At 38.6% G+C, this 72,089-nt stretch overlaps 2 protein-coding genes across 2 annotated transcripts; both read left to right on the forward strand.

Annotated features, from left to right (window-relative positions):
- Positions 1–5,866: 5,866 nt before the first annotated feature.
- On the forward strand, positions 5,867–44,507 carry LOC113568994 (immunoglobulin kappa light chain-like). Its single transcript, XM_081695090.1, has 9 exons — positions 5,867–5,906; positions 8,410–8,766; positions 8,879–8,964; positions 33,383–33,394; positions 40,839–41,091; positions 41,220–41,318; positions 41,441–41,475; positions 41,638–41,782; positions 44,241–44,507. Exons 1-8 carry the CDS (start codon positions 5,867–5,869, stop codon positions 41,740–41,742), a joined length of 987 nt encoding a protein of 328 aa, XP_081551216.1. The 3' UTR covers positions 41,743–41,782; positions 44,241–44,507.
- An 8,131-nt stretch (positions 44,508–52,638) lies between these two features.
- Positions 52,639–54,421, forward strand: LOC145660410 (uncharacterized). Its single transcript, XM_081725371.1, has 6 exons — positions 52,639–52,783; positions 52,902–53,258; positions 53,383–53,727; positions 53,860–53,961; positions 54,075–54,109; positions 54,223–54,421. The coding sequence occupies exons 1-6, from the start codon at positions 52,744–52,746 to the stop codon at positions 54,340–54,342; spliced, it is 999 nt and encodes a 332-aa protein (XP_081581497.1). The 5' UTR covers positions 52,639–52,743; the 3' UTR covers positions 54,343–54,421.
- The last annotated feature ends 17,668 nt before the right edge of the window (positions 54,422–72,089 follow it).

Here is a 72,089-nt window from a genome sequence, read left to right on the forward strand (position 1 = left end):
CTAAATGACTGACACTTGCATAATTTCATTTGCTTTAGAACTTTAGAAATTGTGATGGTGGTGGCACATAGGGATTGAGAGGTGAGACTGAAATAAAGAGGCCTTTATTTTCCATCAACTAAACGGCTGTGAAGCAGTGACCATAAGAAAACAAAACAGGCATTGAATCAGTGTTGCGCTTGGTCATCGTGCGTAGCTCTAAGGTCCGCTAATAGGCAAAGACCCTATAGGCCTAAATAAGATGGGGAAAATAAGGAACAAGTGAATGTAATTAGTAGGCTAGTGACTGGGACTGGGGCAGGTGCTGTGCATGGGTATGTGCAGGTGTGGGCATGTCCCTCCTGCTGTATGGCTGGCCTACTGTGACAGTAGCATTACTGATGGGTTGTGGTTGGTATGCAGTCTCTTAGTTTTCAAACATAATCTTCACCTATCTTGCAAAAAAATGTTATTTTCTACTGGTGTAAGACTTACTTATGACTGTAAGAAATTGAAATATCAGTTTCTATTGCATATATTTATCTAAACATATCTCTACATTAACCATGTGTATCTTAATTATTCACATTCTATATCAGGCTCAAGACAGACATGCCTTGAATTATGTTTCACTAAGTTTTGCTCATAGACCATCCATCTCTAGAACAACTGGAGCAAGTACAAATAAAGATTGCTCATGTGAAAATATGCTGGCATGAAAACTATAAAATCAGGCCTCATAGAGAATCAGAGACTGTATGTATATATACAGTTAAATTTAATTAATGCAGAAAAATAAAATAAACAGTGTCTTGCATTCATTCATTGGATTAGTTTCTTTTATACTAAAGCATATTGTATTCTAGCAAACATTAACGACTTACAAATTTAGCTTAGCTTTTTAAATGTCTAACTGAAAACTTTCACTTGTCAGAGAAAGGGCTCAGATGAGCAACCAATGTTATATCTGAGTAAAAGTCTTCTTTCTAAAGCTTAATCAGTGGTACAGCTATGGCAAGATTTCTTCTGGCAACCTTTGAATCTTTATAAAATGTGAACAGGGTCTTGTCAACAACCTTGGTCCTATATTTTAATGCCACAGAGAAGCAACTTAGGCTTGGTTGAGGTAATTAAACAATTATTATATTTTGTAGTTTAATTTTGTCTTCTGTTTGGATCTTGAATGAAAAGGATCCTGAATTTTATTTGAGTGTTAATTTAAAATCATTCATAGTTTTAAGGTTGTAGGCTAAATTATCATTTGATGCATAAATGTTTGTATGTGTATATGTTTGTGTGTATGTGCGCGTGTGTGTGTGTGTGTGTGTGTGTGTGTCTGTGTGTGTGTGTGTGTGTGTGTGTGTGTGTGTGTGTGTGTGTGTGTGTGTGTGTGTGTGTGTGAAGATGTTTGGTTGTGGGATTATGGTCCTGTAATAATATAATTGTAATAATAAACAAGCTAAACAAATCAAAACTAAGCAATTTCCTGGCTAATTAATGTAGAACTTCTGTTGATGCATCTGATTGTATATTTGAAATGTAGTCAAATAAGAGGTCATGTTTCTAACAAGAAATGTATCAGGATTTTTTTCAGATTCAGAAGATGGGTGTGGCTGTGCAATTTTGAAGTAGCAAAGAACGAGTGCAGGAAATAAAATGGGGAGTAAATTATTTTGCAGATCGAAAACAATTGTATAATATAATTGTTTGCCTGAATTGCAATAGGATTTTGACTCCTAATAGCTAAAAATTAGTAAGGTATTTTTAAACTGGGCTAATGAATATGCAAAAGCCTCAGAATTTGTATTTACCACAAGCCAAATTAGAGGGGCTGCTTTCAACCAAAAATGGCCCAAGAATACAGAATTTAAGGTAGAACCTGAACGCAAGGTAGAGAGCAGGATGAAACACTGGCCAAAAACAAACAAAAATAAATAAATACACAAGGTCTAAGCAACAGGGAATAAGGCATCAGCAATCATGATCTCCATGCCCTAATGTGTAATATATCCATCTCATAAGCCTTTGGTTGGGGTTCTGTAAGGAATGGGGAAAAGTGAGAGGGTTATGATCTGTATATACCACAAGAGGGCTAGCACATAGACCTTGAAATGCTGCAAAACCCTTTCTTTAGATGATCTTTCTCTATCACAAAATAATCCAACTGATACAAACTGAAGTTCCTAGTGAAAGAAAACCCATCAGTGCCAGTGTCCACTCAAGCTTAAACCTTTGTTCCTAGGTAAGAGGTGCTGCCACCACTGAAAAATTCCTGATAGTACCCTGCCAAACCCATAAATCTTAAGGAGTACAGCCGAGTCACCGAATTCATTATTTATTACTTTTGATTTAGAAAAAAAAAAAAAAACTACAAAAAGAAATCAAAACACACTTACATGAACACCAAACCAGGCAAGCAGAAAGGAAACTTAATTTACAAGACTATAGGGCTAAAACACTGTACTTGAATGACATATATTACTCTTTTGAATGTAAGTATGTATGAGACAAGCATGAGACTTATTCTTACAGTGAAAATACTTAATCAGTTTTTTCACCTTCAAAGCAAAATAATAAAAGTTCTGGCTACTCATATGCACAATGGAATCATTGTAGTTGTTTTCTGAAATGTAAGCGAGCAGCACATATGACATTTGCAGTAAGAAGTGTACGGACTAGGGTGCTGGATCCTTGAACCATACTTTCAGTGTTTTCTGATGATATAAAAGAAGAGAATAAAGACCTAATTCATCTTATTAATGCAGTTGCATGAACATGAACAGTTTTACTAATAAGTGAATGCTAGCCCATAGGCTTCTATATGAATCTTTTTTCAAATCTGTGGACTATGACTATTGGACTGTTTTGTGGACTATTTGGTGTGGGTTTCGGTGCCGTAGCCCGATAGGCTGTCGCGCCGCTGGGAGGGGGCTCTCTCATGGTACGGCCCCTCCTCCCAAATGTCTCCCTGTGTGTGTTTGTGTGTATTCATCCGTGTGGCCACGCCCCCATGTGTTTCACATCTGCTCCCTGTTGTGATGTTAGTGTGTGCATATATATATATTCTTTGTGTAAACGTGAACGTTGTCGGTGTATGATCCCACAATAGCCTTAGTGCTACATTGTCTTCTGTCTCAAAATAAATGGTATATGTCTTTGCACCCTTCCAAGCCTCCCCTCGTTACATGGCTTGCCTAATCTGGCTATATTCTGTGAATTCTAAATATGATTAGGTTGGTTATGGACAAAAGTGGGTAGTAACACGCTACATTATCTGTTACATTTATTTACTTCAGTAACATTTTGAAAAATTGTACTTTTAAAGTTGTTTTAAAAGACAGTAATTTATACTCGAGTACATTTGTGAGGTCAAAATGTACTTTTATGCCATTATATTTATTAATGTTCCTTCTGTTATATTTTAAAATTATTTTTGAATGAAGCGAATGAAGCAAATTCAAACAGCAGATGATACAGTGAATGGACAGCATGCCTGACCTCATATTGAGGCAATGTTTTCTTTACAGGCTTCCAAAACCAATAGTTATGTCATGCACTACCTGTTCAGCCAACCTAAAATTGTGGCTGCTTCAGCATTCAAGAACTCAACATCCAACTTGAGAAAACGTTGCGATAAGTCACAGATTTGGCTAATGGGGAATTATGGAGTTAGTAGCTAACAGTGGCAGATAATGTGGCTAACCAGAAAGCAAACAGTGTCATACATGACACTGATTTTTAAAGTTGTTTTACTATAGCTATGGTATATTAGTACTGTTAAAAGTGACCTTGTATGAATTTTATAATTTATCAATTTGTAATGCTCACTTCTTGAGCTAAGCTTGCTTTCCAGTGCCTTCTGTAGCTGGATAGGTTTTTGATTTGAATTTGAGCAGGCTCATCTTTGTAATAAGTCTACATTTTTACCCTGCAGCCTAAATTTAAACTTTGTTCTTCAACACAGAAGACATATACTCAGTTAACAGTCTAGAATGTCATCAGCTGTGAAGTCTGCTAAGCTCACAAATGCATTTTCCTCTCCATGTCCCAAAAGTAATTCAGGCAATGGTAGAGAAGTTGTTGCTTAATTTTATTTCTGAAGGTACCCAACCATTTTCTGTGGTTAAATTATCATCATTCTAGAGTGTGACAAACATTTCAGCCTTACTATAAAGTAATGACAAGGAAAGTAATGACATTGAGCGGTAAGGAGGTGGACGCATGTGCAGAGAGGAGCGAGATTTATTATGGGCAAATCCAAAATCAGAGTCCTTAAAGCAGTCCAGGGTCAGAGCCGACACGGAAGGTATGTGAATACATTACTAACAAACTCACGAAGGCAAATGAGAAAGCAGGCTATAACTAAGGCTAGGAAAAACACTCGGGGCTAAACAAGACAGGTCAACAAAAATGAAGGAACACAGATTCAAGAAACAACCACAACAAACCACATTCACAAATTCAAATGAGAAGCAAACCACTGTGCTCCAGACAGGGTTTAAATACATGAACTTAATACTATAAATGAGGGACAGGTGTGGAAAATCAAACGAAGGGTGGAGGAAATGAAACTATGGTATGGAACTAAAAAACAAATGACAGGGAAAACACGGAACACAGAACCTGGGAGGGACTGATCGGGACAGTTTGAAAATGCAAGAAACTGTCCAGAAACTCATTTGCCCTGGCCTGCAGACGCATGAAGGGCCCACACACTTTTGATGTTTTTACATCTGCATTAGAGGAAATACATTCAGAGTACCACATCAGGGAAAAGATTACCAGGACAACTACAGACAGTAGCTCAAAGTTCTTGAAGGAATTTTACATGTACGGGGAAGAAAAAGAAGAATTCACATGTCTCCATACTTGATGATGAGTCATAAGATGAAAGTGATTTAGAAGTGGAATACCAAGATGTCTTCTATTTTGAATGATGACACTGGCCTCAAATACCAGCTTCCAAGGCATCAAAAGTGCGCATGCCATCTGATGAATATCTACAGTTGATATCTACGGCTGAAGCCGGCAGAATTGGGATTTTTGGATGAGTACACTACTGTGAAACATTTTTTCATGGCCTTTGACATTCTCCAAGAAGAATCCTTTTGTACATGTGGGTTTCATTCTGCCAACTCATTCTCAACTGCAGGGGATGTTGAAGCTTGAATCATCCTGTAAAGTCTGTAGGCTCCTGCTTATAGCTCTATAGATAGGAATTCTGAAGAAGTTCAGATAGGTCATAAAAGATACTGAGCTGATTGCTGTAGCTATACTTCTACCAGAATTCAGAACATCTTGAACCACAGAGAAAGTCTTATTGAAGGTTGGTAATTTATCTTTAATAAAGAAATTCAGTGCAGTGTGCATCAATAAATAGCAAAAAAAGTGAACAGAACATTTGTACAAATGGAACACTGAATAATAACACTGAACAATAATGTGAATGTTTTTCTAGTCTTTACAAAAGCAATACATCACAGATTTGTTACTGAAACGCTGTAGGCTTTCTAATAGAGATGGCTCCAAAATAGTGCCCTGCTAGCCTATATAATAATTGAGTAAAATTTTGAAAATGATGTCTTGGCACAGGGCTTGACTACATCCGGAATCACCTTGAGATGAACTTCGATAATGATGAGGTTCTTGCAGACAATAGCCACTCTGATGAAAATTTCTTTGCATCTATGAAGTTTAGGAACTTGTTTCTAAACAGGAGAGCTGGCGTGGTACATTTCATGTTCATCTATGAAGGTATCAACATTTTGCATTCCTTTCCTTAAATCAAGAAATTGTCACTCAAATTCTGCAGCCTGTGAGAGACTGTTTAGTAATGCTGTACTCCTATTTTATAAAGTGGGCTTGAACGCAGGTCAGCTAGATGACGATGCCAACAGCCTACTGGGTGAGCAACCACACTAACAATGGTAGGCCCATGTGCAGGACAGTTAGATCTTGGTTCAGGTAAAACAAAAGGAAAAAAAACTAAACCACACAGAGCGTGGAAAAATAAAGAACAAAGGAAGCCATGGGAAGAAATGGCAACCCTGATGCACTGGGGAAAACCAAACTAAAACTTCCCAAACAAAAGCAGAAAACAGGAAGACACTTGAATGGCTAAGCGAAGCCTCGGGAGAGAAAACTGGAGAGGAGACATATAAAAGCACAAACATTCCCACAGACAAAAAGTGAAGTATAGCACAAGGGCTCACAGACCTCAATACCTAAAATTACTGGCTAGGAACTTGTCTTAAACCTTTAGTAAAGACCCAAGAGTGAATGATTGGGTCACTGAGCTTATATAAGCTCTAGCCTAGCTGTTGGGTGTTAAACCTGATTAGTGGTACAGTTGACTCAAGGCCTTCCTCTGGTGGCCGGATGGGGCCTCGGTCTGGTGCCAACCCTTACATATTCACTGCAAAATGATCAAGAATTCACAACAAACATCTTGAAAGCCAACTGCTTTTAAAACTTAACATGTGCTAGATGATATATGTCAGAATGCAAATTTGCTAACAATGACACACTTCAGTAAACATGTTTAAGCTATGACTGAAAGATAAGTAAAAGAGTTCAGAATTGTTAAATAGGTATACGACATTTGATTCTAAAGCTGTGTTGTAAAAGAAAGTGACTGCAGAAAATGTTTTTGTTCGCCTTGCATTTAAAATACAGAGCATAAATCTAAGTGTAAGTTCAAACCTACTATAGTAGTGTTTTTTGTGGATCTCATATGTGTAGCTGATTTTCTTAAAGATTTTTCTTAAAGATATGTTGTTTCTTAAAGATTTAATTTGATGTGGTGTTTGTATGTGATGCAGCAAGGCTGCCTAAATAAGGCTGTGATTTTTGCCGTTCTGTTTTCAATATTAAATAAAATCTGATAAAGGAACTCCCTACTTGAGTGGTCTTTTTACTAGATACTTTCTTACTTTTACTGAAGCAATAATTTAAAGGACTACTTTTACTTCTACTTGAGTAATTTTTATTGTAAAGTAAAAGTACTTTGACTTGATTACAGTTTTTAGTTACTCTATCCATCTCTGATTATGGCCAAATTGTTATACCAGGAAAAGTAGATCAACTGAAAAAAACCCAAATTATGTTGGTTTACTACTTAACCAAATAAAATCACAAGAGTGTTCTTCAGTTAATATTCTTATATCTTCTTATTCTTTCTTATTTTAAATGATTATTTATGATACTAGCTGCTTGCCTCATTTGGTACACTTGTAAATTTCTTTACAATTTCATATGTACACAATGTGTTTACATTTTTGTCTGTTGTAATAGACAGTTCTATACAGTTCTAAAAGATAGAAATTAAGTTAAAATTAACATTCAAAGGCCCTGAGGATTAACCCTAAAAAAAAACATTTAGTCCCCACTGTTAGAGGATCTTAATATCTGTTTTGGCATAGAGGCAGCAATAGAAGCAGCCAATTGCTTATTTGCCTCACTAAATGCTGAAATGCAACCTTGATATGGCAATATGACAACAATTATTACTAAAATAAGCAAAAACAAATGAGTTCTCATGTTTCTAAAATGGACAAAAGGCACCAGTGAATCATAGTAACGTTAAACCTCTTTTCCTGAGCACATTACAAAAAAGGTTTGCCCTCTAGTGACCAGACATGTCCTCACTCTGACCTACAGTGACAGTCATAGAATTATATCCTTGCACACTGTAGGTAGTTGACTTGCATATTTGCCTTGCATATTTGTTTGAGAATATTCAGCCAGGACATGTGGTTACTGTACTCTTCTAACATCTATGTGTTTCCCACTGTATTTTTAACATAAATGCGTTAAATGAGTTAAATGTGAATTATTTGTGTAACTTTTAGGCAACACATTGACTAACCATTTTGTTTTTGATAGATCACATTGTGTAGCTTTGAACATGAGGGGATTGTTTTCATTCTGGCCTTTAATTGCTTTACCTTATTTTAATTTGGGTAAGTAATATTTACCATTATCTTTACTGTTTGTACTTTACACCTTTAACAAAATAAATAATTGTATAAATTCTGCAATATTTGTTTTAAGTGGCATCTTTATCTGTGTTAAGGAGCAATAAGTACAACAGAGATTAGGAATTATTTAAGTATTAAGTATTTCCTTAAGCGGTCACAGTAAGAAAACACAGTCCAGTAACAATGTACAGGAAAAGGTAAAAACAACATGCATGTAACAATAGAAACACACACACACACACACACACACACACACACAACTGAAAAATGTTTTCATTGCAGTCTTATGGAAAGTCTGACAGTTTTTGACAACGTTAAATAAAAATTCAAATAACATTTTGTTTGTGTGAAGTCAATTTTCCAAATTAGTAAGTAAATATATGTCTTTTAATTATTTTTGAATTCGTATGACACACCATAGTTACCTAATTTGTTTTATACTTCTTTCCAGATCATGGCAGAACCCAAAAAGTCCTTAATCAAGACAGCACTCTGCTGTATGTTAATGAAGGGGACAATATCACAGTTACTTGCCTTTATCAAAGTGATATTGATATGCATTTCTCATGGTACAAGCATGCATTTAGTCAGAAGCCTGAACTCATTGCAACTATCTACAAATATGACACGAAGGCCACATTCTATGATGGATTCAAGAATAATGCTCGTTTTATCTTGGTGATCAGAGAGGATAGAAATCATTTGGTGATAACAGAGTTAGAGGTCTCTGACTCTGCTACTTATTACTGTGGAAATGCTCAATCCAACATAGTGAAATTTGGGAAAGCAACAAAATCGATTGTAAAAGGTAATTTCTGTTTATGTTAGCTATATTTACATACTTTCATTTAATATATTTTTTGGCTTAAAATAATATTTTTGTATCACTGCTTTCACATGAAATTATGGCATTGTTTTAGCTTCACAGTCCCATAGCCTGTCTGTTCTGCAGCAGCCTGTGTTGGAGCCAGTCCATCCAGGAAACTCTGTGACTCTGCAGTGTACAGTCCTCACTGAGAACTATGCAGGAGGACACAGTGTCTAGAGGTTCAGACATGACTCAGGAGAATCTCTTTCAGGAATTATTCACACTCATGGAGACAGCAGTGATCAGTGTAAGAATAGCTCTAAAGCCAGATCTCCTACAGAGAGTTGTGTATATGAGCTCCCCGTGGAGAATCAAAGGTAAATAAATTCATTCATTACTGAGTCCATCTCATCAAAGTGTGTTTACTTTTGAAATTTAGTCTATATTGCTTTATAAATTCCCCTTTTTATATTGTTAAGTATTTTGGAATTTTTAAATTTTGATTTTTTACTACTATACCAGAGAATTGTACATCTTGGGATTCAATGATACTTGCTTTGGCAACATCAAACATAATTTGTGTGTCTGTGATTGTTATACTTGGAAGACTGTTATGCAAGCACTGGCTAAAAAGTAAGACAAACTTCAAATTGTATATTTTTCAAAAGGTCTTTCGTAAAAAAAAATTTACTGGCATAGTAAACTTGCTCATTAGAAACATATAAATTGTCTTCTTTTCATAAGGCGCTGCTCACACTTCTCAGCTGAATCAGGTAAAAATGTTTGTGAGTGTGTTTTGCATTTTTATTTATTTCTTTTTAGGTTTGGTATTCTCTGTTATATGACATTTTTCAAAGTGGATTATTTTAATATAAGTTCTGATAATTTTAAAGGTAATGGGATATTAAGAATATCAGGATTTTAAAGAGTTTTCTTGCCATTAAAGGGGATCTCAAGGTTATATATACCAGACAGTAAGAATTTTTCAAACATTTTAATTTTATTAGAATCACTAGCTATGTTCTGAAAGGTTTATTCATTCACTTACTCCCAGCAACTTACATCACAGAGACATAATTTCCTATCCAGCTAGAAATACAGCATACATAAACTGACAAAATGTCACCCTTTATATTAGTTATATCTTAAGGAATTGTTTGTCACCTCAGTTTACATTGCCTAGCTCTTGACCACTTATTCCTATACAAAACAGCCATCTTTGATGAACTACCTTCACATCACATCATAATAACCATTATAAAATGTAGCACACATCAGCCGTTCACTACAATTTTTGAATATTTGAAAGTGAACTATATACATTGCCTAATTTACCATTTTTGAGATTTTGAACCCCACCACAAAATGGCTCATACACATAGTAGTTTCTGAAACAGAGAATAAGAGAATGATTTCATACATAGTTAGTATTTCTGGATGCATATTGACAAGGTGATGTGTAGTATCTTCCCTTGTGAAACAACAGAAAACAGAAAAGTCAGCTGCCTGTGAATGCCAAATAGGATACATGAGGCCTGAGCATGCATAATGTGGTGTGTAAACTGTGCATGCACAATGATGCTGGGGGAAACGTCTGAGCTCAAAGAGAAAAATGATTGATAAAAAGAATGATTGATAAAAACTGTGTAAACACAGAACTGAAGGTATAAGTACCCTGCATGCAACATTATTGGCTACCTGCTTGATAAGCTTGTAATTGGTGTGAATGTGTTGCATGTGCACTGGTCCAGGAACAAAGTACTTGTGGTTTTCTAGAGTAATTCATGTAAAGACCATCCAATGCTTCATTTAACACATCTGGTAGCAAACCAAGACCATCTGCATTTATGATGATTCTTTCTTTATTGACAATATAGAGTAAGTAGACAAAATCAGGAGTATTACTTGAAAGAGCATGCTCAAGCCTTGTCCATGTGACAAGGGCAGCAGAGAGGAAGCAAGAGGCGAAGTTCCATTAACAAGTTCTTTATTGTTCATACTTTCCACGTCACTTCACCGAGTCTAGTGGGTAGGTAGGAGCGAAGTAGCTTCTCTCCAGTAGGCTCTCGTGGTTCGGCTACTAATGTGCAGCCCCTTCCTTCGGAACCAGTGGGTGTATAAATACACATGCAGGTCAATGAGGTGCAGGTGTCTCCTGTCAGAAGACAGGTGATTGTGAGCCAGGAAAGTGCGTGACATGGTCCTGGTCCTGCGAGGGTGTGTCCCCCCCTTTTGGGTACTGGTCTACCCTGACAGAACCCCCCTCCAAAGGCCCTGACCGGCCCCGGCCCATGGGGCCAACTCGGGGCAGGCCTCAGTGGGCGCCACCTATGAAATGAGGCAATGAGGTCGGGGTCCTAAATCTGAGAGGCCGGGATCCAACAGCGCTCCTCAGGACCGTATCACTCCCAGTCCACCAGATACTGGAGGCCCCGGACCTCCCAGGGGAGTCCAGCAGAGAACGTACACTGTACGCCGGTCCCTCCTCCGTCACCAGAGACGGGGGAGGAATTTCTGGGGAATCCCCTTCCTCCGTGAGATGGCCCTCCCTCACGGGCTTCAGTGAGGAAACGCAGAAGGGCCTGGAAGCCCGACTAGCCCTGACAGGCCTACCTGGTAGGTCACCTCATTAACCCGGGACAGTAATGGAGTAGGGGCCCTTATATCTCGCCTCACGCTTGCCTGTGGTGCCTGCTCGGCCGTCCCTGGTAGAGACCCATACCTTCTGCCCGATCTCATACTTGGGGGTTTCCCCTCTTTTTTTTTTGTCGGCCTTCCTCTTGTAGACAGTGATCTCCCTACATAGGTTCTGGTGCGTCTCCTCCCAGGTCCGTTCGCTCTCCTGGCACCATCTCTCCACTTCTAGTTGGTCCAATGTAGGGACGTTCCAGGGGTAAAGAGGCAGCTGGTTGCCTAGAACACACTCAAACGGGGTGAGGCCAGTTTCTGTTTGTCGCAAGGAGTTATGCGCGTATTCCGCCCATGGGAGGCACATACTCCATGTTTCTGGGTGGTGGTTACAATAGAGGCACAAGAACTTACCCAGCTCCTAGTTGACCTAGCAGACTGAATTGCCTGAAGACCTGGCAGAACAGTAGATCGGCCAATGTCTACACTCCACGAAAGCTAGCCTAATCGCCAGGAGCTCACAGTCCTCAACCCCGTAATTCCTTTCTGCTGAGCTCAGCTTTTGAGAGAATTTAAGTGATAGGCTGCAGGCCACCTCTTTCTCCCGTGTGTAGCGAAAGCACCGTGCCCACTCCTATGTCAGAGGCGTCTACCTCTAGCATTGAAGGTCTCTCAGGGTCCGGTTGTTGCAAGACGGGAGCAGTTGCGAAGGCAATCTTGAGCTCCTCAAAGGCCTTGTTGACCTCCTGAGTCCATTTGATCTTTCTCACAGGTCCCCAGAGCTGATCTGTGAGAGGCCCTGCCAGTGAACTGAAGGATCTAATGAACCTCCTGTAAAAGTTGACAAAGCCCAGAAAGCGTTGTAGTGTCTTGCGTGTAAATGGCCTTGGCCACACCTTCCCTGCCTCCACCTTGCCTGGTTGAATACCCACACACCCTTGTTGAATAACGTACCCATCTCCTTGCGATGGAACTAGCACTTCTCCGCCTTACAATATAGGTGGTTCTCTAATAGGATCTGTAGCACGGCACGTACGTTGCTTTACATGTTGGTTCCGGGAGGGGGAGTAGATCAGAATCTTGTCAATATTTGCGACAACAGATCTTCCCAAAATCTCCCTTAGAACCTCGTTAATGTAGGCCTGGAAAACCGACAGGGCCAATGCCAGACTGTATGGCAGAACTAAATACTTATAGTGGCCCGTGGAGGTGCTGAAAGCTGTTTTCCATTCATCTCCCTCCTTGATCCCGATTAGGTTGTATGCGCTTCGTAAATCCAGTTGCATGAAATACCGGGCTCATCTCAGTTGCTCTAGTGCAGCTGGTACCAGGGGGAGGGGATATGGGTACTGCACCAAGAGCTTGTTGAGTCCTCGGTAGTCCACACAAGGTCTCAGGCCCCCGTCCCTCTTCATCACGAAGAAGACTCCTGCTGATGCCGGAGAGGTCGAGGGTCAGACATACCCCTGTTGCAGCGCCTCTTTGATGTGCTGTTCTATAGCCCGCTCCTCTTCCTGAGAGAGGGGGTAGATCCTGCACTGAGGGGGCACCGCTCCCTCCTTGAGTGTTATGGAGCAGTCCCAGTCCCGATGCGGCAGAAGCTGCATGGCTTTGATGGGGCTGAAGACCTGCTCCAGGTCCAGGTACTCCGAAGGAATAGGCACCCGCCTATCAGCATCCGGGCTTTCTATTGAAGTAGGCTGGAGGGGTGTAGCCTTGTTGGGGAAGAACCTCCAATGGCAGGATGGTGCCCACTGCAGGATTTGTTTTTTTGCCCACAGCATCTGTGGATTGTGCGCACGCAGCCATGGCAAGCCTAGGGTGAGGGAGTGAGACAGACCAGGCAGGAGGAAGAAACTGATGCATTCCGTATGCCCTTCCCGGGTGACAAGGAGAACCCGGGGAGTCACATGGGAGATGTATCCTGGGTCCACCGGACCCCCATCCAGAGCCTGTACACTTAGCGAGGAGGGTAGAGCAATGGCCTTGATACCCAGCTTCCTCGCAAAGCCCCAGTCCATGACATTACCTGCAGTTCCCGAATCTACTAGGGCATAAGGTGAGAGTACACAGTATTTTGTGGCATTGATTTCAAAATACTGCAAAATATTTCCCCTTGTATTTCCCCTAAACCAACACAGTAGTATAACCTCATGTTTGACTACAAGTAAAGCATTTATTTATACATGTAGTAGCCTATAATGCAAAACCTTTAGAAATGCATTTGAGCAATTAAGAAAAAAATTGTAATGATCCTTTTCTCATAGTGACATCTGTCCACTTGACAGAGCAGTATGAACAGGTTTTCAACCCAGTTAAAGTAGTTCTATGTCCCACCGTCTGATGCCCATGACTTTACCCCCTGTTCTGACCATGCTGCACTCTAGTAAATCTACTGCATGAAAGATGCTAATGTGAGAAAAATGAAAAACACTGCAGTGAAGTGAAATGCTTGTTTCAACTCCTGCTGGCTGGTTTGGGGGAGTGTCACTAAAAACACAAGCAAGTTTCTGTCAGGACCATCCCATACCAATTAACAACTTTACCTGGTCAACTCTCCTCCATCTTGTAACAACACTGGTTTCAACTTATGGCTTGATGTGATATGACAAAATGCACCAGATGGTGCTGGCGTTCTTAGAAATGAATGAGAGATGGAGCAGAAATTGCCTCGTTTCAATGCAATGCAAATGTGCCATGTGTGTGCATTATTCCCTGCCTATAACGTCTGCAGAAGCATGTGTTAACACTTAATGCGTTATGAAATTGTCAGGCAAAGAAACCACCTTAACTGACAATGAAGTATATAAAAGGATATTGCTATGTATATTTCATTTAAGTTTGGTTCATCAATTATTTTGGTATATAAACATAAAAATGAAATAACCAAACTGAGAATTAAATAACAGAGTAATTATTTTGGCATGATTTTTGTTTTTCTAAAATAAATGTTTGTGGTACCCTCAGTAACTGCACACAAGGACAGCACATAGATACATCTAAATACAGCTATAACCCTGTATTCATTCACTGGACATTTTATTGGAATCATGTTGTAGATGTCTGTTGGCATTTTTTTTTTTAGTCAGCCCCTAGTCATGAATACTCAGTGTAGTGAAGATAAGACTACCATTTATTCCCCTGATGAAACTTTGACCTGGTCAAAGGGGGGCCCTCTCTTACCCCCGGACCACCAACCAGACCCAGGACCCAATGGTGCTTTGAGGTTGAGCAACAAAGCCATAAACAGCCTAGCTGTCAAGATGGCCTTGTGTTCTGACCCTCAGCCCCCTGTCCTTTGATGTCATAAACTCATGTATGAGAAGGAGAAAAGCTTCCTAGCTTGGTTATACTTCAAGAAACTGTGATCATAAATTCCATCAGACTCACTCAAATCCCTACCAGGGCAAATATATTTTCTCATCCCACAGATTCACAAAGTAACAACTTGCTATTTACTCTAATATGATCTCAAATGATAATCAAATAGTAATATATGGTTATTTTAACATAATCTCCAAATCATGACATTTGCTCCTGTTATTTTATATGTATCTATTGTCACATTATTCTGTTCATTATTTGTTCCTTATTAATTTGCAGTACTCATCCAGATTGCTTCATCTGTATGTTGCATAACCTCATGCATATTGTAAACAAATTGTTACTCACTCCTAGTTGCGTTTACCAGAAATCGTATATGAACCAATTAGACAATATATTACAGTTAGTAGTTTGTAACTTCTGGAAAATAGGAAATTATCCAATTGCTCTACACCTCTCAGGGTTTGTTTATAAACTTCATTCTAAGATGAGGAGGCAGAAATGGGTAGGAATATGTGATTTTGTTTATTTTTCTTTATTCATTTATTTTCTTTATAGTTGATTCATGGTGGATCCTATGTATTCCTGTATCTCTTAAATGACTTTTTCCTCAATTTTGAACACAAAGGCTTTAACTTTGAGCGGAAAGGAGCGAGCGCATGCGGAGAAGAGCGAATTTTATTATGGGCAGATCTAGAGTCCTAATCGTTTGTACAGTCCAGGGTCATCAAACCAACACAGAGTCTGAGAATACATCTTAAACAAACAAAAGCACATGAGAAACAGAGGATGCAGCCTCTAACAAAGAGGCTAGGAATCACCAACAAGGCATGGACTACAAACAGAGGCTTTGATTCACAATAACCAGCCAAACCACAGGCAAAAAGGCAGGGTATACATACACAGTGTAATTGTTAGATACTGGAGCCTTTATGTCTTCAGGCACCCAACGCAAGGTCTCTGCCTATCAGCCATGACATGGCGGCTTGACCGCGAGCCGGTCGCCCGAGGTCATCCGCTCCCTCTTCTTGTCTCCTTTACCACTCCCTTTCTCTTTCTTTCTCTCCCTGTCTCTCTTTAAGCACAGGAGTGGCTCATGGTGGGCACAGGAACAGCTCATGGCTCGTTCATACATAGAACATCTAATCTTTACTAATCTTGTCTCTTTCCTTTCTAGGTAAACCCTTAGAACATGCTTCACTTTTCCCCGTCATCCTGTAGATTTAGATAGTAGATATAGGACACATATATACTGTGTGCTTTCCTCAATAAAGTGGAACTCTCTTGATTCACTACCTTGATGTCAGTGTCTCTTGACTTCCCCGGATCCGGCTACAGAGGATGGAGGGCAGAGGGTAACTTGGAGGAGATCAAACCTGAAGGGCTGGTCACTTTGAACCAGTCTCTAACAGTCATGAGGACTTAACAAGACACAGGTGCTACAAATGAAGGGTGGAGAAAATGAAACACAGAAGCAGAATAATTACACTAGACAGGGAAACCAAGACAATAAGAAAGATAGGAGGGGCCAACCATGACAAAGGCTATTAAATTTGCTTGAACTAGGCATGTATCTCCCCCCCCCAAAGATATACCTGTCAAACTCAACCCCCTCTTCAGTCTGTTGCAAGTTGCAAAGAACTACTGAAAAAAAAAAAACACCAGAGAACTTCAGCAGAAATTATTTCCTAATATAAGTGAATAACCTATTGGTTAGCAAGATTCAAATCCAGGTTATATTAGTTTGTTTTACCATATTTTATATTTGCATTTTTTTTGTTTATTTTTGTTATTATCTTACTAATTTTTTATTGTTGTTGTGTAATTTGCCCATCACATCTTATATTGAGCAAACTTATCTGCTTAAGTATGGAGTTCCAATACACTGCCAGTAATGAACCAACAACCCTGCTTCATAAATGTCTGCCCACAAGGGCCTATATGGCTCTACTTCGAGCAAGCTATGAAGACCCAATTCCCCCTGTCCAAGAATCCTGTTCCAGTCACTGTCATCAGTCTTCATAAATCATGCACTGCCATTGAGATGATTTCAAGGAAATGGACTCTGTCTGCATGAGCCAATCTGGCGATGTGATGGAGACTGAACTTCTCCCTCAGAGCCATCAGACAACTCCAAGGAAAGGGGTTACCCATTTATGATTTTCTCTATCCAGACGGCTTTGTTGAAACACACGCTTTGACAGATGGTTCAGACGCCGGCGTGTCATAAGATTTCCCTTCTACGTTACCAGTTGGTATCAACAGTAACTTTATTATTTACTAATTAAATTAGGTTAGTTAACTCTTTCCTCTCGTCTGTGATTCAGCCTCATTAACACCACTATTAGCCCAGTTTCCCTTACACTGTGTCATAAAGGCTGGCCCTTGTTCCCCTTATCTTCCTTTTATGCTTAGATCATGAATTTTATTTGATTAACACATTTGCTTTAGATTTGTTTGGTTGATAAGTACATTACCCAGTTGGTCATTCCCAGAAGCTTGTTTTTTATTAGCCTAATTGCCTACCCCATCCACCATGAATTAAGTGTTACATTCTGTTTAGTTGCCTGTTAGGATGGTTATTCTAGTGAATTTAATACTCCTGATCATTAATAGAATTCTAGTCAATGATTGTTGTGCAGGTTTTTCCTATTTATGCTTATTCAATAAATATCCCTTGATTATTTCTTCTGTGAGTTGAGAAGTGATATTCAAATGTTTAGTAGATGAGCAATAATCATTTACTGAATTGGCGACTTTCATGAGTTGAGACTGTATTATTAATCATTAATAAATGTATTAAAATTAATACATTTCCCTTTTAATCAAATTGTTGCCCCAATTAATTTTATCCATTGTATTTGACAATCTATTAAAAGTATTAAAACTGCTACATCAGTTTCTAAAAATAATAGTCCTGTGGTTTGGTTGGCACTGTTGCAGACCACTCTTAACCAAACTGAAAAATTGATTTGTGTAAAAAAATCCTTGCACCAGCTCAACACCTATTACCATGCTTGAATCAATACTGTGTTGAGCATGGTCTCAGCAAAGTTCCTGTGGCCATAACTGAGTGGTCCTGTGGGCAGAACTAAGTGATGACTGGGATAAAACAGGGCTGCTCTAGTCTCAAGCATGGAGATCTTTCATCTGAAGAACTTATTTGCATCCTTAATGCATTCCTTCAGCACATATATTAGAAACAGTATGCTAGAATTAAGTGTATGTTGAAAATGTTTTGTGAAAAGCTCTTTTCCTTTGAACTTTGTTCCATGTTTAAGTGTATATTTATCTGTAACTACTTTCTAGATAACACAGACATGGATCTGAGGGTTCTGTCCACATCAAAGATTGGCTTAGAGAACCCCCTCCACCCACCCCCAAAAAAGGATGGAAACATTCTAAACCTCAAGCCTTCTTATGCCCAAGCCTTACTATTACTATTAATAAATTTACCTGTAACTGCAACACTGACGTGTTGCAAAGCTTCATATTCACAGATTTTAAAAAATCTACTTATTTATTACAAAGCAGGAAAAAATATATATTTTTCATGTCACGGAAGTGCACAAAACAGTGCAAGTGATCTGCAGATCAAACAAAACACTGATCATTTATATTGATTAAAAAGGTTAAAATCATTTACAGCATTTAGCTGACACTTTAATCCAAAATGACTTACAATTATCATTGAGTAGAATTTGAGCAATTGAGGGTTAAGGGCCTTGCTCAGGGGCCCAACACTGGGAAGTGGAAGAACTTGAACCAGCAACTTTCCAATTACAATTTAAGTACCTTAACCACTGGGCTACCACTGCCCTGGATAAAAGCTGGATAAAGTGTGCTAGAGGACAGAAATCCTATAAAATGATAAGTATTTATTTTAAAACAGTACTGTACAAACAAACTGCAGAAACACATAAGAATTACAACTGACTGCTTAAAAGCTAGGTGCTGTACCACATGTATAGCTGTTTTGGAGCTAACAAATTAGACACACTTCCCACATTGCTAGTACTACTAACAACAAAAGTAATAATAATTGGTATTAAGTATTATTGTTATTATTTCAGCAATAGGAACTTTACAATAACTGAAATCCAATCATTTACATAAATTATACCACCATACATTCATTTCTTAAAAGAATATTGTAAGGAAATCCTTACATGGTTTTCTACTGATGTGTCTTTACCTGTGCATATACAGATTGATCACTGTTGAACTTTGCTGTGGTTCTTCGGGCAGAGGGAGAATGAGCAAAGCTCAGAGCTGTATAGTTCAAGGTGCCTGGGTCCTCAGTCTGAAAGTAATCACAACCCAACATGTAGCACAATGTGAGAATGCTTGAGCATTTTAAACATATGTAACAATTTAGCGCATGTAACCTAATCTACTAAAGTTATTATAGAATAAAATAATCACCTGGTTTACTTGAACTCTTTGACCTTCAGAAGAATTTTAAACAAATGATAAGTAGATCAATTAAACCAATGTGAAATATGGAAGGTACATTCACCCACAATGAGAAATGAACAATTACGTCTCAAAAATAAATGCAACTTTATGATGACTGGTGTGTAATCTTCTGCATAATAATAAAACCACAAGCAGGCATATGATGTTTGATGCTGCTAAAATAAAAATAGTTGGGTCCATAGTACCTTTGTCTGCAATAACCAAATAAGAAAACTTGTATTTAAATCAAAACAATAAATGTGATTCAGAATAAAATAAATAAAACATGCACTGAACATTCACTGTTTATGAAAAGTCATAGCAAAACAACTTTTATTGTTTTAATACAACACAAATGGCAATAAATGGCTGCCTGTCAGACTAATATTAAATTTGAAATCTAAAAATGTTTTGTTAGCATTAAAAAATACATAACTTTTTCCTCTTATGCTGAATTTGTTTTTGTTACACACGGAGGGAATTCCAATTATTATTATTATTATTATTATTATTATTATTAGTGTACTGTAGTGTAAATGTACTGTAAATACCCCTATTATTATATAAATCCATGACTTTGACATTTTCAACCCATAAAGCTGAAATGACAGAATTGAAAATTAATTAACCAAATTGAAAGATAATAGTGTGATTTTTTTTTTTAAGCTGTATATTTACTTCATCCTAAAAGGATGAAAAGATGGTAGTTGTGAAATAGAGCTGTGGTCAACTACAAATGTAATACTCATCTTGCAGTGTGCAAAGCACAGTAATCTTAACACAAAATCAGTTTCCAAACCTTATGAAAGAAGTAGTAAAGCCTTCAAAGGTGTATTGCATTTTAGTATAGTTACACAATTTCAAGGTGACATTGGTGTTTATTGATATGGTTCCTGTCTCTTTTTTAAATAAATCTTTCATTTTTGCACATGCCCAATCATATCTGTCTGCACAGACATTACATATACATTATTAAATGTACTGTAAATACCACAATTATTATATAAATCCATGACTTTGACATTTTCAATATATAAATGAATATTATTTTAGAATTTTCCTTTGCATACAGAACATCATACTTGAATACCCACTGGGTACAGAATCAAGTTGCACATAAGGTGCCACCGTGTTGAAATGATGTGATAATGGGCTCGATGACAACATTTAAGCAATATTATGAGAGGGGGCACTATTATACTGATTATCTGCACAGCTGGGATTTAGTTCAAGTTAAAAATGACATTCACTGTATGAATTCATAGCATGAATTCACACCATATTTTTTTAATAATTTATATGGCTCTGCCAAAACAGATAGTTCTGCAACTGGGTTGGGAATGGACTGTTGCCAAGCAACATGATAATAATCAACATGATAACAGGATAATGGCTGTGACTGGCCTGGCTGGGAATTAATTTGTTGCTGGATCTCAATGTGAGGGGCACTCATATGGCACTACCTGCCAAACCAGAAACCCAAGTGTCTCAGATGTTTCTGATTAAATACATTTTCATGGGGCCCAAAGATCCATGGAACACACCTGCTAGTATCACTTTGCATTGCGTATATGGATGTTCTAACCATCCCAAAGGTGACATCCCATGCATCAACCTGGCAAACTATCATCCCCAGTAAAGGGTGGTCTGTGCCATACTCTGGGACCATGTATTCAAAGGGGCAAGGAGCCCTCAGGTGCCTCCTAGCCACCTCTCTTGAGCCCTACAGATGTTAGCAATTAGTCGTCCCATGTCTTCATGCAGTGTCAGTGAGAACTCTTCTCTTTTCATTACAAAAGGTTCTAAAATATTTAATATATTAACTATATATGGGAAAAATACAACAGACGAGGTTCATGCAAATCCTGCATTGTCTCATACTGCATTGGTTTTACAGCTCTTTGCTTCAGCTCTACAGTTATTTGCTTCAGAGCTACATTTTCCTTCCTGATACAAATAATAGCAACTCAAACAGATGGGAGGCGCCATACTACTATACTTGTATTACTAGCATTGTATAGGACCCTTTCTGATGTGCCCTTTTTAAGTTGACAGACTTTATCTTTTTTTGATGTTATTGATATTCTGGAATCTTTGGGCTATTTGTGCATGGGGGTCGCAAAGTACAGTGAATTATTGCAGGCAAAGACAACACTCCTTTTTGTCAATTAGCATCATCTACAGTTCAATTTTTTGAGTTGTCCACCATCTACGTCACACAGGTAATGTTTATGTTCTGAAGACAGAAGGCGAGGCAGAACAATTTTTGAAGTTGTATTCCTTGAGTTTGTAAAAAAAAAAAGTTTTCTAACTATAATCCCATTTACATGACATTTATCCAAAGCATCATACAATTATGACTTGAGCAATTGAGGCCTAAGGGCCTTGCTCAAGGGCTCAACAATGGTGGAACTTGAACCAGCAACCATTGAGCTACCACTTCCTGCAAGATGGATTACAAGATAGAAACTACGTTTTCACTGTATTTATGTGTATTACATTTTCATACACTGTTGCTGGTGCTTAGCCTTAAAGGACAGGCTAAGCAAAGCAATGCAAAAGACAGGAAAAAAGTAGGTTGATATACTTCCTGTGGTAACCCACTAAATTGTCTCCTTTTGAAATTTTAATTGGAAGGATCTTCCCCACCGCATGGGTCATGGGCCAGCCTGGCACAGTGCATACAGGAGACATAATCGGGTCAGAATACACTGCAATTCTGATTGAAAAACTGACCTGCTTCAACCTAATCTTGCCTTTTCTTTTGCTATTCCAGCAGTACAGCCTACACAAAAATTCAAACCTGGTGACAGAGTTGTAATTAAATGTCTGCTTCCTAGGAAACTAGAAGAGACTAGTTACGGACCACCTGTAATTGCAGTAACCAGAACTACTGTATTAACAGATTCTCAGCCCCAATGGATTCTTGATAGTAATATTAAAGGGGTCACTCAACAGAGCTCACAAATATGACCCCATCCTGATAGGAGCTGCTCCACCAATCTTACCTGGATCAGGAGAAATAATATTATCCTCCTATGTCAATAAATTTGTGTAGCCTTTATAGTGCCTTGGAGTTAAATACTGTCTCTGTTAATCATTAATTAATTAATTAATTAATCATTTAATACCTAATGTTCTTTATCTGTCAATAACATGTTGATACATTTGTCTTTGCACCCTTTCCTACACCACTTCCCTTTTTTTCTCTCACACACACACACACACACACACAGAGTCAGCAATCCCCCCCTATGGCCACCAAAGCTCCACCTCTCTGGCATACTAGTATGGTCTCCATGGTTACTGTCTCACATGTTTTTACTTAATGCTTAATGGTCAGTCTATTTAAACTCACTATACACTAAACCAAATGCTCATTGTGAACTATTGCCTCCACAAGTATACATAACATTCCTGTTGCATATTCTCTTGCCTTCTCTGTGTTTTGATCTCTGCCCTCTGCCTAGCCCTTTTTTGTACTTCTGCTGGTTTTTGATCTGTGCCTTGCCTGGTTTTGACCCTGTGTATGTCTTTTTGAAATATCCATTTGTTTTGCCCCTATTATCAAATGTTGCAAATGGATTCCACTCAGTCTTTGAGACTCACTCATTATGCACAGACACTTACTGTGTATATTCTCTGTCCATCCTCAGTAAGTTTCTTGCCCACTCTTATGAGCTTCATGAAGCAGACACCTATGATGCTTTTCCCATCAGACTTGAAAACATTCTCACATATACAGGGAACTTGTAGGGTGAAGAACTAAAATTCTGAAAGAAAACTATTTGCTGAGAGTGTATCTAAAATTTTGTGTTAGTGTGTATGTTTTGAAAATTAATTCATATATAGGCTAACATCTTTCCCAAATTATATTTCTATTAGAAGCAAATGTAAGTGTAATCCATTAGATTAAAATGCCACATTTTATTGTGTCAGGTGTGTCCAAACATTTGACTGATACTGTATGCTCATAGTCTGCATATGCTCTATTCTTTTTTTTATCTTTAAAGGCTATGGTGAATCCTCTTATTGGTGCACCATTGAGGACAGCTTTTTTATAGTTAACTGAGATGCACTTTTGTTAGGATCAACCAACTAAGTATTGATTGATCTTCAGTTGGGCAGAAACCAAAAACTCTGTATATGACATGCTGAAATAAGTCAACTTGGAGTTCAAGGTAAAGCTTAAAGTTTGTTAAACAAGCTTTGTGAAATACCCCATTGTCTTGTTTTTGTCTGAAGTTGTTTGTTCATAATCTGCACACACAATCATGATTATTTCCACTTCCAATGCCCTAAAATACATTTTGACATTTTTTTTCATTCACATCTGTTATGAATCCTGTTTTCAGCTCTTCATAGATCATAAATTTCTGAATGCTCAGCATAGTTTACTGATAAATGCACTTTCCTGTGAACTCTGTTATATGTTTGGATGAAAACAATAACCACAATCTAGATGGTGTTGATATGGTGCAGTACATAGGCAACTGTGGATTCTGACCACATCACAGATAAACTTTTAACAGCCAGAAAGACTCTTGACAGGAAGGGAAGCTGTTTAAAGCTGTTAATACCTATAGCATTCAACTTTCATCTCAGCTTTTAACTTATGTACAACCAAGACCTCTTCAATGACACCTTGCTATGCATTATACACAGTCATCTTAAAATTGTATTACATTTTAACACAGTAAAAACTTCATGTTAATAAAATGTCCTTGTGTCACAGTACATATGAGTAAAAAATCATTTTGCAGAAAATGAACACTAATGATATAAAATATATTTTATAACAAAGTTAACATTTAAATGCTTGATTTTGTCCAGCAGGTCTTCACTGAATGCTTCAGGTGGTAATTTATTACTGATGTTCTCAGTTCCAACACAATGCAACTATCTGAATTCCTGGTTTAGCTATATTCTATATTGCCTTCCCTGTTTCCTTTTTTTCTGTTCGCTAGTCTGTTGTACTTTCTCTCTGTGTTTTCGTCTGTGCTGCTTTCCCTGTTAGTTTTTGCTTGCCTGATTCTGCTCTCTTTCCTTGTCAGGTGTTCTCCCATCGCTTCTGTTTAGGTTTTTCTTCCCCTTTTTATATATGCTAGTGTTGTCTGGTTTTCCTTTTCAGTTCTGATTACCTGTGTCATTTGTCTTGGTTATTGTTTGTTTTTCTTACATTACCCAGTTCTGTATACTCCCCGCTAGGCCTAGTTTCTTTCCTCATCGTTTTTCTCCGTTAATCGTTCCTAAGTGTTTTGTCCTTTCTGCCTAGTTCTTACCCTCAATATGTTAGCTGTCTGTTCTTTGTTCTGTTCTGTGTTGTTAGTCTGTTTCTGTTATTAAACATATTATTTATTTATTTATTATATTTGATCAGTCCCATTCCTTATGGCATCCTCCCTTAGTTCCGTTCCTTATCACATCCAAGGTGCAAGCACTTCACAAGTGTGTTCACTCGTCACCTCCCACACATTACAGAATGATCAACCTACTAAGAACACAGTGAGTAGGCACCTCTCTGGTCAGTGGTCACCTTACTGTGAAGAAAAATTCTCTCAGCAAGACTACACCAGGCAGATTAACTCCCCTGGCACTGTGGTGACAAGGGGTTCTCAATGTAAGTCCATGAAGTCTGCAAAGGATAAGCAAACATCAGACATGAAGGTAGTTGAGACTCCTGATAAGTGCTCATACCCTACGGATCACAAAGCAAACATCAGGGATTCGCAGCGTGTAGAGCAGGACCTAGAAGGACTAGGAAAGGCACTTACTGAAGAAGTCCAATTCCTGTTCCTGGTTTGAGAGATACTGCCCATCCTAATCCACTTCCTGTTCCCAGTGTGAGAGGCGCCACCCATCCTGATCCAGTTCCTGTTCCTGGCATAGTGGATGCCTCTGCTCCTCCTGGTCCTGTTCCTGGCATAGTGAAAGACGCTGCCTAGCCAGGTCCCGGCGTAGAGACAATACCCAGCCATTTCCTGCTGCCAGATGTGCGTCTCAGCCTGTTCTTGTTTCCTGTGCCAGGTGTGTTCCTGTCGCTGGAGTGTGTTTGAACCATGCAGTTGCTGAAGCAAGATTAGATAAAAATGAGCAAGTCAGATGAATATCTTCACCAATCTTAACAAACAATATATTTCATTAAAATATAAGTATTAAATTAGTTATAGAAAAGCACTTCAGTAAAGGATCTACAGGTAAATTTCCATTGAAACATAACCTTACTTTATTGTAGTAGATTTTGTAGAGTTACTTACAGGCAGAAGGGAAGTTTAAAAACTTTTGCCACTAAAAAGACCAACTTTCAGATCTTGACCCACTGGCTAGATACCGTGTTAATCTGGACATGCAAGTCTAACATAAATATGTTTCAAAGAAACAAATATTTTAAAATAAAAGGTGCAGTTATAGGTTGTTATGACCGGCCCACCACCAGTCAGGAAGAGACACACCCTTCTAGACTACTTCCCCATTCCCAGTTACCCACTAATTGATTCATTCCCAGCCCCTGTCTCTCATCTCCTTCAATAATTGCCATCACCTGCCTCTTAGTGCCTCATACTATTTTGTCCCCTCAGTTGCCATCCTCTAGCACTTCACATTTAGCCTGCTACAGCCTAAATAGCCAGTCCTGGAGCTATTGCCTTTTCAGTACATTTTGTTGCTTTTTTTTTTGCTTTTACAAGTGTTTTCTTTATTTGCTGAAATAATATCACTTCTTTTCATTGCTTGTGTATTGCTCCTGCATAAAATGTCACATAGGTACAACTATAGAATACATGCAACTAATGAAGTGACCACTCTATCTATCTATTTTTGCACAATATTTTGCAATTAATCTAATTTTCTTGTAATCTCATGAGCTACATTATCTTTAAAGGCAAAAGCAACACAGCTATCAGTTTCTAGATTAAAAAACAACATACTGGTAACAAACTGGATTGTGTAGATGCCCCTGTTTCATCATTTGTTTAATAAAGACAAGAGCTGTACAGTGCAGTACAGGCTGGATATCTGACCAGATTATTCTGATGTAGAGCTTCAAGTTTCAAACAAGTGAACATCTCATGCAAAAAAAAAAAAAGAAATGAATGATTGTATTGGTAAGGTCTATATTTCTGTATTTTAGAACAATTTCTACATTACATTACAGGTTTCCTAACACCATGTGAAGATGGCCAATTATTTTGTTTTAAATGCAAAAGGTTAGTATGACTTTCTACAAACCTCTATCTCACCATCATTTAGTATCTTTATAAAAGGTGCCACATTGACACCCATCTTTAGTTTAAGAGAGCAAACTCACAGAGCAGTGCAAAAACCACTGTTGTGACCACTAACGTCTTTTCTACATCAAAGAGGTTCAAAGTACTCTCATGACAGGGTTCACTGCATTGTACATGTTTTAAAAATGTGAGTTTAAGCATATGTTAGGTTACCCATAAAGATCTACCAAACAGAGATTAATCATACAAATCTACCAAAATGAAAGAATTAATCCCTTATATTTGTTGATCACAAACATGCTGCTCATATTGCAGTATCTAAGTGCTCAACATTTCATTATTCTATATAGCTCTGCACACATGTGAATTAGTCTTGACATGTGCACGGGTGTGGAGGACTGTGAGGAGTTCAATGATGGTTAGTCCTCTCACAATGCCTTCAAATATGCACCACACCAAATTAAATGCGAAGGAAGGCTAAAAGGCCTATAATCCATTGTCATTTTAAGAGAGAGAGAGAGAGAGAGAGAGAGAGAGAGAGAAGAGGGACCACAAGCTATAACAGTGAGAGAGTAAGAAGCCAGAACTAGGGACTTTCACATGGTGCCCAGAGGTGGAGTCCAGATGTAGTGCTTAGAGGATGCAATAATCATTTATACAATACGGTAAAGCAATACAGTTTTTACTCAATTGATTAAACATTACTAATTAACTTTTGCCATGTGATTGTCCATAACCAGAGCTCAGGAGACTTTTGCCTGTATCACTGGTGCAACACTCAAAACAAATTTTACTGGGGTTGGCTCTTATCAACCTTTTATACACTTTTTCTTTTTACAAAACATGTCACACAATGCTACATAGATTATCACAAATTTCATGATAGACTAACAGGTTTTTTTGAAAGATTAGAACAGAAAATACATATATGTTGGAATCACTGAGAGAACTCTAACAGCAGCAAGACCAAACACAATAAGGAGCTTCATATAACGTTGTCACTGGCCAAAGTGCTGGTGGGCAGGAAGCAGCACACAGACTCCCTCGAAGTGAAGATTTATTAACATAAAACATGTAGAACAATGCACTCACACACAATACTAACGACAGACAAGACTTATACATTTAACTAAACACAGACTACAATCACATCTAACAAATGACTATGTACGCACTAACATACATCAGCGAACAAACAATGACCAACGGTGAGGCACGCACTGACGGGGGTTTAAATAGACAAACACACATTAACAATTAACCCCATACAGGTGCGTGCCTTCACAGGGGTGTGGCTAGAAACATGGGTGAACCCCCCTGCACGCGGCAGGCCGTACCACGTGACATGGGGGGGCCGTCCCGTGACACTTCATAAATAAACTTATGAATCCATATTGTAAAAACCATATTACACTAGCTTTAAATTAATGTAATATTCTACGATGTATGTAGAACCATAATGTTGATGACAATTCATTGTTCTTTTGTTATGAAATGTGTCTCATTAATTAGTCCTGAGAAAAAGCACATAGGATGGGGTTTATGCTCACACAGACACTTCATTTCTACACACAGAATAAACTGAATATACTTGCCACACCAATTTTCATCCAGTGAACTTCCAAACATGACTACTGGATATGAACACACGCAAGGATAAAAAGTGACACTAACTAAGAGCTCTGTGTAGCTAATCTGTTGTACAGTAGATACACATGGAGGAAATAGGGGAAGTGGAAGGAATAAGGGGAGCAGCGTAGAGGATGTAGAAGAGCAATGGTAAGGCCTCAGCGCAGGAGACAACTAGTCTCACCTCAAATTAAGGTCACACTTGTCACTACATTTTAATGTTGTGAGAGCCAGTTCAACAAAACCACTTGTTTTTTTCCTCTTGCCATTTTAAGGACTGCTTTCACCATTTCAAACTATACTTCAAGTAAATAATTACATCAATAAATGTAAATAAAATATCAAATAAAGAAATTATTTCTATTTATTAGATTTATGTTTGCAGCAAAGATGGTGTGACAACTGTATTGTCAGTTTTTTCTTGATTGCTTACTCACTGTTATTAAATGCTGATTCATATGATTCTCTGACTGATCCTCAGGTTTTTTTCCCTTATGTCAGTGGTTCAAATACATTTTACCAGATTTGACTGTCATCACAAAATATTCTCTAATCACAATCTTTATGATATGTTAAGATTAAGAGAGAAAACACTAAAGAGCTTTTCTCTACATTTCTGTATCAGGACTAGACAATTAGACAAATTAAGTCAAAAAAGCATATTATGCAAAGTGGCAGAGACAGACTGCTTCTAAGCAAGACAACCGGACAATAAACAGTAACTTACAGTAACAGGAAGTAAAAATACGAAAGTGTCATAAAGGATGGTCTACCATACAGCTACAAAGTAGTTGTAGCTGTATGTTATTATACATGTATGTGTACATATAATGGCAGCAATTCATTGTTTCTAACTGCTGTACATGCTATCACATATACATACTGTCTTAAGTCACCCCTCTGAATGTGTTTAGCCATTAACAATGTACATTTTAATGGATTCAAACTATCTGAATTATGAAAAGAATTGCAACACATCCATAAATAATCCATTAAATAATTACATACTTTATGTTGAAATTCAAATTCAGAAAAGTGTTTCTGACTGTCACACCGGCTCCACCCACTTCCTCTATGGCCAAAAGAGAGAATCCTCAATGGAATTCTAGTCTCCCATGTGTTCGTGTCTTTCATCTGTCCCTTGCTTCCAGGTGTTCATATATACCTTTGCATCTTTGTGTCCTTTGTGAGATCTTGCCAATCTCTGCAAAATGCATTTCTGAGTGTTTTTGTCATGAGAACTGAAGTTTTATCTGTGTATTTCTAGGCTGTTATTACTCCAGCCTTTGCTTTTTTATTACATTTTCGATCTCATTTGTTTTGCTGCTTTATTTGGGTTGTAATTGGGTTTTTTGATATTGCATCTCCTGTATGGACTGATTGTATTGTACTTTTGTTTACTCTGCCTCGTGAATACAAAATAATCTCTCACTGCCAAGATATCAGTCACAGATAAACCTCTGCAATTTTGTTATGGAAAACAATAGAAGGGGGCATTCAGTGGGAGTCTAAGAGCTGAGAACAGCCTAGGTAACCACGATGCTTTCCTAAGCAGTCACATTCAGCAGTTGCATGACATCATGGCCGCATAACCCTAACCCTAACCGTAACCCTAACCTAACCCTAACCACTGCCTTTAAGCAGGTTTCTCCAGTCTCCAACACAGTGGCTGACAAAACAGATCATATGCATTCCTAAGAACATTCCCTTGCAGTACTTGCATCTAGCAGCTGTGTGACATGCTTTTCATTGCATACCTCCAGCGCTACATTCAGGATGCAGATGAAATTACCATGACATTTGTGATCACCCCGTATCTGGCAAGCAACCAGGTGAGCAACTTTTAAGTTTTAAACAAGGGTGCCATTCTGCAGTGGATTATGCAGTTACGTTTTGTTTTTTAGCCAATAAAAATGGATGGAGTGAGCTTGCTTTGAAATGAGCCTTTTGCTGCAGTCTTGGTACAGAGCTACATTTAAAACTTGCCAGTCAAGATAAGCTGTCTCTGTCTCAGTACATTCAATTAGCCATCCACGCTGACTACATATTTTGTGCCTGAACATCGGCTGCCCCGCTATCTTTGCTGCATGAACAAGCTGCTTTGAACAACACCTCTGCTAAAGCTGTACCTATGGAAATGGTCCACAACAAACTTAGTCAAGGTGAGGAATGCCCCTCACACTCATGATCTATGCTTTTATGGTGGAGACACAAGCGTCACAAGCACATTTTTTCTAAGCACCCATTTCCTGCATAGCACTATTGTTCTTTGATGTCCCTGACTAGCTAAACAAAACCCTGGGACTGAGGGGAGCTCACTGAGTATTTCACATAATTTAAGTCCCCACCCTTGCCCCAAAAGTCCTAAAACAAAATTCCTCGTACAAATTCTGCCTGAGTACTAGCAAGGCCATGTCCTGAAATTTTAGCCATAGACAAATTTCATGGGGCTGCTGTCTCAGGGATGTCCCTCCCCTGCTGCTGCATCACTCTCTTTTATTGTGAAGAAGGATGGGGGACTTCACCTCTGTGTGGATTACCTAGGACAGAGATATTCAAATCACAGTCCTCAAGGTCCAACAGATTTTCCATCCTCCCTTTATCCAGGAGACAGTTGTGATAAAGTGGCCAACCATTTATTCAACTACCAGAGATTTTGTTTTCTTATTCTGTCAACCAGACATTCCAGGACCTCTAGGAATGCATCATGCTCACTGCCATATCCAACACCTTGACCCCACACTCCTTTTAGTAGGCAAGGTGGATGCCTTTGAAACAGGAGCAGGGACTGTGCTTTCCCAATGTCAGGGCACCTCAGACAAGTTGTATCTATGTGCCTATTCAAGGATGCTTAGTACATCTGAAAGAAACTGAGCCCCTCAACAAGGCCCTTATCCCTCAGTTGCTCAAGTTGTATTCCTTCATAATTGTAAGTCACTTTGGGAAAAAGCATCAACTAAAACAGTAAATGTAAAATGGGAATTCTTGGCTATGAAAAATGCTCTTGAAGATTGTGGACACTGGCTCCATGGAGCTGAGCATCCCTTTCCTATTCATCACAGACCACAGTATATACTACTAAAAGACTAAACCCCGCCTAGGCCCAGTGAGCATTATTATTTTCTTGTTTCAGTTTCATTATGACATACTGCCCAGGCTCCAAGAATGTGAGGGCAAAATTCTGAAGTTCCATTGCAGCCACCTAAGAGGGTGCTATTCTGTTGGCTCCTGGCATGTGCCACTCCAGCCACTGAAACCTGGAGACCTGACTGGAATTCTAATCCCCCTTGAGTTAATGTCTACTACCTGCTCTTCATTTGCCAGTGTGTTTAAATATCCCTTTCTAATGTTTGCTTGGTTTAGATTGTCATTTATGTTAGGTCTTTGTGTAACCTGTATGGACTACATATTCAGACAGGGCCTTCTGTCTACTCTTCCTATAACTGCAAAATAAAATGAGCCTGCAACTGGGTTTGCAGAAAAAAAAATGTTTGTAAGGGTTTTAAAATGTGTTTAGCCATTCTAGAACAGAGATCATTGTTCAAGTAACCTTGTTATATTGCACAGTTTAAATATGCCAGGGAAACTGTGGGGAAAAAATCACCTCCTTGCTTTCTCCAAATTACTAGGGTTACACATTCATACCAGTACCATGACTGTCAGTGCGGTGTTGAGAAAGGTATGCTTCCCAAAACTATCTAGCCAGCAGTGGTGCTGTGGTCACCAATTGTAATGTGTAGAGAAGTGAAGCCAGACTCAAGTGTGTAGTGAGTTACTTTTAGGGCAATCCCAAAATCATAGTCTATGGTCATTAAGCAAGAAATAAGCCAGGAGGAAATTGTGACATGACTGCCACTTAATGCATAGGTCCAGAAGCATTGACATGCTCAATGGTGACCCTGGGCCCCATGGTTGGATAGAGTCAGCTGGCAGGCCTTCTAGAGGCAATCATCACACCAGATACGCAGACACACACACACACACACACACACACACACACACACACACACACACACACACACACACACACACACACTCTTAATTCCCATTTACAGTACAGTTTGAGAGATGGTAGCAGTCCTGATAAATTGTTCTTGTATATTATATTTAATTAAGTCAGGTGTGAAAATAAACATGCTTTGAGCTCTTCATGTTAATATTGTATGTATAAACCTAAATTAAAGTTTGTTATTCTAAAAACTTTCACTGTGGCAAATAGTCTATGGATTCTTTCAGTTTGCTGTACCTGTGCAATTTGAATCCCTGTTGCCTTATTTTTCATGTTTGCCTCTTCTTGGCTTGGCTGAGTGATAATGGTGGCCATTTTATGTAGTTTTATTATTCATTCTGGTGTTTAAAATATTGTGAAGGCTTAACATTAAGTGTGTCAAAGGGTTTTATATTCTTTTATAAGCACATACAAAGGTATCAAATTTGATATATAGAGAAGAGATAAGGTTTAAAAATGCTGCAATATTATTATTATTTTTTTGTTTATCTAAAATGGCTTGTGAATTAGTTCTAAGTAAACATTGTATTTCCTCAAAACTACTGAAACAATCAAATCCATCCCCCTACTTTAAACTGTCCAATCATATATGGCCTGTTTTTCTACTGAACTGACAAGAGATCAATCTTTTAAACCTCACTATTGTCTTCAGCAGGAACAATGGATGTGTTATTTATCACCTTTTGTCTTTTTGTAACTGGTGAGTGTCATTCTGCTTGAATATATTTATGTTTCATGCTACTAAGCTGAATAAGGTCATTACACATTTCTTAACCTTTAAACACTTCAACTTAACATTTTTTTTTATATAGTAAAAACATCTGACATCCCCGAGCTTCAAATGAAAACAGTAAAGCACGAAGACAATATTACCATAAAGTGTGACCTCAACATGGCTGAAGAAAACACAAATAATGATTTAGCCTGGTACAAGCAGAATTTTGGAAAGCTGCCAGAGAATATTGTGAGATCATTTGGGGACAATAAAAAGTACAGATTTGAGCCCGCATTTAACAGTGGCCGCTTCAGTATCAATGTGGATGGTGTTTTTGATCTCAGCATTAATGAAATTAAAGAAGATGATGTAGGAACATATTTGTGTGGAAAAATAAGCACAAGTATTATAGAGTTTGTATCTGGGGCCCTTTTGATGTTTGAAGGTATAGAGTTGTGCTGTGTCAGCATACATAATTCACTCCAACATTACACCATCGCCAACATTGTTTACATTTATATTTTATATTATATTTTATGTTTTACACCACTTTTAGTTTTTTGATTGCTCTTTTCTGTTTTGCCTAATTCATTTTAAAGCTGAAAACAATGTCCACTGCAGTTGAAGGTGCATCTGAAGGTGTGACTTTTTATAATATTGCAGACACATTGGGAATAATAGAACTTCATTGAATTGTATAATTTTAGTATGGGGCAACATTTGACATGAATACATTGTGTGGTATTAATTCAAAATATTTTTCATAATTTCAGAAAATAACCACTGGATTGTTATTGCCTTGGCAGCATTAACTATAATACTTGTTGTCATAATGGTGGTTTTGTTTGGAATTCTATTTAGAAATGAAAGGTAAGTTCACTTTACTATGTACCAATCTGACAAATATAAAAACTTGCTATATGTAGATATTTCTAAAGTTTTGCTAAGAGTATACAACGTATAAAAGTATACAGAACAAAATGTTCTGGGTTTTTTTCATAAAGGTGCTTGCAATTACAACCCAAATCACACAAATCAGGTAACTGGTCACCCATCATGCACATTCATGTTCCTACTGGTAAAAATGGCTCTGTCCTAGAATCAACAATGCATTTGTTATATTTATAGCTAAAAAGTGCAGATTTAAAAAAACATCAATTTTAAACTCTACATGTATTTTATCCTGTGAAAGGTTTATAACACCTCATAGTTCTCTGTCAGGCTGAGGACTCAACTATATTAAACTATTGAGCTGTGAGATTTACTCAGAAACCTTCCTCCTACACAACATGCCGGGTCAAAGACAGTCAAGATGTTTATGGACAGATTAAAATTTCTTAGCTCATGGGAAATAGGTACAGATTTAAATCATCACCAACATGGACATGGACTCCCACATGTTAAGAGAGGTTAACGATGTGAGGCCAGTACTCTGTGTGGCGCAATCAGATGTAATCAGCAAATTATTTCAGTTTTAAAATGTTATTAAAACAGACATGGCAGAATTCATTAAGGTTTGACTAAAATGACTAATTTCAACTTATAGCTAGATGTAGTACAGGTTCATGTAGTGTCCTACCACACAATAATTTGTGCTTTTTTAAAATTTATTTTCTGTATATTTCCAATAAAACCATGATTGTACTAATGTGCTTGGTATGCTTCTAGTTTATGTTAAAACAGAGGCAGGTAAGGGAGAATGGCTAGACTGCTTCCAGCTGATGGAAAGGCAACAGTAATACTAATGTAGCCCATCTGAAAATGTGTTTAGTAGTGGTTTGATGTATTGCAAACATGATCTGGTAATCCAGGGATGAATAGTGATGTTTGTGTAACTGCCCCTTTAAGAGATTTTTGGAGCGGGAGGAATGTGAAGATGTATGTGGTGGGGAGCAAGATGGTTTTCCAGTTCGGTAAATTAAATTTACTAAAGCACAGTGGTGATTTGAGAATCTTTGCATAACTGTCATTTGTGTCTAACAATGTCTTATGAGTATGTTGTGGGAAGTTTTTTGGGTTTTTTTTCACTTAGGGTAGAGAAGTAGGATATCAATGTATTAGCCTAGTAGGCTAAAGGTAGTTTCTGAATAATGTCCTGGGTCACTGATGGGCTCAGAGTGAGTGTGACGCACTTGCATGCCGAGTGATAGCGTGTTGCAGATCCTACTCAGGAGAGAGATTCACATTTGTACCTAGAGAACTGACTTTAGAAAGGTACCTTTCTTTTGTTGTTTTTATTTTTTTGTGCTTATTAGAGTGAAGTGGCCATTGTAGTTTTGGCTTCAGTGTTCCCGAGCAACATCTCAGGCCTGCCTGAGATCTATTTTAGCTTTGGGGTTCTGGTTTAATTAGTATGATTATGTAGCATTTCATTGGGTGGAGGGTTTTGGGTTGAGGAAAGCAATAAGGCTGCACTAGCACACACCACTCTTTCTGTAGTGTATTAATACCCTTTTTCCTCATCCAATACATGTCTTCATTGCTTTCTAAGAGACCATAATTCCTGTATCAGTCTGGTTCTGGTTTATTTAGTATGATTATGTAGCATTTCATTGGGTGGAGGGTTTTGGGTTGAAGAAGCAATAAACTGAGAATAGCTTTGTTATAACCATAATATTTGTTTTCCACTATTCAATTGGTATATTGTTGAGTGCTAAATCTTACCTTCACCCAAGTCAGCTGTCAAAGTACAGGCACATCTTAACTGGCACCAGGATGAACATAGCACAATGCAAAAAATAAAATAAAAATCACATCAATAGACACAATTTTAATAGTAGTGCCTGACTTGTTAACAATTTCAACATTGTTGGTGAAACCCATGTTAGGCAAAACGTTGTGTTCTAAGTATACAGTGTATAAACTCAAAATATTTATTTCACCTCACATTAACTCAGAAAGATGATGCATAAATGTAAACAAATCAACTTAAGTTGATGTTATTAGCTTTTATCCCATTCAGTTGAAAAAACAAACAAAAACTGCACAAAACATCACAAATTTCCGGCAAGGTAATGTCAAATAGGGCAGGACCTATTAAGGAGTGTGTTCCGGTTCCTTGTTTTTCCACAGCTGACAGCTTTTTTGACAGCTGTTTTTCCAAAGCCTCCAGCTTTTTTTCTTTTTCTTTTGCACTTCTTTGATGTCCCTTGGACTTTGAGATGAAGCACAGTTTTCCTTCTGACTCAGCTCAGCATTGTGATCAGCAGTCTTAAGCAGTACATTTATATCCCCCTCTATTCTCCTTTTTTGCTTTTATCTCAATTATCTCCTCAGTTAGTGCTTTCCTCGTCTGTGTTTTCCACTCATCTTGCTTTAGTTGTTTTTGTTTATCAAGATACATGTGATATTTCTGGCTGGCAGCAACTGTAGAGAGGAGTAGCCCTCCAACATGGTTCACATGGTCATGAATTATCCGTTGAGAAATCAGTGAATGCTCTTTTAAGGTTCTCCATGATTACCTTCTTGTTACCTGAAAAACCTCTGTCAACAGCGACTAGACCATTTGAGAGGAGCAGGATTTTACTATGTTCAAAAGATGGCAAAACAGTTTGTTGGATAAATGTTCATTGTCAAATTCATCCAACCTTCTGCTTTGTTGGTTGAAGTTCCTGAAGGATTCTGACTCCGATATGAGGCTGTGGTCATAAAAGTGACAAAACTCCCACAGAATTTAATCACAGAATTTTTCTTAATTGAAGCCAGCTTCTGCAAGGAGAATAGTGGTGTACTCAGGCACTTACCTCTTTGTTCTTGAGCAGGAACCTTGGATCCAGAACAGACAGTCTTCTCACAAGGAGATATTTAAGTGGTGCCTTTTCAAAAAAGCTTTGAGACCATCTTCAGCAAAAAGAGAGGAGTAGTTGCAGTCTTTTCTCTCAGCATATTTGTTAGCACATAAAATCAGCATGGGTTTGTCAGGCTGGTTCAGGATTACCATGCAGGTCACCTTGAATGTCCTACACTGTGTCTGAATGGTCACCCTCCAGGGAGACCACAGACTGCCATTGGCTGCTCCAGAGAGGGAGGGTATTATCACAACCTTAACTTCAACCATCTCAACTCCCTCATTCTGTATCCCCATTGTTGTGATTACAGTTCCCTCCTTTGCCTCTGTTTCTAAATTACCTGCCCTATTTAAGTAAAGATCTTCAGTTTTGAAGTCTCCTGAGGCTCTCCTGAGCCATGTTTTCTGCCATTCTCTCTTTCTGTGCAATGACCCACCATATTGCTACTACCCTCTTTGGATGCCTGTCAGGACTCTTGTTTGCTGATAACAAACCTACCTTTTGATCATGAGTTTGTCTATGCATTTGGAATATAGCCCAATAATATATATGCATTTCCATCCTGACTCTCTGGTCGTTACTGACAATAACAGCCCCATAAGTCATGAATCTTGTCTTCCCATGCAAAGATGATACTGAAAAAATTGTGTGTTCTTTGATTGATGTCAGATTTAATAAACAAATACATTTTGTGGTGAAAAGCAATATTTTTCTATTTAGACCTTTTGTGAACTTTAAGCGTTCTGCAACCTTCGGGAGGTCATTCATGCAATCCTTTCTTCATGAATTGAATATTGTAACATATATTGGGATCAACCATTCCCTATAACATAGCTTACAGCTAGTACAGAACACTGTAGCTAGGTTACTTACTAGCACTAAGCAAAGAGATCACATTACACTTGTCCTATTTTCCAACTGCTAGCTATAGTTCAGTTTAGAATTCATTTTAAATGCTTTTGTTTCTTTTTAAAGCACTTACCAGACCAGCTCCCTCTTATTTCAATAATTTATTCTATTCAACCATGCAGCAAACCCAGAGGCCTTCTTCACAGGATTTGTTGGCTGTTCCAAGGGCATGTTTTAAGCTTAGATGTGACTATGTATTTGTTGTCTATGCCCAAGAAGACCTTACCATTTACTGTTCGCCAAGGCTCTTCTATTTCTGCTTTTAAGGCAAGTCTGAAAACCTATTTGTATAAATTTGCTTTCATGAGAGTGTAGTAATATGTAATTTGTAAGTCTTGTTTAACATAGCACTATATGCTATGTCATTATTCTCAGGAACTAGAATGTCTCTTTATTGCTTTAAATAGCAACACTGCAGTACTTTTTCCTCTAATATGAAACTACAACATAGCAGTTCCCCTATTAACTATTGGACCAAAAAAGCAGGTGAAATGTGAAGGTGAACAGCTATTAGGCTTCATCCTTGCCCACCTAAGATTATCATTTATCTTCCCAAGCAACCACCAGGTACACAGCACAGTAGTTGTCAGCGTTGTCATGTCATGTCTTCCATGTATGCTCTAACCTGAGGTAACCGGAAGCCATTGTGTAGCCACTCCACACCTACAGCCCACTTCGAGGCTACAATTATTAGCTCCATCTCCACTCTAAATGCTATCGGTGAACTGGAACAACCAGCCTTCATGACCATTTCCAATCTCAGCCAGGATGTAACCAACTCTGCTGGATGTAATCAACTCTTACCACCAATTGTGTATTTTGCCAGTCTCCACACTCTTAGACTAAAAGAAATCTTATCATCCACATTAAGAAGACATATAGGCTGAAAATATTCTATACCCATGGAATCCTTTTCTTTAGGAATAAGGATACCTCCTACACTTCTCCACTTTAATAATCCCTTTCTACCAGTTTACGACCATCATCTTCCACAAAAATATCAAGACATCAGATGCCTTTTCATACACCTTGTGCAGAAACTGCCTTTGCATGATACAACTTGTCTTGAATCTCACTCCATTTTGGTGGGCTAGCATCCATTTGCTATTCTGTTTAACCTCCAGATGGAATACGTAGTGGCACCTCCACCCTCAAAATACCCCTCTAATTAACTTTTTCATACTTTTCAACTCCTTATTTCTCCTTACTAAATAAGGTCGCATAATTTAAAGAATTCCTAAAGAAGGATGCACTAGTACACTCCACTCTTTCTGTAGTGTTTTAATATTCTCTTTCCTCCTCCAATGCATGCCTTCATTGCTTTGTAAGAGACCTTAATTCCTGAATCAGACTGTTTCTACATGCCATTTTGATTTCAGTACACATTGTCCATTTTCCTTTTCCTGCAACCTACCAAATCTTGCCATTCCATATTCATAAATTATTTTATAAATACATTTCATTGGTCTACTCATGACCTCGCCATAGCAACAGCTTTGAGAACCCTTTATAACCATCTAGACTTACACGAGAATGTTTTATAAAATGTGTCCATTCTTAATCACATAATCTAATATTGTATACAGTCAAGGTGTCTGCTATGGTCTTCATGATAGAACTACTCTTTTTTTTTAAATGCTCTTAAATCCAAAATACTGATCGACCAATGTATGCTAATATAAGTCAATTATTGGTAGACATGATTGAGATTATTTTGTTATATAAAAATCAGTTACTGATATAAAATTATCAATTTCAATTATATCGATTTCAAACTGGTCAAAATGATCATCTTGGTCATTCTACTGTTAAACATGTAAGGCCATTAATTTGAAAAGTATGTTTAATCCAAAATTTAAAACGGTTATCAGTTACTGTAAGTAACCTCCACCAAACATGTCCTGCATCTGCTGATCAGTTCTGTTCCCAGTTAGGAGGTACTGTAACCTGCATTCATATATGCAAAATTATTTCAGAAATGTATAGTTTGGGGATAATTGCCTAGGATTTCAGTGCCTCAGAAGAGACCACATCAACAAAATGGGATTAATGTCAGGACTTTGACTTGGCCATTCCAAATAAGAGATGTTTCTGTTATTCTGTTTGACCTATGCTATTGTTGATTTAGTCATGTGCTTTGGATCATTTTGTAAGAGCCAACAGGTAAAGTTGACCTACAGGATTGAGTTCAACCACCACATCACACGCAGACCTTAGTTCAACATTTAAAATGCTTTGTAATTAGAGCACTTTGTTATGGATTACCTGACATGATTGTTTTCAAGGCTCACCGTGCCTAAAACAAAAGTCTAGTGGTTTAAAACTTGTTAAATAAACTAAGCTGACATAAATAAACCAAATAAACTAAGCTGAACATTTCGTGTGACAGCACTACAGGATAACATAACTCTTCAAAAAAATTTTTTGTGCCTCATTTTGGCTCGCCTCTTTACTGCTTTAAATAGCACCACAGCAGTACTCTTTCTGTAATGTGAAACTACAACATAGCATTTCCTCAAAGCTACTGGACCAATCAAATCTGTTTATAACTTTAAAACATCCATTCAGAAAACACAAAGCCTCTTTTGCTGTTGAACAGTTGAACAAGGTACTGATTCATTAGATTTTACTATCTCACTGTCTAAACAGTAAAAATGTTTAGTCATTTTTTGTCTCTTTGCTTCTTCATAACTGGTAAGTCATATTTTAAATAAACAATATGTTTATCCTACAATCTACCTGTTAAGTACATGGTACATATAAATAACTGGTGGATTCTAGCCATTAAAAATGTTCTTTTTTTTCTCTCCAGTTAAAACCTCTGCAGTCAATGAAATTCGAGTACAAACAGTTATGCAAGGACTTAGTGTGGCAATTAAATGTGGCAAAAACATAGTCCAAGACAGAAAAAATCCCCAGCATTTTTTTGTTTGGTATAAAATGGGTTTAGGAAAGGTGCCTCAGTACATTATGAGAACATTTGAGGATAGTACAAAATACAGATTTGCTCGAGCATTTGAAAATGGCCACTTCACTGTTTCTGTGAGTGAAGTGATGTTTGACCTCATTATTAATGATGTCTCAGAAGATGACATTGGAACATACTTCTGTGGAACAGTGAAGGCAAATGTTGTAGAGTTTGGATCTGGGACCCTTCTGCTATTTCATGGTAACTGCTTGCACAGGTTTACTGTTCGGCTACTCTTTTTTTTTCATTGCAAGTAATGAGAGAGAACCATGAATCAGAATTCATGATTCTCTCTCATTATTTCCTGTTTTTACACATTTTTCAAGCTGAAAAGATCAAGTGGCAGCTTCAGACTGAAATGGTTTTCAAGGACAGAGAATATTCTACAGTCCAGTGTTCACTACAAGCTGTTACTGAGAGTTGCTCAGGAGAACACAGTGTCTACTGGTTCAGACATGGCTCAAACAAATCTCGTCCAGAAATTATTTACACTCATGGAAACAGGAGTGATCAGTGTAAGACAGACTCTGATGCTGGATCTCCTACATGGACTTGTGTCTACGACCTTCCCAGGAGTTACACCAGACATTCTGATGGTGGAACTTATTACTGTGCTGTGGCTGCATGTGGGGAAATACTCTTTGGAAATGGAACTAAAGTTGATGTTGAAGGTATGAATTTTTATAAAACAGGAGATCTAGAATAACGAAATAATGACTACATTGCATAGTTTTAGTTAGAGGGCACCTTTGCCCCTACATTGTGTGATATTGATCCACAATATTTTTCATGATTTCAGAATATAATCTCTGGATTGTTACTGCACTGGCAACATCCAGTATATTTAACATTATTATGGTAGTTTTGGTTGGAATTCTATTTAAAAATCAACAGAAAGGTACGTTTTCTCTTTCACTACTGCTATTTTGTAACAATCTGCTAAATGTAAACACTTACTAAAGGTAAGTATTAGTAGGTTATTACCAGGAATATTACTAATAGTCCTATTTTTTCATAAAGGTGCTTCCAATTACAATCAAAGTCACTTAAATCAGGTAACTGAGTAATCTGTCATGCCATTTCATGCGTTCATTTTTTTAATAATATACATGGATCTGTCCACAATAATGTATTTGTACAAAATACAGAATTATATTTTTAGCTCTGTGTGTATTTTGTCCTGTGATTAGTTTGTAACGGCTCTTGTTCTGCCTCAGGCTGAGGACTTTGATGTGTCAAACTACACGGCTGTGAGATTTACACAGAAACCTTTGCAATATCCAGAGTCAAAGACAGTCAAGATGTTGAAATACAGATTATAGTGAAATGAATATCCATCAAAATCATCACCAGCATGGACAGGTATCTCTACATTTTAAGAAAGCTTAATGATATGAGTCAAGTTCTTTGAATGGTTCATGTAAACAACTATATAACAGCTTCAAAGATAGGTAAATAAACTTATAACCCATTGTGAGAAACTGTTATCAGGGAGTAACTATCATTTTAAGGCGTCTAAACTGTGGTATGCAGTGTGCCTAGACTGCACAGAGACCTGAGGCTCACCCAAATAAGAAATGTTGCTCTGTGAAAACTTTACCAGATATTCATGAAACCACACCCTCAATGAACTCTGATCTTACTTTTAGGTGCTTTGATATATTGTAACAACTATATTGAATCTATAAATTTTTACTATGTTGCACGAGGAAATTTAATATGAGATTAATTTAATGTGTGAGTACTTAACCAGTACACCTAAATAGCAAGCTAAAAATCCATGATGTCAATTGAAACATACAAGCATATCTGACAAATTTTGCTGTACTGTGAATGTTTTGCTAAACACACTAAGCAAATTATTCTGCCTGTTATTGTTTTCACAGGTAATGTGTTTTCTGATACAATTTACACAAAGCAATAGAGGCACGATATGATGCATAAAATACCCACATTAGGGTCACGCATTTGATATGGTTCAGTGTACTTTTATCTAACATGCAAGATGACCAACTATAGAGTGTGAGCAGGCCATCTGAGGCTGAGACTATTACTTCTTATCGTAAGATAAATTAACATTATCACCCACATTACACACATCTGATCTTACCTTACTTTTTGGAGTGACAGAAAGGGTAGTCTGGCAAACAATCAATGAGTCACGTCAAGTCAAATTTATTTCTAGAGTACTTTTTACAACAGTTGTTTTCACAAAGCAGCTTTATAAATGTCTGAGCTCAAGCCCCAATGAGCAAGCCAAGGGGGACAGTGGCAAGGAAAAGCTCCTTAGAACATGAGGAAAAAACCTTTAGAAAAACCAACACTGCTCTGTTCTCCATCTTGCTTACTGAAAAAAATGTCTTATGTCCACCTAGAAAACATATAGGATCTTTTAAAAATGGAGAATAATATGAATCAGCTACAAATGTGGCCTGTGTACCTTTCTGCCAGTAAATTTATGTAAAGCTAGTTTTAATAACTATCATTATGTTTAGTTTTGGTTTAATTTTCTTTTCTTGCTTTTCTCTATTCACTACTAACCTACATCCACAGTTTCACACACCATTTTAATATGAATTATTATATTGAGTAATGCCATCAAGCAGGCTTGAAGAGATGGGTAATTCAATTTTATTCCAGTTTAGGTAGGTCAGGGCTCTGACTCTAGTGTTAGCCAAAACCAATAGTTATTAGCATAATGTAGAATAAAGCTTCATTTTTACACTAGATTGATTCTACTATTTATTTTCAAGAACATCATCATAAATGCAACACTTCTAACCTCACTACATCATAACCTTAACCAGAAAAGTGAATAAATAATAGGTTCTCTGTAACACTAACTTTATACATGTAATGGCAATGGTGTAGGGGCAAGTATCTTCTATTCATGGTAAGAAAAATGAATGTTCTACAATAGTGTCTACAATGTAAACGTTAACATTAACATTACCCTTGTCATTGTTTTGTGTGTCATCATTGCATCAGTCACAAGAAGTCTGAGATTCAAAGACAAAAAAGAAAAAAGGAGGTGGAGTTTGTTAGTTTGAAATTTGGTTTGGCAGGGCAGTGTATGCTACATTTTGCCATTTTTAGTCCTGGTGAGTGAATTTGTGGTTATATTTTACCATGATTTTATTCAAAGTTCACCTGGTAATGTGAATTTGGTATTAGAAAAGTTGCAGGACTAATAAAAAAGCCCCAGGGCTACAGCTCCATAGCCACAGGCTAAGCAGGCCACTGGCTGTATGGTTAGCAATATGTTTCAAAATGAGTTATACGAGCATGTACAAACTGAGCTGGTGTGTTGGGACAAAGTGTCGCCCGTTGAGGAGTTCATTTGCATGGTGATTTGCTTCAACGATATTCTAAAGTTTGACAACAGAAGACCAACGTCCCACTTGCAAGAGCTAGTGGGGTTATTATTTCATTCCTCATTATTCTGCCTTTATTTTCATCTTTTAACTCAACACATTATAGGTTACATTTGATTTTATGCACTTTTTTATGTCATTTTATGTCATTTATGAAGTATAATTATTTTAATTAAATTTAATTAAATCTCTTTATATAATATTCTGTTTTATTCCTTTACATTTAGTTTTCTATTTAAATCAACAAAATTTAATATTTTATATTTGGTGAAAACATTCCCAAGTTGATAAATATCTCATTGTCATGGTTGGCCAGCCATCCAGCAGGAGGGACACGCCCACTGCTACTAGGGATTACACCACTCACTCACACTGCTCTCAATCACCTGCTTATTAAATGTTTTCACCCGTTACCTATTTTCTTCTCCACCTATTTAAACCCACAGATCCAAGAAGATTGCGCTGGACTACAGATCAGAGAGTCTCTACAAATTGCTGCGCTGTCTTCGTGAAAAAGGATTGTTTTTTTGTTTATTTTATCAGTGCTTCTCTTAGTTATTCTCTTATGGAAAATAAAGAGCACTTCCTTGCTACCTCTGTGCTGTCTATGTCACACTCCTGGAGATACCTAATTATATCCAGAAGTCTATGTGAAGCACTAGAATTGTCACCATGTTTGAAACGTGCTATACAAATAAACTTGCCTCACCTTGCCTTGATGTTGTTTCAGATCATAAGGTTTCTGTCCCAATTAATGTTTTGAATTAGAGATCCTTCACTCCTCTAGCTCTCATAAATTCTGGTGAAGTCAGCACTTTCATAGACGAGAGCTTAATGCGAGAACTACACATTTCCTGTATACTCCTCTCTCATCTTATAAATATTAGAAACAATGACAGCAGACCTGTCGGTAAGGGCTATGTTACGACCCTATCTAGATGGTGAGGTCACAACAGCACTTTGAAAAGACTGGTAGCAGGATGGTAGGTGGAATGATTTATCACTGGACTAAACCAGTAGACGAGGTGAAATTTTGTGTATTTAAATGGTGAACAAAGACACACATCTATATACAAACACTGAATAGCTTCAGGAATGGTTATTTGCCAACATAACAAACAAAACCCACACTACCAAAAGAAACACCACAACTAACTACACTTTACAGGACAAAAATAAAATACAATCCTACACTAACTCCCTGACAATAAACAGACATCAACCCCAAACCCAAACCAACAGGCACCACTTCCTACAATCAGTAATTATATGTAAACATACAGAAAAACCTTTCAACTATCACAGGGATCACAATCATAAATAAACACAGGGAATACTAACATACAAATCTACACATACACAAGCTAACTAGGGATATCAAGACAAGGTAAGAACAGCAAAACACTAACACAAAAAGGAGCTTGGGCAACCGCCGTTTTCTTGCAGCAGGGTCCCTATATAAGTCACAGCAAGACCAGCAATCACTCAATGAGGGGCGGGGCTAGCGACAAGGTGCACAGACAGCCCCAAATCCCGAACTGAATAAGGAGCACACTGCAGCACTCCAGGAGTGTAACAGTTATATTCCTCATAACATAATCCCCTTTCACAAATTGAAACCTGATCATTTTTATCACATATACCCTGATGCATTGAACATCAACCACAAAATCCAGTGGACTCATGGTCTGCTAGAGCAAGCATAACCTAAAAGGTAAAAATCACTGACCAATCTTTCCCTCAACCTACATGGATTTCAGGGATGGCTTTACAGAACCAAAGCCACCTCAGCACCCACATCAACCCTGAAATTTTCAGTTGATCTCAGTGCAAATACAATTCCTATTAGGGCTAGGTTCTAGCCTCTCTTTTTCTACCAGAATCTCAGGCCACGGAGGGCTACATTGACGAAGCCTATAAACAAGGCTTCATTTGACCATTCACTTCCCCTTTGTCCACAGGGTTTTTTGTTAAAAAGAAGGCTGTTGGTCTAAGGCCATGCATAGACTGTTGTGAAGCTTCACCTGCACATTATATATAACTTCATCTTCATAAGGGAAAGAGTGGAAGGAAGAGTTCAGTACAATCTGAAGCCACTTTGAGTACCTGTCTATACTGCATGGAATCTCCACTGAAAAGTGGAGAGGGCCAATTCCCACAAGATTACATCTCCTTCTTGGATTATATCTGAGGGAATACAGATGGATGACCACAAGATAGAGGCAGTGCACTCATGACCCAAAAAGCTCTCTGTGAAAGCACTGTAACACTTCCTTTTTTACCAAAAGTCCATCAGTTTTTACCACAGGTCCATCCAAAGTTAAATTTGGATTGCTGTTCCAATCACTTCCATGTTGCAGGGAAAGAAGTTGGACTGGACCCCCGAGTCAGAGAAAGCGTTCTCTATGTTGACAAAGAGGTTCAGAATGGCCCCTCTTCTCAAGGACCTGGATCCCTCTAGACCATTTATGGTGAAGGTGGACATCACTGTGTGTTGTCCCAAAGACAAGCTGAGGTAAGTGATCTCCAGCTTCATCTACAGAATCCTCAAATGGAATTGATAATATCAACTCAAGAATATCAACTATCCATTTACTTTCAGAGTACAACACCATGTTTGGCCTCAGCACAGTTAATGCAATAATACTGTGGGACCTGTAGTTTTGACCTCTGTCCACCACCAATTTCCAGTCTTACACGTCACCCTATCTACTCATATTTATAGCTTGCGTTCACTCTCCAACATGTTGCCCCTCTCGTACAAACTTAATTGCTTTATTACCACTACCACTCTGTGATGTGTTAACTTACAGATGCTTATTATCAAATAAACACTCTAATACTTTAAACACTTTATTTATTTCTCCACACTTTCCCAGTAAATCCATTGGCCTTGTTTTCCATGCAATACTCTGCTGTGCACCATGCATCTTCTTCTTGCTAAAATGATCCTTCATACACCTTCTTTCAGGCAATGTGGCCTTATTAAATGCTTTTCAGGAATCACTTGACCCAAGGCCTATTTTTCCATTGCACTCATCCAATGGCATCCTTTTACTCTAAGGAACTCTTAGCTAACTGCTCCACCAGTTGTGAATTCCACTTCCTCCCTGATTTCATCACTAGTGCAACTGTTTTTATCACTACATCATTCAATCCATAAAAAAATTAACTCAAGAGCCACCTTAGCACATTTAAGTTCCTCAGTTAAGATTGTCAGTGGTATCTCCAGCACTCCCATCCAATACCATGCTATACTACATAAACAATGCAGCCTATTTCTAATTTATTCAGAATCCTCTACAGCCTCTCTACTACTGTAATTGGGACCTCATACACACATTAGTTAGTGGCCATATAATATGTGACAGTATGCCAAACTGGAAACACCACTACCACAATTTCAATTTGCTTGTAAGATATAATTATTTATGCTTTTTAACAAACTCTAGCACTTATTGTTTATAGCACTTATCATTGTTTAAGATAGACCTTATGTATTTTGCACTTCTAGGTATCAGCATTTATCCCTGTATTCTACAGTATTCTAGTTCATTGGTATGTTTAATTCTAACCTACTACACTGTACTTGGATATATTCTATGAGTAAATAACAAAGCAGTTTTGTAAGTCGCTCTGGATACGAGCGTCTGCTAAATGCCATAAATGTAAATGTAATTACTCAGTACTATTAATAGCCTTCAACAACTCTTCCTTTAGCCTGACAACCTGCTCTTTAACATTTAGTGCTGCACTGTACAATCTACCTAAACTAATCACTTCTCCTTCCATTATGAAATTTTCCTGCACAAGTTTTCCATTAACAATTATTAGACTTCTATATTTGTTAGATTTAACCTTCATCCTTGCCTATCTAAGATTATCATTTATCTTCTCTAGCGACCACCAGGTACACAGCACAGTAGTTGTCAGCGTTGTCATGTCTTCCATGTATGCCCTAACCTGAGGTAACCAGAAGCCATTGTGTAGCCACTCCACACCTACAACCCACTTCGGGGCTCCATCTCCACTGTAAACAGTAACGTAAAATGGAACAACCAGCCGTCATGCCCATTTCCAATCTCAGCCAGGATATGCTTAACCATTAGTAATTTTATGTGCAACCTGTAAGAATTCACATGCTTTACATAAGAAGTTATGCGGCACTGGACCAAATGTTTTAGCTAAATATAAGAAAACCACATGTGGGTCCCTATTCTTTTTCTATCCTGCCTGAATCAGATGCCAAATCATACTACTATTCTCCAAACAACCTGCAAATCCAGAAATGCCTGCCAGTTGTATTGATATACCAATTAGTTTATTTGTCTTCAAGTATGCTTCCAGTCTCCACAATGTAGGAAAGAATCTTACCTTCCACATTAAGAAGATTACTAAATAAGGTTTTAACATAATTGAAAGAATTCCTAAAGAAGGCTGCACTAGCACACACCACTCTTTCTGTAGTGTACTAATACCCTTTTTCCTCATACAATACATGTCTTCATTGCTTTCTAAGAGACCATAATTCCTGAATCAGACTGGTTCTGGTTTAATTCATGTGATTATGTAGCATTTCATTGGGTGGAGGGTTTTGGGTTGAAGAAGCAATAAGCTGAGAATAGCTTTGTTATAACCATAATATTTGTTTTCCACTATTCAATTGGTATATTGTTGAGTGCTAAAGCTTACCTTCAGCCAAGTCAGCTGTCAAAGTACAGGCACATCTTAACTGGCACCAGGATGAACATAGCACAATGCAAAAAGTAAAATAAAAATCACATCAATAGACACAATTTTAATAGTAGTGCCTGACTTGTTAACAATTTCAACATTGTTGGTGAAACCCATGTTAGGCAAAACATTGTGTTCTAAGTATACAGTGTATAAACTCAAAATATTTATTTCACCTCACATTAACTCAGAAAGATGATGCGTAAATGTAAACAAATCAACTTAAGTTGATGTTATTAGCTTTTATCCCATTCAGTTGAAAAAAAAAAAAACTGCACAAAACACCACAAAATTCCACAAGGTAACGTCAACTAGGGCAGAGCCTATTAAGGAGTGTGTTCCGGTTCCTTGATTTGACAGCTGTTTTTCCAAAGCCTCCAGATTGTTTTTCTTTTTCTTTTGTACCTCTTTGATGTCCCTTGGACTTTGAGACGAAGCACAGTTTTCCTTCTGACTCAGCTCAGCATTGTGATCAGCAGTCTTAAGCAGCACATTTATATCCTCCTCTATTCTCTTGTTTTTTGCTTTTATCTCAATTATCTCCTCCATTAGTCCTTTCCTCTTCTGTGTTTTCTGCTCATCTTGCTTTAGATGTATTTGGTTATCAAGATACATGTGATATTTCTGGCTGGCAGCAACAGCAGAGAGGAGTAGATTCTTCATGCTGACTATGTTGAGTAGCCCTCCAACATTATTCACATGGTCATGAATGATCCACTGAGAAATTAGTGAATGCTCTTTTAAGGTTCTCCACGATTACCATCTTCTTACCTGAAAAACCTCTGTCAACAGCGAATGGACCATTTGAGAGGACCAGGAGTTTTATCATGTCCAACAGATGGCAAAACTGTTTGTTGGATAAATGTGTATCGTCAAATTCATCCAACCTTCCACTTTGTTGGTTGAAGTTCCTGAAGGATTCTGACTCTGACATGAGGCTGTGGTCATAAAAGTCACAAAACTCCCACAGAATGTAATCACAGCATTTTTCTTAATTGAAGCCAGGGTATTGTCACAATCTTTACTTCAACCCTCTCAACTCCCTCATTCTATATCCCCATTGTTGTGATTGCGGTTCCCTCCTCTGCATCTGTTTTTAAATTACCTGCCCTATTTAAGTCAAGATCTTCAGTTTTGAAGTCTCCTGAGCCTCTCCTGAGCCATGTTTTCTGCCATTCTCTCTTTCTGTGCAATGACCCACCATATTGCTACTCCCCTCTTTGGATGCCTGTCAGGACTCTTGTTTGCTCATAACAAACCTACCTTTTGATTATGAGTTTGTCTATGCATTTGGAATATTGCCCAATAATATATATGCATTTCCATCCTGACTCTCTGGTCGTTTCTGACAATAACAGCCCCATAAGTCATGAATCTTGTCTTCCCATGCAAAGATGATACTGAAAAAATTGTGTGTGTTCTTTGATTGATCTCAGATTTAATAAACAAATCAATTATGTGGTGAAAAGCAATATTTTCCAATTTAGAAATATTGTGAAGTTTAAGTGTTCTGCAACCATCGGGAGGTCATTCATGCAATCGTTTCTTCATGAATTGAATATTGTAACATATTGGGATCAACCATTCCCTATAGCATAGCTTACAGATAGTAAAGAACACTGTAGCTAGGTTTCTTACTAGCACTAAGTAAAGAGATCATATTACACCTGTCCTATTTTCCACCTTCTAGCTACAGTTCAGTTTAGCATTCAGTGCAAATGCTTTTCTTTCTTTTTAAAGCACTTACCAAACCAGTTCCCTCTTATATCACTAATTTATTCTATTCAACCATGCAGCAAACCCCGAGGCCTTCTTCACAGATTTTGTTGGCTGTTCCAAAGGCATGCTCTAAGCTTAGATGTGACTATGTATTTGTTGTCTATGCCCAAGAAGACCTTACCATTTACTGTTCACCAAGGCTCTTCTATTTCTGCTTATAAGGCAAGTCTTAAAACCTACTTGTATAAATTTGCTTTCATGAGAGGATAATAATGTGTAATTTGTAAGTCTTGTTTAACATAGCACTATATGCTATGTCATTATTCTCAGGAACCAGAATGTCTCTTTATTGCTTTAAATGGCAACGCTGCAGTACTTTTTCCTCTAATATGAAACTACAACATAGCATTTCCTCTATTAACTATTGGACCAAAAAAGCAGGTGAAATGTGAAGGTGAACTGCTATTAGGCTTCATCCTTGCCCACCTAAAATGATCATTTATCTTCCCTAGCAACCACCAGGTACACAGCACAGTAGTTGTCAGCGTTGTCATGTCATGTCATGTCATGTCTTCCATGTATGCCCTAACCTGAGGTAACCGGAAACCGTTGTGTAGCCACGCCACACCTACAACCCACTTCGAGGCTACAATTATTAGCTCTATCTCCACTCTAAATGCTAACGGTGAACTGGAACAACCAGTCATCACGCCCATTTCCAATCTCAGCCAGGATGTAACCAACTCTGCTGGATGTAACCAACTCTTCAAGTATTTTGCCAGTCTCCACACTCTCACACTAAAAGAAATCTCATCATCCACATTAAGAAGACATATAGGCTGAAAATATTTTATACCCATGGAATCCTTTTCTTTAGGAATAAGGATACCTCCTACACTTCTCCACTCTAATAATCCCTTTCTACCAGTTTATTAACATCATCTTCCACAAAAATATCAAGACATCAGATGCCTTTTCATACACCTTGTGCAGAAACTGCCTTTGCATGATACAACTTGTCTTGAATCTCACTCCATTTTGGTGGGCTAGCATCCATTTGCTATTCTGTTTAACCTCCAGATGGAATACGTAGTGGCACCTCCACCCTCAAAATACCCCTCTAATTAACTTTTTCATACTTTTCAACTCCTTATTTCTCCTTACTAAATAAGGTCGCATAATTTAAAGAATTCCTAAAGAAGGATGCACTAGTACACTCCACTCTTTCTGTAGTGTTTTAATATTCTCTTTCCTCCTCCAATGCATGCCTTCATTGCTTTGTAAGAGACCTTAATTCCTGAATCAGACTGTTTCTACATGCCATTTTGATTTCAGTACACATTGTCCATTTTCCTTTTCCTGCAACCTACCAAATCTTGCCATTCCATATTCATAAATTATTTTATAAATACATTTCATTGGTCTACTCATGACCTCGCCATAGCAACAGCTTTGAGAACCCTTTATAACCATCTAGACTTACACGAGAATGTTTTATAAAATGTGTCCATTCTTAATCACATAATCTAATATTGTATACAGTCAAGGTGTCTGCTATGGTCTTCATGGTAGAACTACTCTTTTTTTTAAATACTCTTAAATCTGAAATACTAATAGACCAATATACGCTAATATAAGTCAATAATTGGTAGACATGGTTGGGGTTATTTTGTTATATAAAAATAAGTTACTGATATAAAATTACCAATTTCAATTATATCGATTTCAAACTGGTCAAAATGATCATCTTGGTCATTCTACTGTTAAACATGCAAGGCCATTAATTTGAAAAGTATGTTTAATCCAGAATTTAAAACGGTTATCAGTTACTATAAGTAACCTCTACCAAACATGTCCTGCATCTGCTGATCAGTTCTGTTCCCAGTGAGGAGGTACTGTAACCTGCATTCAAATATGCAAAATTATTTCAGAAATGTATAGTTTGGGGATAATTGCCTAGGATTTCAGTGCTTCAGAAGAGACCACATCAACAAAATGGGATTAATGTCAGGACTTTGAGCAGGAATGAGGTCAACCACCACATCACACGCAGACCTTAGTTCAACATTTAAAATGCTTTGTAATTAGAGCACTTTGTTATGGATTACCTGACATGATTGTTTTCAAGGCTCACCGTGCCTAAAACAAAAGTCTAGTGGTTTAAAACTTGTTAAATAAACTAAGATGACATAAATACACCAAATAAACTAAGCTGAACATTTCGTGTGACAGCACTACAGGACAACATAACTCTTCTACATTTTTTCTGTGCATCATTTTGGCTTGCCTCTTTACTGCTTTAAATAGCACCACAGCAGTACTCTTTCTGTAGTGTGAAACTACAGCATAGCATTTCCTCAAAGCTACTGGACCAATCAAATCTGTTTATAACTTTAAAACATCCATTCAGAAAACACAAAGCCTCTTTTGCTGTTGAACAGTTGAACAAGGTACTGATTCATTAGATTTTACTATCTCACTGTCTAAACAGTAAAAATGTTTAGTCATTTTTTCTCTCTTTTCTTCTTCATAACTGGTAAGTCATATTTTCAATAAACAATATGTTTATCCTACAATCTACCTGTTAAGTACATGGTACATATAAATAACTGGTGGATTCTAGCCATTAAAAATGTTCTTTTTTTTCTCTCCAGTTAAAACCTCTGCAGTCAATGAAATTCAAGTACAAACAGTTAGGCAGGGACTTAGTGTGGCAATTAAATGTGGCCAAAATATAGTCCAAGACAGAAAAAATCCCCAGCATTTTTTTGTTTGGTATAAAATGAGTTTAGGAAAGGTGCCTCAGTACATTATGAGAACATTTGAGGATAGTACAAAGTACAGATTTGCTCGAGCATTTGAAAATGGCCACTTCACTGTTTCTGTGAGTGAAGTGATGTTTGACCTCATTATTAATGATGTCTCAGAAGATGACATTGGAACATACTTCTGTGGAACAGTGAAGGCAAATGTTGTAGAGTTTGGATCTGGGACCCTTCTGCTATTTCAAGGTAACTGCTTGCAAAGGTTTACTGTTCGGCTACTTTTTTTTTTCATTGCAAGTAATGAGAGAGAACCATGAATCAGAATTCATGATTCTCTCTCATTATTTCCTGTTTTTACACATTTTTCAAGCTGAAAAGATCAAGTGGCAGCTTCAGACTGAAATGGTTTTCAAGGACAGAGAATATTCTACAGTCCAGTGTTCACTACAAGCTGTTACTGAGAGTTGCTCAGGAGAACACAGTGTCTACTGGTTCAGACATGGCTCAAACAAATCTCGTCCAGAAATCATTTACACTCATGGAAACAGGAGTGATCAGTGTAAGACAGACTCTGATGCCGGATCTCCTACATGGACTTGTGTCTACGACCTTCCCAGGAGTTACACCAACTATTCTGATGGTGGAACTTATTACTGTGCTGTGGCTGCATGTGGGGAAATACTCTTTGGAAATGGAACTAAAGTTGATGTTGAAGGTAAAATCTATAATAAATTATGATACTTTTTATAATGGATTTTAACTGTATACCTAACTATAATGAATGGGAAAAATATACCATTGTCTATGAATGAATCTGCTTTTGACCTATCGCTTTTGATAATTTCAGAAAATAACAGATGGATTGTTACTGCTTTGATAATATGTAATGTGAGCTCTGTTATCATCATCATGGCTCTGTGTGGACTTCTATATAAGAATCATCAAAAAGGTTAGATAAACTACAATGTAATTAAAGATTTGTCTTTAATGTTGGAATTATTTTGATTTAAAAATTTTTGATATTGTCACAAATATTTGAACATTATTACATTTTTTTGAAAGGCTCAGTTAATGGTCAATCAAGTCCCTCAAATAAGGTAAATTGTGAATTAATTGGCCTTCAAATAAAAATAGACTTAAAATCTACAAAATTACTTTTACTATACTCTTATTTTCTGCTTGGTTTATAACACCTCTCCTTCTCTGTCAGGTTGAAGACACAGATGGCTTGAACTATGCTGCTTTGAGATTTGCTCAGAAACCTTCCTCCTCTGGAATTTCCAGAGTTAAGGACAATTCAGATGTTTATGCCCGGGTCAGAATACAATAGGCTATTGATATGTTTAAATTTACATTCTGTAGGACAGACTTGAAGTGGCAATAAAACTGAACTTCCTTTTCATACTGTGGCTCTGAATGTAACTCGCTTTCTGAGACACATACTTAATCCTAACCGGGGGTTACAGCCACATGCAGAAATGCATAAACTGCAAAACAACATGTACATTCTACAGCACAATTACGGGCAGTATATTAAATTTACAGTATCTGAACTGTACATTTAATTTACAGCTTGTTACTGTATTATGTTATTATAGTATTTTCTTGCCTACTTTTAACTGGCAGCAAACACTTCAGTATAGCTCTGTACATTTATAGAAGCTAAATAAATTTTACATTCTGTTACTGTATAAACAGTAATATTACTACATTGCATTATATTGCACTTTACTGCTATGAGATTAATGTAATTTTACAGAATCTGTGGTTATTTTTAAGAGACTGTTGCTGCATACTTACAGGCAAATTACTATCACAACTGACATTACATTATTCAGAAACTCCATCTTCACAGCTCTGATGACTAAATTAATTATGTAACTGCTGTGATAAGTATTTTGAGGCAACAAGCATGAAAACAATTAAGATTACTAAATTATTTTTTTTTAAACTTCACTTATAACTAATTTAGATTTTCATGCAGATCTGTCCTCTCCACAATCAAGTATATAGTAAAAAAAAACCTTTTCTTGAATATCAAGACTTTTGTCTTATTTCATATTCACATACAATATCTTTCCAAACTCAATGCATGGGTTTTTAACACTACATAATTGTTAAAGAAACAGTTTAATAAATCTAATTTTCCACTCACACTAGATGTAGTGAAATTTGAGCTATTCGGGTGACTATTTGTTCCAGTGTTTGATAGCAACACTATCTTTGCAGCTTCACTTTTAAACTAAAGAAGCAAACTCTGGACTCCAAACATATCTTGGCTGATCAAATACATTTAGGTAAATTGTGCAAATTGGATTATTGGCCAAAATGGTGCTTTACAAATAACCAAAAAATAAGGTCTCTAGGAATGTATGAAACATTTTATACTAATAAATATTATTTATGGACAGGCTGTCTGGTCCTCTTGCTCATTACTTTGCCTCTGCTTGCCTTTGATCCCCTCTTTGGGTTCATCCTAAAGAAATGTATGGGGGAAAAAGAATGAAACATACACTATTATGAAAAAAAACCAGGAGCACTGGCAAGTTAACATTGGGTCTGAAGACCCATCTATTTGCAGAATATTTAAAGGACAACTGACACTGTTCCCATATTGACTGAGTAATTTAGTACTTATTGTAAGGTATTGCTTATGTACCCTAGCACTTATTGTTTATTGCACTTATCATTGTTTAAGATGGACCTTATGTATTTTGTACTTCTAGGTATCAGCATTGATCCCTGTATTCTACAGTATTCCAGTTCATTGGTATATTGGACTCTAACCTATTGTACTGTACTAGGATATTCTATAAGTAAATGACAAAGCACTTTTGTAAGTTGCTCTGGATAAGAGCGTCTGCTAAATGTCGTAAATGTAAATGTAAATGCTATGGCCTTTCAAAGTAGAACTGCTCATAATATATTTGTACTCCAAAATACTAATAAACCAAAATATACACTAATATAGGTAACCTATTGGAAGACATGGTGTTTTTGTTTTTTTTTTTGTTAAGGCTATTATATGCAATTTCAAATTGCGATTTTCAAATTGCAATTTCAAAATGATCATCTTGGTCATTGTAGTGTTAAACAATAATTGAAAAAGTATGTTGAATCCAAAATTTAAAAGAGTTATCAGTTACTATAAGTAATCTCCACCGAACAAGTTTTGCATCTGCTGATCAGTTCTGTTCATGTGTAAGCAGGTACTGTAACCTGTATTCCTCTATACAAACTTCTTTCAGCAATGTATAGTTTTGCTTAGTAATGTATAGTAATGTATAGTTTTATTTAGGGATAGTTGCCTAGGATTTAAGTGGTTCAGATGAAAGCAATAAAATTGAATAATGGTCAGGGCTTTGATTTAGCCATTCCAGATAAGATATTTTGTTTGAGATATGTTTTCTGTTTGAGCTATGCTATTGTTTATTTATTTATCAGTGTTTTAATCATGTTTCAGTAGCTAATGGGCAATGCTGACCTACAATGAGTTCAACCTATATATCACACTAAGATTTTAGAAAACATTTACTCAAAGAATACATCCTAGACAGTACAGTAGGTTAAAGTCCATTATACCAATGAACTAGAATTTGTACTAGAGTTTCTTAGTCAAAATCAGTGTAAAACAAAAGACTATTGATTTGCATATTAAACATGTTAATACCTTAATACCCTGTGTTAAATTGAACCAAATAAACTGAGCTGAAGGTTTCATGTAACAGCACTATAGGACAACTTTTAAAAATATTTTCTATGCCTCATTTTGACAAACCTCTTTACTACTTTAAGTAGCAACACTGCAATATATCATCTGTAATATGAAACCACAACATAGCATTTCCTCAAAACTACTGGACCAATCAAATGAGCGCATGACTTCTATAAGCTTAAAATATCTATTCAAATAACACAAAGCCTCTTTTTCTGATTCACTAGATTCTACTAAACAGTAGAAATGCTTAATTTTTTTTTTCACTCTTTGCCTCTTGATAACTGGTAAGTCATATTTTTAATAACCAGTATGTTTATGCTACAGTATCAATCATATAAGTAACATGCATTCTTTACTCTCCTGATAAAACCTCTACAATCATGGAACTTCAGGTACAAACATTTAGACAGGGACATAGCGTGGCAATAAAACGTGGCCAAAACAAGGTCAAAGATAGCAAAGGTATTTTCATTTGGTATAAGATGAGTTTATGAAAGTTGCCTCAGCAGGTTGTGAGAACAACTGAAGATGGTACAAAACACAGATTTGCTCAAGCATTTGACAATGGCCACTTCAGTGTTGCTCTGGGTGATGAAACGTTAGACCTCAACATTAATGAAATCTCAGAAGATGACATAGGAACATATTTCTGTGGAACAGTGAAGGCAAATGTTGTAGAGTTTGGATCTGCGCCCCTTATGCTATTTCAAGGTAATTGTGTGCACAGATTTACTGTTCTGCTTCTTTTCCTCTTTGGCCTGATTAATGGTTCTCCATTGTTACTTTGTTTTTATTAATTTTTCAGGCTGAAAAGATCAAATGGCAGCTTAAAACTGAAATGGTTTTTAAGAAGAGAGAATATTCTACAGTCCAGTGTTCACTACAAGCTGTTACTGAGAGTTGCACAGAAGAACACAGTGTCTACTGGTTCAGACATGGCTCAAACAAATCTCACCCAGGAATCATTTAAACTCATGGCAACAGGAGTGATCAGTGTAAGACAGACTCTGATGCTGGATCTCCTACACAGACTTGTGTCTACGACCTTCCCAGGAGTTACACCAGACATTCTGATGGTGGAACTTATTACTGTGCTGTGGCTGCATGTGGGGAAATACTCTTTGGAAATGGAACTAAAGTTGATGTTGAAGGTAAAACCACTAATAAATAGTGATTCTTTTTTTTTTGTAATACATATTAACTGTATATTTGTATATATATATATATATATATATATATATATATATATATATATATATATATATATATATATATATATATAATTAATGAATGGGAAAAATAGACCATTGTCTATAAATGAATTTGCTTTTAACCTATTGCTTTTGATAATTTCAGAAAATACCAGATGGATTGTTACTATTTTGATAATATGTAATGTGTTCTCTGTTATTATCATCATGGTTCTGGGTGGACTGTTGGTTAAATTACATTGTATTTAAAGATTAATCTATAATACTGGAGTCATTTTAAATTTTAACTTAATATTTTCTCAAATATTTGAACATCATTACTTACTTTTTTCCCTTCATAGGTTCAAGACAAGGTCAAGGTCACTCGACACACAAATAAGGTAAAAAAAATAAAAATAAAAATTTTCTTGCACATAAAAGTAGACTAATTTTACTATATTCCTAGTCTCTGCATGGTTTATAACATTTTGTTCTCTGTCAGGTCGAAGACACAGATGGCTTGAACTACGCAGCTTTGAGATTTGCTTGAAAACCTTATACCTTTATGAACAATTCAGAAGTTATGAACAATTCAGATGTTTATGCTCAGGTCAAAATACAATGTATAATTGAATTGAGAATATTTTTATTCTCTGTTTAATATCATATTAGTCTTTCTATTTATATGCAACATGACAGCCATGAATGGGCAACAAAACTGAACTCCCGTTTTGGTGATTCTAGGCTTGTTTCAAATAAAACTCAAATGAGCCAGACAAAGTGAACAGCCCTATTGTCCATGGTGCTCAATCCTACTTCAGTCATGCATAGCAAAAACTCTCCCTCTCATGGCCAGAGGGGGCCTCGGCCTGGTGCCAACCCTTACAGTACACCCCCTGGAAGGGGCAGCTCCTGATGTCACAAGGCCATCCCCCCGAAAAACCCAAACGAGTTTGCGGTCCAGGATGTGATGGGAGGGGACCCCAGAACACTCCTCTGGCCCATATCCCTCCCAGTCCACCAAATACTGGACTCCACCATGAACTCGTGACTCCAAGAGACACTTGACTGGGTACGCCGTTGCCCTGTCTACCATGTGCAGACCCGGCGGGTCAGAGGGGTCCACTGAACACAATACAAGCCTAGGGCGAGATACATGGAAAGTGGGGTGGACATGCAATGACGGGGGAAGGGCAAGGCGATAAGAAACAGGGTTTATATGGCGAAGAACCTTGAATGGCCCGATGTAGCAAGGGGCGAGTTTGTGGGTATAACCATGCCAACAGCCAAGCCTGCTGTCCTGGCCGATAAGTTGGCGCTGGTCGCTGTCTCTTGTCGCCATAATGTTTTTGAGCAGCTGTAGCAGATAAGAGAGCCCTGTGTGCCCTCCGCCAGGCCAAGCGGCAGCGCCTGACTGTCTGCCCAGCAGACCAGACACCCACGTCAGCAAACATGAGTGGAGTATAACCATACTGGCACGCGAATGGTGACATGCCTAAGGAGTTCCACAGAGTGTTGTGGGTGAACTCCACCCAAAATAGGTGGTCAGACCAAGAGGATGGGCAGGAAGAGGACAGAAAGCAGAGGGTGTGTTCCAGGTCCTGGTTAACTCAGTCTGGCCATTGGATTGCGGATGGAAGCCAAAGGAGAAGCTGGCCCCCCAGAACCAGCTAGTGAATTGAGGCCTGCAGTCTGACATGATGTTGCTAGGCAGCCCATGAAGCTGGACAAATTGAGTAAGTAATAATATGCTGTCGCTTTCGCAGATGGCAGTTTTGGCAGTGCAACGAAGTGGCCAGCCTTGGAGAATCTGCCAATTAACACCAAAATCAAAGTGTTGCCCCTTGATGGGGGCAGCCCCGTGATAAAATCGAGCAACAGATGAGACCAAGGGTGCCAAGGGACAGCCAGTGGGTGCAACAGACCAGCGGGCCTTGTCCTGGGGTCCTTGCACTGAGTGCAGATGCGACAGGACTTCACAAATGCTCAGATGTCGGGTTCCATGCGTGGCCACCAAAACTGTCTACGGAGAAATTCAAAGCATCCGTGTGACTCCTGGGTGCACTGAAAAGGGGGATGCATGTCCCCACTTGAGGACCTGAGCTCTAACCACCTTAGGTACATACAGCCATCCCAGTGGTTCAGCCACAAGAGCCTGACATACTGCCTTCTCCACTGGATCGATGCTATGATGCGGGCCTCTAGGATAATGGTCTAGGGAGGAGCAGAAGGCAGCGAGGATTCCCACCGGCGGGAGAGGGTATCAGGTTTAATGTTCTTAGTGCCCGGCCGGTAGTATAAGGTAAAATCAAACCAGGCAAAGAATAGTCCCCATCTGGCCTGGCAGATTAAGTCGCTTGGCCTGCATGTTTGTAGGCCAAGTTTTTGTGGTCCATCCAGACCAGGAAGGGGTGTTTTGCCCCCTCCAGCCAGTTTCTCCACTCCTCACACAAGCTTGACCGCCAGTAATTCGCGGTTGCCTACATCGTAGTTCCGTTCTGCTGGGGACACACACTGAGAAAAGTAGGCACAGGAATGCAGTTTGTTCCCTCCTGATCACTGGGACAGAACTACACCAACACCCACCTGAGATGCATCCACCACAACAATGAATGGAAGGTCTGCATCGGGGAGCCAAAGAATAGGAGCCATGATTAGATGGCGCTTTAGTTCTTTGAACGCCTGCTGGGCTTCAGTGGACCAGCAGAACCGACCAGGTGCTTTCCTGGTCAACGTGGTCAATGGGGCTGCAAAAGTGCTTCATGAACCTACGGTAGAAGTTTGTGAAGCCCAGGAAGCATTGGACCAGACGCACCGAGGTGGGTCTGGGCCAGCTCTCCACAGCCCGTACCTTGGCCGGGTCCATACGTAATGTGTTAAGGGAGACGATAAATCCCAAAAAAGAGATGGTTTGTGCATGGAACGTGGACTTCTCCAGCTTGATGAAGAGGTAGTTCTCGAGTAGGAGCTGGAGGACACGCCTAACATGGGTAACATGTTTGTCTTCCGTTTGGCTGTAGATCAATATGTTATCCAAGTAGATGAACACGTACCTGTCAAGGGCTTCCCTTAAGACCTCAGTGATGTACTGTTGGAAGAGAGCGGGTGCGTTCCTCAACCCAAATGGCATGATGAGGTATTCGTAGTGCCCAGAGGGGGTGATGAACACAGTCTTCCACTTGTCTCCCTCCTGGATTCTCACCAAGTTGTAGGCACTGCGCAGGTCAAGTTTAGTAAAAATGGAGGCCTGCTGCAGTTTCTCGAATGCTGATGTCATGAGGGGCAAGGTATAGCAGTCCTTGATGGTTATTTTGTTAAGGCCCTGGTAGTCTATACAGGGGTGTAGCCCACCATCTTTCTTCCCAACAAAGAAGAACCCCTGGGATGTAGACAGCCGGAATAACCCTAGGGCCAAGGACTCTTGTATATACTCGTCCATTGCCTGACATTCAGGCCCTGAAAGGGAGAACAGGCAGCCTCTAGGGGGAATGGAGCCCAGGAGGAGGTTGATGGCCATGTCATATGGCCGGTGGGAAGGCATTAGTTGGGCTTTCTGTTTACTAAATGCTTCCCCGAGGTCCCAGTATTCCTGGGGGACTCTAGACAGGTCTGGTCCACCGGGACCATGACTGGACCCAGAACGAGGCTTGGGTAGCTGCAAACAGGAGCTCTGACATGACAAACCCCAAGACAGCACTGACTGGGTCAGCCAGTCCAAATGGGGATTATGTTGCTGAAGCCAGGGGTACCTGAAGCATTGAGAAAGTTGTCCACTGCTCCTGAGTCCACAAATGCCTGGAGACGCGTTTCAGACGTTCCTCAAGCAATTGTGGTACTTAACAACCCTTGAGCTCGGGGAGGACTAGTTGAGTCGGTCAAGGGTCCTCCCATCCCTGATGGATGTTGTCTTTTCCCCTGGAGCTCAGGACAAGCTGGGTGGAGATGACCTGAGCTTCCGCACTACAGACACCTCCCTTCCTGAATCCATGCATCACGCTCACTTCAGGAAAGGCGGGTGTGTCCGAGCTGCATTGGCTGAGGTCCAGACTCCCCCCACTTGTCAGGCACATGAACAGGGCTAAAAGTACGTGGAGTTCCACGAGAGCCTCCACTGATCTCTGGTCCCCATGTTCTGCGCCTCTCCCGTACACGATTGTCAATTCGCAACACCAGATCGGTCAGGTCATCGAGAGAGGCAGCAGTATCTCAGTGGACCAGTTCATCTTTAAGCTCCTCACTGAGGTGCTGGTGGAAAGTGGCAATCAGTGCTGTTGAGTTTCATCCACTCCCGGTTGCCATAGTGCAAAATTCGATGGTGTAATCAGCCACCGCTCTTTTCCCCTGGGGTATATTAAGGAGACAGGAAGCCATCTCCCCTCCAGCGATTGGATGGTGAAAAGTCTGCTTGAGAGCAGCAGTGAACTCCACCACAGTGGAACATCTGTTTAGTGCTCCCAGACCAGAGTGGCCCATGCCAGAGCCTGCCCAGTCAGAAGGGAGGTGATGTATGCCACCTTAGCTCATTCAGTGGGGAACCAAGAGGGCTGCTGCTCTAAAGCCAGTGAACATTAAAGGAGTAAACCCATACAACCTCCTGCCTCACTGGCATAGCACTCAGGGGCAAGAAGCCACAGCTCTGAGCATGAGGTAGACAGGACTTGGGCTGGCTCTGCCGATGCCACAGCCGCAGAGCCAGGCCTCAACGCCCTCCCACAGCACATGCAGCGAAGTCTCCCGTGTTCTTGGGCAACCTCCTGACTCCAGGTGTGGAAGCAGTATACGGAACCCCGGCGGACGAGCGAGACTGGTATAACGATTTCCAGTCCTTGGAGTCGGACTCTGTGGACCCCTACGTTCCAGCGGTAAGACCTTCCCTCATCCTGGCCTCACTTCAAGGAGCTACTGGGAAGAAGGAACCCGCTGATCGATTTTGGGGGGGCCCTGTGTATGGTCCGGGATCGGACGGTGCAGAAATCTACGGAGAACAGCTTGACCAAGAGGACCAGTACTCGGAGATGGACTCTGCTGGGTCCTATGATCCCTACCTGGATGATCATAGGGGAGACAGTTTACGGAGAGACAGAGGAGTGCAGCAACATCTGTCTGCAGTCGGATAGGGGTTCCGATTGTGAGGAGGAAGCTCCAATGGAGGTAGAAGAGTACCCTCATAGGGATCCTCCCTCCCACGGCGACGCCAAACGCTCAGAGAGCAAGGCGCCTCCAGCACCCAAGGCACTGCCTAGGACATACTGCCCAGGTGCAAGCAAGCTAACCTGGGTGGCTAGCAGGGAGGCACCGTTGTTGGATAAGGACACTCCCCCGCCTGAGGCGAAGAGCTCCAGAGCATATGCACCTACGCTGAAGCCTTGTGCAGGAAAAAAGGCAGCGGTACCAATACCAGAACCAGGGCAGTCGCTGCTACCAAGGCTGGCGAGGGACACTTCCCGCCAGGCTGGTCAATCTTCGACCCAGCCGACGACTGGGGGACTGGTTGGGGTTCCTTCCCCCTTCGCTGGACTATTGAATGTGCATGGTGGTGCTCATGTGCCTGTCACTGTCACCGTGTCTGTCCCTATTACGCTAAATGTACCAGTCACTTTGCTCCCCTTTGTGCCCGTGCCCGTTAGTGTGTGCGTCCCTGCGTCTGTCATTGTCTTGCTCCCTGTCCTTCCCCAAGCTACCCTGCTCACGCTGGCCCGTGGCGGGTTGTCTGGTCCTCCGACATCTGCTATTCCCAAACCAGACTGTGATGTTCCCTGTGAGGATGCTCTCGATAGTGCAGGTGTAGAAGTTCCGCAGTACCTTGGAAGGCAGTCTGAAGTCCATCAGGCGTCTGAGGTGGTAAAGACGCTGATGAGCCTTCTTTGCCAGGGAGTTGGTATGGCGGGACCAGGACAGGTCCTGTGAGATGTGAACACCCAGGTACCTGAAACTATCTACTCTCTCCATTGTGGTTCCACTGATCCTCACAGGTTGGTAGTGCCGCTCCTGCTTCTTGCTGCAATCCACGATCAGATCCTTTGTCTTACTGACGTTTAGGAGGAGATTATTTTCCTGGCACCAGTTTTCCAGGTGTTTAATCTCCTCCAGCTAGACCCTCTCATCGTTGTTTAAGATCAGACCCATGACAACGGTGTCGTCAGCAAACTTGACAATGATGGTAGAGCTGGAAGTGGCTGTGCAGTCATAGGTGTACAGTGAGTAGAGCAGGGGGCTTAGGACACAACCCTGAGGAGCTCCAGTGCTGAGGGTGAGGGTGGATGAGGCCCAGTTGCCCACCCAGACTGATTGTGTTCTGTCTGTTAGGAAGTTGGAGATCCAGTCGCACAGGGATGTATGCAGTCCTAGATCCTCCAACTTAGTAGTGAGTAGGGAGGGGATGATAGTGTTAAATGCTGAACTGTAGTCAACAAACAGCATTTTAACATAATTACCCCTCCCTTTGTCCAGGTGGGTCAGTGTGGTGTGGCGCACATTTGCAATTGCATCATCAGTGGAGCGGTTGTGGCTGTATGCAAACTGCAGTGGGTCCATGGAGGCTGGCAGTGAAGATGTGATGAAGTCTCTGACTAGCTTTTCAAAGCACTTCATCACGACTGATGTGAGGGCAACAGAGCGGTAGTCATCTCTTGAAAGATGGCACTGGTGAGGTCGGCTGCCGTTACAACTGCTCCGTCCACACCTGGCACTTTTTTCACTCTTTTCACTATCTTTTTCGCTCTTTTCGCTCTTCCAGCTACCCCTGATTTCTCCGCAGCCCTTCTCTCTACACCACAATGCGTATCTCGTACAGTAGAGATGCCTTTATTTCTCTTAATATACATAGCACTCACATGAAGCCGTCTCTAACCCCTGGACCCAAGATGGCCAACGGAGATCCTGAGGGAAAACAAAGGACGCGACACGAGGAAAAGGCCTCGAGGGAAGCGAGCCGGTATCAGGAACAGGCTGCCAGCATCCTGCTAGCCAATGTGCAGTTTCTGGACAACAAGCTCGACGACCTCCTGGCCAGGATAAAGTTCCAGAGGGACATTCGGGACTGCAATCTCCTCTGCTTCACCGAGTCGTGGCTGAACCCAGCAGTACCAAACCACATCATCCAGCCGGCCGAGTTCTTCTCGGTTCACCGTATGGACAGGACGGCAGATTCGGGGAAGTCGAGAGGCGGTGGAGTGTGTGTGATGGTAAACAACAGCTGGTGCAACAATGCCAATGTTGTTACTCTCGCCCGCTCCTACTGACCCAACCTGGAGCTGCTCGCCTTCAAGCTTTGTCCTTTCTACCTTCCCCGGGAGTTCACGTCGGTCATCATCAACACCTTGTACAACCCACCTCAGGCCAACATGGACACTGCACTGTGTGAACTTCATGAGGCTCTCACACAGTTTCAGGCACAGCACCGGGACGCTGCACTTATCGTGGTTGGGGATTTCAACAGCGCTAACCTCAAGCGTGCAGTGCCCAACCTTTATCAGCACATAATCTTCCCCACCAGGGGAAATAGGACACTCAACCACTGCTACATCCCATACAAGGACATGTTGTTCTCACTAGCCATTATTCTGTGCAAATGAATATATAGGCAGAGTTAAAGGATTATTCCACCAAATCCTTATACAAAGAGCATGTAAGTGGAACAAATTTGTTTTGTACATGCCTCTCTGAAAACAGATGCATCTATTAAGCACTGGAATGATACAAAGGTGACCATCAGAAGAATCAAGTATTTATGATTTTATGTGGATATTATAAAAGTGAAATTACAGACTAAGGCTTGTTAAACTGTTTAGAAGATCTGTCTTTGAATTCTACCAGTCTGTTAATACAATATGTTTGATAAGTACACTTGCATAAATTCACTTGCAAAAACATATATATTTCTACTAAATATGTTTTTCTTCCAGACTTCACTGAGAAATGAGGTTCCTGTTCTTGATCATATACCTTTACTCAGACTGCTTTTTTAAGCTAGATTTTCTATTTTAGTTTTTCATATGATTACAGTGTCCTTTTCATTAAATGTTTATGCATATATTCTCTTTGCGTTTTCAGATGCACAATGTCAGGTGGTGGTGGTTGTGCAAAAGGACCCTCTCATAACGGCTGAACTTGGAGCCAATCTGGCAATTCTTTGTAATTATTCCTCTGACTTTATGCATAAAGTTTCATGGTACAAGCAAACTATCGGAACAAGACAACTACTAGTTGCAGACTCTCAGCGCTACTCAAAAGAAGCCACATTTTATAATGGTTTTGACAAAAACCATTATATTGTACAGACTGAAGACAGCAGTTATGCTTTGAGCATTGTGAAAACAGAGCAGTCTGATTCTGCGACCTACTACTGTGCTGTGGCTTTTATGAATATCATTACTTTTGGAGATGGAACAGTTTTGGTGATCAAAGATTCTGAAGGTTAGTTACACTTTCAACCCAAATGCTAATGCAGAAATAAGAATTTTAATTGGACATTATTGCAGATATTTATTATCAGACATTTTGGATCAAGGACTTTTTATTTGGTAATATTTTATGTTACACATTAGTTGATTACTTCATTTTTAAAGTTAGAGTTTATACTATTTACATATCAATTGTATTTGTTACAATTAATTTCATTATTACAATTTTTCTCTTCTAATTCATTACTTTTTAAGCTGCACATTATTCCAACCACACACTTCTCCAGCAGCCTATGTTGGAACCAGTTCATCCAGGAAACTCTGTGACTCTGCAGTGTACAGTCCTCACTGAGATCTGTGTCAGAGGACACAGCGTCTATTGGTTCAGACGAGTCTCAACCAGGAATTATTTATTCTAATGGACACAGCAAGGGTCAGTGTCAGAAGAGCTCTGTGGCTGACTCTCTTACAGAGAGCTTTGTATATGAGCTCACAAAGAGGAATCTCAGCCTCTCTGATGCTGGTACTTACTACTGTGCTGTGGCTCTTTGTGAAGAGATACTGTTTGGGAATGGAACTACACTGTTCTTCAATGGTAAGGATTGCAATATAATGTCAGGTGAAAAAAGCAAACTCTAGATCAACATTCAATTACTACTACTTGGTGTTTTAACACCAGGTTAAATAGATTAAAGATAATACATAGTATACTTAGAGATAGCATACTATTAAAAAATTATGGATATTTATAGACTACTGTAAAATACTGAGTGGAGTTACAGTTTCCTCCCACATTCCAGTGTTGTGCATGTTAGCATAACTTGGTGTCTCAGCCTAACATACATATGGGCCGGTGCCCTGTCCAGGGTTGGTCCCAACATTGTGCCCTGTGCTGCTGAGATAGGTTCTGGTCCCCCTCAACCCTGAATTGGATTAAGTGGTTTGAAACATGAATGAATTAAACTGTGTATTCTCAGCTATTTATGATTACATAATCTATAATTATTCAGTTTTATTCCTTTTATTTATTGGAAATAAACTAATTGGGGGAAAGTCTAAATTACTGTTATTGCATATGACTTTCAATATGCAGTACAAAGAAATACAGTAAATAATTGCTGTTTTCTTTTCCATGCAGGTGGAAGTTGTATTGAACAGATGAATATGTTGTCCGAGCTCTCCATTTTAACATCTCTGATTCTTGCTGTCATGCTTATTACTATTACAGTGTTCCATTGTTTCATTAAATGAAATAAAAAATATTAAAAACATGCCTTACAAATATTGAAAATGTTACATATATCTTTATATATCTTCTTTTCACTTTTAAAAGTCTGTTAAATTATGACCACATGATACATGTCACTTTATTTGATTTCTTCTGGAGATGCATTATGATTATTGTCATTGGAAAATTCAATTTCCCTTGCTTCATTGGAATAAAGAATTTTGAAGTAATATCTAAATATGCTTTCAAGTTTCAAAACACACTGTTCACACAATGTTAGTCAATACAGAAGCTGCAAAAACAGCCCATTTTTAAATAACTGTTTCTCGAGGAAAAGTTTATTTACATATTTCCGCCTATTCAAGGTATGTTCAGTCCAGTCAAGTGTGCATACAAGTGTAGCAGTAATTCACTTCAACCCCTCTTATCCTATACAGAAAGGCCTCTTCCTGTCAGTTATTCTATATAAAGTTACTGATGCCACCTTTTATGTTTTTTCTTGTTTTCTATTTTTTATGTAAAAGGATCATACTCTGTTTGAGCTTGCATACATGCTATTCATATTCATTTAAATGACTACGTTCTAATACCATTATAAAAAAGACCTCACGTGATGCCTAAGATTGCAGCCCCTGAGCCACACCCACGACTGCCCCAACCATCTACTACCCCCACACCCCAAAAATAAACCATTATTAACCACAGAAGTTAAATACATTTACCTCGATATTAAAGAAATAACTTGACAATGATTGAGAGTACATTTTTAAGCTGATATATGAGCCAGCCCTGCATTGTCAGACAACTAATCACTTCAATGTCAATATTATTTGATCTTCTTATTAGTCATCTGTGACTTACTAATCTGTGTGCAAATGTGCAAAAGGAGCATCCTGCTAGGGCAGGCATTGCACAGCACTGGACTTGGGTTCCTGTGGGCTTTAAATGGGGAGACAGAACACAAGAACTAATGAGACACAGGTGACTGTGAGTAGTATTCAGGTGAATGGGAAAAAGGCAGGTGCAGTATGTGTGTGTACAGTATGTGTGTGTGTGTCTGTGTGTGTGTGTCCCTCTATCTAGGTGCCTGGAGAATCATGACATCATCATTCTGTGCAAATGAGAAAAATGGTTAAAGATTGTAGTTCAAATTGTAGATTGTAGATCGATTGTAGACTAGTAAGAAGATCAAATAATTTTGACATTGAAGTGATTAGTTGTATGACAATGAAGGGCTGGCTCATATATCAGCTTAAAAATGTACTCTCAAGCAGTCACTTTATTTCTTTTTTATTGAGGTAAATGCATTTAAATTCTGTGGTTAATAATGGTTTATTTTGGGGTGTTTAGGATTGAAATACATGTTTATATACATGAACTAAACAAGGTAGAAGGTGTGGACAATCAAACGAGGGGTGGAGAAAACGAAACTGTTGCATGGAACTAAAATACACAAGACAGGGAAAACACGGAACAAGGAAGTTGGGAGGGACTAATTGTGACACATTTATTTTGAGCATATAATTGATCCAACAAGGGGTAAGCAAAAATCAGAATTGAGAGTAACGGGAAAACTAGGTAAAAAAACAGGAGGGCAAAAACAGGAAAAGAGCACTCAGTATGTTCAGGTAAACTGGAGGCAATACTTCACAAAAACACTCTTAGAATGGCTTATATACATGGGAAACAGGTGAACTCAATACGCAGGTGATGAGGCTCTGATGACCTGTCGATGATTGGGTCAGTAGCCCTCCTGGAGTCGAACAGCATGTTGGATATTGTAGTTTGTTTGTGTGTCTGGCAGCATAATTATAATTATACTGATGAGTCATCTCTGTAGCATCCATGTAAAACAAATCTTAAAATAACACAGCATGAAAAACAACCCATCGACGTATCAGTTGTAAAAAGTGCTATGATCCTTGTTGGATCATCAAACATCGTAACTGTAACTGGTTATAATGCTTATCAGAATGTTACAAAAGTATCGACAAAAAGGTATGGATTTGTCAAGTTTTCTTATATATTTGCACATAAATATCCAGTATCTCTAAATGTGAAATTACAGTTAATTATACTTTCTGATTGTTTTCAAGACTCTTTAACTGCTCAAACAATACAAGTGAATCAGGTAAGTGTTAATTTCTGAATTGCCACAGAATTAAATTGATGTTATTCAAATCTCTCAATCAATAAGCCTACTTCAAAAAAGTGGTCTCTCACTGTATGACACAGAATGTTCATTTGAAAGCTGATAACTAAACTTTTGCGTTGTTATGAATGTTATTTTATTGCTATTGCAGGTTGATGACAAGGATTCCTTGAATTATGCTGCTTTGAGTTTTTTCTCATAAGCCAGCATCTTCAAAAAAATCAAGAGCAAAGCCCATTAAAGACAAATCTGTGTATGCACAAGTCAGACTGTGAAAACTGTAGGTTTTATTTTCCTTATAAGCAAACATGTAAATGCACCAGATACAAGTCTGGTAAAGACTGTCCAAATACACTTGAAAACATAAAATACCTCACAAATACACTTGAAAACATAAAATACCTCACAATAAAATTGTTTTTATTGTAGTTTAATATTTATAGTTCACAAGTCAATATATAAATATGTTGATTCAGCATATTTATCACTCTCTCACTAATTTCCCCAGGCCTTTGCTTTGTGTTTGTGTGTGTGTGTTCTCATAGGTATGAAACCAACATAAAAACAGATTCAAAACATTTGAAATACTCAATAGCCACTTAGTTTTCATGTTTTACATTGTTTAAAATGATGTTTAAATAAAATGTTATAAAATATAACTTCAATGTCTTGATAGAACATCATGCTTCTGTTTAAAATCATCTGTGGGGAAACAGGATGTACTACTGTCAGATCGAGTGTGTGACGTGCAGATAGGGAACAAGATGCAAGCCCACATTCAGAATGTTTATATTCTCCATAATAAAACAAACACAAAGCAGAAAAGTGAGTGAAAAAAGAGGCAAGGCACTTGCATTAACTCTCAAGGCACTGAGCCACAGTTGATTAACACTTCCTGTTGGCTTGAATAGAGTGACCAAAATGTAAATGAGGGACAGGTGCATGTAATCATGCACCTGCTTGAAGGAGCAGTCTCACTCTGATTTTTTACATTTTCTGACACTACCAGAACTGAAAAGTCATCACACAAAAGTCTCAGAAGCACTAAATTGGCCAAAACGGAGTATGTCACTCTATGCATTATATGTCCACCAATCTTAACTCACAACCAAAGATTTTCATACACCGTGCATGATTTGGCTTACAACAAAATTAAATCATGATGTATGCAGTGGGAAGTCAGCCTTATACACATCTATATAAAGTCTATATACAAAGTACCTGTGTCACGGTCACATGTCTTTTAATAGGAGACACCTGCTCCTCATTCTATATCTCCCTATTTATAATCCTACAGGTTTGGAGGGAAAATGCTGCACATTAGCGAACGAGACCACGAGTGCCCTTCGGTGCAATCCTACTCTGTTCCAGGAGATTTAACGTGACTTCTTTTAGTGTTTGTTCAAATTACATAGAGAATAAAGAACATATCAGTTTGACCTTGCCTCTCTCTTCCTCTGTGCCGCCTACATCATAATCTATAGCTGAATTACTGATTAGATTCACTGTTGACTACAGCAACAGTTACTTCACCATTTTTGAAATGGTAGAGTGGCCTTGTTCAAAGCCTTTATTTTTGTAGGCTAAAATGTCAACTCTGTGTGATTGAAAAAAAAAAAAAAAAAGCATGGATACTGAGGTAATTAGTTGGCAAGAAAACTCTTGCCGTGAAACATTGGTTGCCTTACTTCAATACCTGGGTATTAGAGCTACTGTGCTTCTACAATAAAACTACATGGTTACAGGTGAACACAATGTTGCAGATGGATTACATTACTATGTTACTATTAATGTAACTGCTGTACAATACTTGTGTCTTGTAACATCACATAACAATCTGGATTAAAATCCACAAATTAACTAGTACAAGTGGGATCTTGTACTATGAAATTGAAGATTGATTTAACTGGATTTTTGTTGTTATTTTTGGTGCAAATGAAACAGAAGCACAAAACCCACAAGTGTTTGAATATGCAAGTATGCACTGCAATGTCAATTTGTAACCAATTTTACCTCTACATGGTGACAGTGGGCTTGGATAGGAACATCTGAAAGGAAACAAGAAATAAATGTGTTTTTAGCTAAAGACAGCAGAATTGTTAATCATGCAATATTACCTTTAATATCTAAATGTGATTCATTATAGAATTCCATTTGATCCCGCAAAAAAGCTCCACAATAATAAAGGCTAGTGTCAGAATAATTCACTTTCATGATTTTCAAGGATGAGCTTTTCAAGGATTTTCAAGGATGGGTTTTGTTGAGTCATTTTAAAATGTTCTTCTTGTTTCATAGCTATAATATTTAGTTACAATACAAAGTGGGAGAGAACCATTGGTCTGTTTGAACCATGCTAGGTAACTTGTTTCTCTTAAAATGTTGGCAGA

This window comes from Electrophorus electricus, chromosome 13 (genome assembly GCF_041902795.1).
Source record: "Electrophorus electricus isolate QZ-2024a chromosome 13, ASM4190279v1, whole genome shotgun sequence".
NCBI classification, from domain to species: Eukaryota; Metazoa; Chordata; class Actinopteri; order Gymnotiformes; family Gymnotidae; genus Electrophorus; species Electrophorus electricus.

What these genes read in the sequence shown, in the direction of transcription:
- LOC113568994 (XM_081695090.1), top strand. Translation starts at nt 5,867, where the DNA reads ATGCCAACAGCCTACTGGGTGAGCAACCACACTAACAATG. An exon ending in ATTTAAAAATCAACAGAAAG is followed by an intron (nt 41,319 to 41,440) that starts GTACGTTTTCTC and finishes TTTTTCATAAAG; the next exon opens with GTGCTTCCAATTACAATCAA. An exon ending in ATCAAAGTCACTTAAATCAG is followed by an intron (nt 41,476 to 41,637) that starts GTAACTGAGTAA and finishes GTTCTGCCTCAG; the next exon opens with GCTGAGGACTTTGATGTGTC.
- LOC145660410 (XM_081725371.1), top strand. Translation starts at nt 52,744, where the DNA reads ATGTTTAGTCATTTTTTCTCTCTTTTCTTCTTCATAACTG. An exon ending in ATATAAGAATCATCAAAAAG is followed by an intron (nt 53,962 to 54,074) that starts GTTAGATAAACT and finishes TTTTTTTGAAAG; the next exon opens with GCTCAGTTAATGGTCAATCA. An exon ending in AATCAAGTCCCTCAAATAAG is followed by an intron (nt 54,110 to 54,222) that starts GTAAATTGTGAA and finishes CTTCTCTGTCAG; the next exon opens with GTTGAAGACACAGATGGCTT.